A 72,089-nucleotide genomic window follows, 5' to 3' on the forward strand; every position below is an offset into this window, starting at 1 on the left:
CAAACAGTGTTACTGCCAGAGGACTGCAGTGTAAATAAGGGAGCTGCCATTCTCGTTATCTGTGGGTTAGAGCAGGAGCACAGGGTCTGCTCAGTGTATCTTTGACAGGAAATAGCCACTCTTAATGGGATATGAGGGAGATGAATCCAACTGGCACCATAAATCTGGGAGGTGCTGGTAAGCGTAAGGCAATTAGGATCTTTTTCACTGCAGAAAGGAGACAGTTTTATTACTTCTTTTAAAGTGTATTTCTTTCCTAAGTGATATAGGTGCCTGTTTTGAAACTGTTTCATTTAAATACAGGAATGAGTGATGGAACATAATCTGAACAGGATAAGCATTCTGAGGTTTTGAGTCAGCTATTTTACACAAACATGATCCAAGCCAGCTGTATGACAGTTTTAAATAATTTAAAGTAGGGTTTGGTGTGTTCGCCCCTACTGCAGAGTGCAAATTCAGGCTTCAGCTGCATGGGCAGCATTGCAAAAGGTTTGTTTGGTAGATGATAATTAACAGCTCCAAACAGTGCATTCCCTCTTCCCCTGCTAATCTCAGCCTCCAGCATATCTCACTTGCCAAATCCAGTGATAATCTTTTGGATGCAAGTGGCATCTCTTGGATTAAGCACTCCTGGGTGCCGCTTGGCTCTCCAGGCCTCACGGAATGGTGGTGGAGGGGAAGGATGTATGCAACAGCTTTTGAAAACACTGGCAGAGCTGATATTTGCATTTAGCTTGGAAGAACTTGGTTTCCAAACTTCAAACTCTCCCCCTCCCCTCTGCTGGCCCAAGATCTGATGAAATGGCCGAAGGCAAGTTCACAGCTCTAATTAACAAGGCAGATAAGGTGCTCTAAAGGACTGAGCTAGGCACCTCCTGTGCCAAGAGATGCCTTTCCTGGGGCCGTGTTGGTGTGGTTTGGTGTTTTTTGGTTTTCTTTTTTAAAAAAATCTAGGTCCATGCCCATTTGATGGACAGATCTGCGAGAACATTTTACTCTATAAGCTGGTACTCGTTCTTTGTTTTATGACATGCTCGTCACCATGGTATCTGAGCTCTGCAATGGTAGCTTGAGTGTCTGTTAATGCACACAATCATAGATTTTTCCATTACTTTTCCCAAAAGGCCATTACCTATTTTCCTGTACCAGCTGTGGACTTCACTACAGATTTAACTCCCACCCCCTGCCCTACACCCCAGCTGGAGGAGCAGGTTTATTCAGTTTTCTCTCTTTCAGAACTGTGCAAATTCCTCAATAAATGGGGTGTCACACTCGTGTGCAGCATAAAACAAAGTGTTTTTTGTTCATATACCCAGAATACAAATGTATTGCTATCTGCAAATTGTTTAAATTCTTCATGCTCTGCCTTTGGAAAGTCTATTTTAGGACTGTTTTATATGAAGTCTGTGCTACAGTTCTTAGTTTTTCCCCACCCTCTGTATTACAGCTTTACATGCAACCCAGATGCTGAACTATTATGGATATTTAGTCATAGATCAGTGGTGGAGCAATTTAATGTGGGATGCTGAGGATTTTGTATTGCTGATTCCTGATCAGATTTTCCTGAGCCTAAGAATAAAAAGGATTTTTACTACTATGCAAGAGCTTCAGATTCCCCTGAATCTGAAAAATGTTTCTTTTCTTATTCACATTGCTAATAGTGATTTCAGTAATTCCATTCTGATCTTAACAGCACTTTTCTTACTCTGTTGCCTACGTATTTCTGATCCTTACTGGACCATCCTAAATGCTGAAACAAACACTAATGAGGGGGACTTATCCCTCTGGGCATGCCTGGAGGTACTGGAGGTGTAAGTGTTGTCAATGAGGTAGCTTGTGAAAAAACTATGACAGTTTTTCAGGAAAAAGCAGTTTCTTACATCCACAGGACTGCGCTGGGTAAATCAGCTGTTTTCACTTGCTGAAGTTGTATGGAATGATCACACTGACAGCTCATGGGGCTGGTCTCTAGTTCTGATTCCTCACACAACCCTGAAGCATGGTTGGTGAACGGAGCTTTGAGCTGCTCTGTACACCACTCCTCACATCTGATTAGGGCTCTCCCCCTGAGAAAACCAGGGTTATAAAACTCTTGGTTAAGCAAGGGTTTCACAAACCAGAAGTGGAGAAAACTGAGTAATAGAAGAGTGATACAAAACTCCCCTGTAACTTCAGGGAACCTCTGAGTGGAAAAATTCCAGAAGCCAGGGGTATCTGGCTTACGGTATTTTTATTTGTTCTTTAGAAGAAATGAAAAATTGCACTTAGGAAATGGAAGATTCAGAATACAGTAATACAGACTTTGGGAAATGATCAAATGGAAACTTGTCTGCAACAAATTGCTTCAATGATCAGCATAAATGTGTTTTAATTTGGATTAATTACAGCCTGGGAAGACTTTGCTCCTAAATAAACTTCAGGAAAATGTCATCCATAATGAATATACTAAATAAATTTCAGTATAAATAAATGGGTCATGGCTCTCCTACCCACTGAAGACTCGCTGTGTTTATAAAATGTACACAAAGCCCTGCATATATACTGTACCTTAAGGTATTTACGTAATGACAAAAGATCACTTTTTCATTTTCCAACCATCACCAAGGGATTGCAAAGCAATCAAACTTTAACAGCCAATTAATCTCTCTAGATGATGTTTGTGTAGCACTTAACCAGTTTCAGTAAATTAGATCCCTGTGGGCTGGGCTGTTACATTGATAGAAATGTTACTGCTAGCTAGAGGCATTCATTTACTAGTTTGTAAGAACAGCAGTATTGAGAAATCCTGAGCATATGGAAACAAACTCTCTGCACCTTTTAAAAAAGAAATGCTGTTTGTAAAGAATAGAAGGTTCTGGGACTGGCCCAGCATGGAGCCTCACTAAACTAAAGCAGTTTGTCAGTTCTGTTGGATTGGAGAGAGTGCTGTTAAATTCCCTGTAAGAAACAGAAGAAATCCATTGGGAGGCAGCTGTGGCTAAAGAAAGATAATTCATTGCAATAGCATCCACTTAAGCAAACAGTTAAAGGAGCAGGTTTGTTTAAAGTATTTCACCTGTGCATGTAGGCAAAATACATGAAAACAGTTTTTGGAAAATAAACCTCCAGGAGTGCAGAGTTTTCAGGGCCCATAAGATAAAAATCTATCGGAAAAGTATCATCTTGAAATTAAGCTGGAAAGTTTTTTCCATTTGTTGGTTCAAGGCATCTGCAGTAGCTCTCAGGCTCCCTGTGTGCCAGTCAAAGCCCACAAAGCCCAGCTGCAGAGCTTTGTGCCTGATGTCTACGTACCCGTGGCAATAGAGCTGCAGCTCTGGGGAACTGGGTTCTCTGTGTGCTCCTCAAGGGTTTCATTGCTTCATGACTGCTGTACTAGGTTAGTGTAAAGGTTCCATGACTCCAGAGAAGGTTCTGGGGACGAATGGATGAGTTCAGCTCTATCTGCTCCTTGCTGTAGTCAAATCCAGCTGGAAGCAAGGCAGGTGAGCAGTTCTTGCTTGCTGCTGCACTGGTGTTTCATTCAGGGTGCAAACCGGGGGAAAAGACATGCTTGGAAGTGTTTAATTAACAGTTTCTGATCCATGGAAATGTCAGGAGGGCTTGAGGGAGGAATTAATTCTTGGCAGGATGAAGGCATTTGGTAAACGTCTCAGTCTAGATTGTTGCCCTTGAAGCTGGGGTGTGGAGTCAGTGACAGATGGCTGGCATCCCATCCTGACATCGGCACAGGGGACGTGGAAATTCTGTGGGTGGTTGGCTTTTTCTGGTAAGGGTCAGGAAGCCTGTGGTAGAAACTTGGGGTTACTTGGGAGCTGTCAGCCCAGGAGTGTCATGGCCTGCACTGTCACAGCCAGTTGGGCAGGCAGTTGGTTTATGTATATTTTAATGGCTGGTGAATGTTCTCAGTGTAGCTGGATGCTTGGCTTTGAAAGGACAGGCTGTCCAAGCCCTCCTCAAGCCTGCAGTGGTACTTTGGTTCCCAAAATTCACGTGCTACAAGGTGTGTGTGAGTATTTGAGGTCTATAGAAGCTGTTCACCATTCTGTGGGTGTTTGCTGAGGAAAGTCAGGGCTATGAGCACCTGCTGAGAAAGGCAGGTGGTAGCAAATAGGAGCTGGACTTTTGGACATGACCTTCTGCTTTGTTCCTTCTGATAACTTGCACTGTCACGCAGTGGCTGATGATGTGGCCTGGCCATATGGTGCTTAGCAGGAAAAGGTTTAGTTAGATTATTAGACAGGCAGCACATACAGTTGCAAGGCCAAAGAGATGATAAAGGAGGTCTCATCCTGTGTCAGCAATGTTGCCATTGCTGAATTTGCTGATAATGGCCTGGAAATTGATGAATGGTTGAGGTACCTTCAAAGGTCATCTGACTCCACCCCTTTTTGCTCTCTTATTCATAATTGACCCTTACTTCTACTGACCTCTTCTAGGTGTGACTGTTCAGTGCCTTTCAAGCACAGCTCAGGACATCTAATTAATACAGGGGGATGATAAGTTTCATCTACAGTTTTAGGTTTTTCCTTGGGCTACTGGAAGGATACTGGGGAAATGCCAGGCATTGGTTTACTTGGACAATGCAGCAGCTTTCACAGAAGGAATGAGATGGGTGTTAAGGTAAGTAGAAAGCAGCATAGGGGTACGTGGCTGCAATAAGAGCAAATGTACAGGCTTTGTCTCCCCGCATTTTAGCAGGACTTACGCTGCAAATGTGTATGTTGAGAAATTTTAGTTGAAAGCAAAATAGGAATTTTACTCCATGCTGTAACAATTGTGGGATTTGCAAGAGTGGACAGGAAGGTTTTTGAGTGTGGATATTGTGGTCGAAACATAGTTTAGGACATAAGGAAGCCTGTAGTATAAATGTGCTATTCATTACAATTTTTCAAAAAAGATGTGGTCTGAATGGCTGGTAATGAAATGCTTTCTTAATGCAATGATTTTCCTTACTGTTTAGATGCACAACGCACAAGTTTGGATAGAGGCTCTCTTTTTTTTGAGAACAGAGAAATGACTTTGTGTATTGAGTAAAATTACAACTTCCTAAAATGACATGCTGAGAAAATAAATGTATCTAAGTGATACTTGGCTCCAGGGGTGAAATGAAAGAACAAAACTACAGGACTTTCTCCAGCCAAGTGAAGTTCTGACAAGGTCATATAACAAAAGCATAATAATATCGCTCTGGGTTTCTAGTTATCATTTCAGTATGTGCTCTGACCAGTGAAAGCATTGCTAATTTTGTTTTCCACAGCTGTCCTCCATGTCATGAGTTTGTATTTTTGTATTGTTGGATCTTGCTCTCTTCCAGATATGCCTGTTTTTGGTTTCTTCCACAGTAATGAATAGTTTTGAGACTGTTAAAATAATCCTATGTTTCCACTAGAAGCAGTCTACGGAATATTTCTCTGCAATTTAATATCTGGATATAACTTTGAAAGGTTATACCACGTATCTGCTAAATATCTTCACTCTGCAGTGCAGGCAGGCAAATGCATTTGATTTTTTTTTTATGCCACAGGTTATAATCAAGCACTGTCAAAACAGGACTGAGTGGTGTAAAGATTCAAGAGCTGATGCTTCCTCCTGTTCAGACAGTAGACTTTTGCAGAGCATGTTAATGGGGTGTGAAGCTGCAGAGGGAAACCCTGTGACAGACACTTCTCCGACTCTTTGGGAGGTCGGTGACTTGGGAGACTGCCAGCCAGGAGAGTACAAGCTGACCCACTGCTTCTGTCACCTAAGTGCCTCTTCCCACTCTTCCCCCAATTCCCCCCCCAACCCAAAGCTCGAATTAATTGAATGTAATGACTTGTGGAAACCTTTAACAGCCTGTTGTTATCCAAGGCAGGGCAGCTGGTGTCTCCTGGAAGAGGTTAGACATAAAAAATCCAAGTATATGGTGCAGGATGCCTTAGGGACAGCTAAACTTCTGCTGAAGTTTGATCTGCAGGACCAGTCCTGGAGCAATGGGCTGGTAATGTCAAGCAACCTTTAGGTAATCCTCCTCTGCCTGCATTAGCAAGTAAGTGTTGTACCAGTATTTGAAGCATTTGCTTTCCATTTTCTTCTGTCAAGAGACAGAAAATTTGACTCCTAGCAATCCCACAGTGCTAACATTTCTTTTTCCTTTTTTTCCTACTACAAATTTACAGCAAAACCAAACCAACCTACCAGATATATTTTTATATTATCAGCCCTTCCCCAGAACAATTTTGCTTCAAAACCACTCATTAAGCTGGAACTGGCAAAGCTCAAAGTTCCAGTCTTTTATTCTCAGCCAGAGGGTCCACATTTCTCTGTCTCCTTGCAATAGCTGTTCCTGCATTGCCTCATGATACAAAGAAAAATGAGAACTTTTTGACCTTCCTCAAAAGTTTACTTTCATGGACAGATAGTACATGGTGTCTTTAGCCCCAACAAGAGGCCACACTAAATGCTGCTTCCTGGATGTGCTCAGCACAGATCAACAGAAACCTTTCACTGCAGGAAACGCTGATTTTTGGGTGTCATTCCACTCTGCCAACTCAGCAGCAGCTATGGCACCAAAAGAAGCCCTTCTGCTCATTCAGCATCTGGGGTGAAATATTTGCCAAGGGTTTGGTTTTGGCCTCTTGGTTTGTCCCTACAGTGCCCAGGATTCCCAGAGGGTCTCACAGCCAAACCTTTCCTATGTTCGGGTTGCGGAGCCCACCACAAGCCAGGTTTTGTTGGCACAGCCCATGACCAGCAAATCCTACAACGCCAATGTTTCTTAGATTCTTCCAATGCTCTGCTTACAGTCCAGTAAGATCAGCTTTTGCAGCTTTCAGGAAAGAAAGCAAGCAATTCTTACCAAAGTACAGCAATCCTGGGAATTAACAAAAGAAAAGTTAAAACCAGGTGTGAACAGGTGGTAAAATTGAATTTGCAATCTTCTCCTTTAGTCATATAATATACCAGCCATCTCCAACCAACTCATTTTTATCACATCACACCAGACAATGATATGTGGAGGAAACATTAAAAAACAAATAGATACTAAAAAAATCCTAATCATGGATGTGCACATCCAAAATAATTGAGGATGATGTGCATGTACTAAGTAGAGTTAAAAACTAGAGGATGGTGTGTGTATATATATACACACACACATATATATAATCTAGGAACTCAATTTAATTTTTGCATACATTGATTCCCCCATGTCCTTATTGTTGCTTATGGAATTCTCCAATTACTAACTCCACAACTCATGCAGCCATCCAACAAAAATGTGGTTATGTTGCATATGGGTACATAGCAGAATGTCTGTAGAATAAAGTTTGCTGATTAAAATCCTATTTTAAACATGCAATTAAAAAGTCTTCAGTAATATTGCAATTAAAATACTTGTAAAATGCATCTATGCTAGGAAAAAGCTAGAAAACTGGAATGAATATGGTATTCTGACCTCTTACTGTACAGATGTATAATAATTCTCAATCTGTTCTTGCCTGGGCAAGTCAGAGTCTGTGCAACATTCAAGATTAATTAGAAGGAACACGTGTTCCTCATGGACAATCTCATGTCTAGTACTACATGTAAATTAATTCATGTCACCATGGGCCTTGTTGTGTCACGACTTTTTTTTAGGTAAAGAATGTACTATTTTTTGACTGCAATTACTATAGATTGCCTATTGATTTTACAATCTCTGTTGAGAGGTTTTATAAAAATAAAACATCGGGCAATATGTAAGTTGGTTTTCTGCTGGGTTTTTTGTGGCTGTTTGTTTGATCTCTTCCAACTAAGAGAAGCCATAAGGTATGAACACACTATATTCTGTTTGGGCATCCATAACGCGAACACAGAGTGGTTATCACAAAGGCTCAACAACAGCCACCTCTCCCCAGCTTATTGCCTTGAGGAAACAGCACTGCCTCCACCACCAAGCACAAAACATCACATTACACTTGCAGAATCCAAGGTCTCAGCTTTAACTGGCTTTTGATCTGCCATAACAGAAGGAAGTGTAAACCAAGATCAAGTTTATTAACTACAGATCAAAGGGCAGCCTAGTTCTACCCTTTCCAATTGCAATTAAAGACTGGAGGTAAATTTCTGCTGGAAATTATTACTTAGAGATATATAGGTTATTTTTTGCAGTCGTTGAGTGTGCCATTGTAATTTAAAAACACAACACACTATGACCCATGATTTCTCCCAGCTCTTACTTGGAGATTCCTGCTCTTCCTCTGGCATTAGGGTGTTTGTTAATTGGGAGTATTGATGCATAGCACCATGTTAAGAGCTAACAGGGCTATTGTAGTAATACAGTAAAACTTAGAGGTCCAATCATCATTTTAAATTGCATTTCATCCTCAAAATACATGCTTCCAACTGATTCAGCTTTACTGAGAGATTGGTGGTACAAGTTATTTGAAAACTCATTGAGTATAAATAAACAAATATATTTCTCCAGCCTTGGAAGCACCTTGGAAATTGCCTTCTGCTCCCAGCACCATGTGAATTCATCACTTAAGTGCACTGCAAAACAAAAAGCTATACTGCATTTGGATTTCACTTTTAGGAGTAGCTTAGTCACTTTTTATAACCCGAGAATTGTGATTCTTTACCATAACAGCAGCTCAAAACACATTATAGTGTCTAATTTTTTTGAAACTTAATTGTAGAACACTCTTAATATAGCCTTTAAAATAAAACACAATCTAAGTACCTTGCAGCTTCTCACACAATTAAATTCTTTGAATGAAGCACTATCTTGCAATTTTGCAAGTCAAAGCAGCAGATGTATATGCTAAAGCACAACTCAGGGTAAGCAGATGCCATTAATGATTGAGACTTATGACTGAACTTTATTCCAAATATGAGGCAATATGAAACCAAGATATCTGTGAATTACTTGCTTTTTTGGTGTATTCATACAGACATAACAGTCTTGAAACAGGACAAATGTTTTCATTATAAGTTTGATCATTCCCACAGCAGTCAGCAGGAGGTTTGGGGTACTGGTGTCAGGAGCATAAGACTGGTTCTTGTAAGGCATCACCACCCTCAGCTTCCACCATGCTAAGTCAGCTCACCTAAAACAACATGTCCTAAAGTAGATTTTATTTCTTAAAATATCAGTTGACAGACAAGTGCTAACAGCTAAAACTCAGACTAACTTCTTTATTAAAAATAACACAGCCCCGCCTCTTCAAATTAACTTTCACCCCCTCTTCTCCAGCTCATCTCCAGGACCCTCTGTTATATTCCAGTGCCACCCGACCCTGACATCAGTGGCTGGGCGACATCCAGGCTTCATCATCGTACAGCTGGTTTCAAAACCACAAGGTAAATTAGCATTTACCCATAGAGATACCCAGCAATCATTACCATACTATATTCAGCGCTCTCTTTAGATTGGCAAGTACTGCTCAGTATAAAGAGTTGGGTTGTTTTCTTTTTTTTTAAAAAAAAAAAAAACATTCTTAAACTACAGCCAATACAGACAGCTTCCTTATATTCCCAAATTAGTTGCATAATGCTGCTGCCCTTTTGTAAAGATAGATCACACTGGCACTTCAGAAATGGCTGCAGTTTCCAAGTGATGACAGAATTTCACATCCCCGCCCTATTCCCACCGAGTGCCAGGATCCTTTCCAACGCCTGCAGCAATGCTTTGAAGTAGGTGCAAATGCAGCAAATGCAAAAGATTAAAGGATTCTGGAGTTCATGGATAGAGGTGCAGAGCTCACTATCACCAGAAAGATTCAGCTAAACATTTTAAATTTTTATTTAAAGAATTTCATCATGAGTTACACTATAGAACTTTTCCTCAGGATATATTTTACATAACTGTCTATGCTGCTTGTGACTAAATCCTTAGATGCATAGAAATGGACGCACATTCAGCCTTCCACCATCGTTCTCCAAGACAGTGCAGATCTCACACACAGATAACAGCATACCAAGAGCTGAAAGGTTAAAAAATGTTCAAAATAGACAGCAATATTACCTCAACATTTTCTTTTTTAAGCAGCTTTCACACAGAATGTTTAAAGGAGAAGTTTCACATTTAAAACATCCTCCTACAGGGGGAAGCTGCAATATTTCTGACAGACATTTTAATTTTTGTTAGGCGTTTCACTTACTCAGTATTCTGTCAGTTTAGGAACTAGGAATCAGGGCTTTCAAAAATCAGCTAATGACACGAGTTTCAGTCACTGGCCCTCCAAAGGTGGCTTACCAAGCATTATTTCTTTTAAGGCAAGGGGAGAGGAAGAGTGGGGTTTATGATGATTTTTTTTTTTTTTTAAATCAATCCTTCAAATCACAACTGTTAACCAAGTCAAAAGCTGAATACTCAGGTAACAAAGGTTTCCACCTCACTCACTGTTGCTGAATGTCCTGGAGTGTACCAGTAGCAAAAACTGCATCCCCAGAGGGTAACACAAAATCTGTTCTCTAAGACATTTTGACATCAGCTTCCAGAAGATGCAGTGTAACACAGGGTCCTGCAAATTTAGGTGCAATTCAAAGCAGTAAGCTATAAAAGACTCCCTAAAACTTTCAGATGGGTATACAAACAGTTGAAAATAATCACCTACACTGATACTTAATTTCTGTTGTCATTTAGAGATAAGTATGACAGATTTGGAAACAGAACTCTTCTTAGATTAAAGGCCATAAATAGAGCAGAGAAGCAGAAGCATCTTCTGTTTCTCTGCTATTTCTTTCAACTCTGGGTCTGCCTGCCCCAACCTCATCCTCAAACTTGAACTCCAGCCTCTTCCTTTCCCTGATGGCATATCTCACCTTCCCCAATCGGGACCTCAACACCATATCCCTTTTCCTCCAGTTCTAATTCTCCCAGCCCACCACAGTCTTTCACTTCCTGCCCATACATGCCCATCCTTACCCTCTTCCCTGACTGGGCAGATAGCAGCAGTGCCTGAGGTGATGCAGAGCAAACAGCAGCAGTGTCTTCAGCAGCAGCATGTCAGAAGTATCCTGCAACAGTCGAGCCACCAAAGCTGCAGCAAGATGCTTTCACATTTACTGAGCTATGGGATCTGCAGTTCCCATGAACCTGCATGGAAGGCATGTGAAACGTGCTGGAACTCTCCCCCTTAAAGCTGACCAAAATAAACACTAGTCAGACTCCTGTTACTGATGGCACTTCATTTTAGAATCGGCACAAATTGTCTAAATACATTTAATGAAGGTTGAGTGTAGATTTTCTCCTGAAATCAGCACTGCTGAAATGAAGCTGATGCAGATCTCAGTTTCTCTTCCTGGACCTGTGATACACTACCACCATAACAGATTTGTCCTGTTTCTAATACTTGTCTCCCTCCCCCATCCTAGACAGAAGTGCTGAAACAATTTACACATGGGCATTACCAACCTCACTGTCCTTGTATAAGATCTCTTCCCTTTTGATCTCTTTATTAAAAATTAAGAAAGAGAGGAAGAGTGGGAAAAGAGGAGGAAATGAGGGAGTGTTGGTTGTATAGTTTGAACACTTAGAACTGCTGCAAGGTAGAGAACACATTAAAACTAGTAGAAATATTTGTAAAGAAAAGTTTAAAGGCCTAACACATAGTACTCTGAGTTACAGTGCTTTGTGCTTAACAGAGTCAGCATGAGAGCCCTGAGGCTACAGTAAAGTTAACAAGCATGAACAACAGAATTGCCAGCACCAGGACACAGTTTATATGTACCCTGTGCACATGCTTTTTCAAATGTAACTAATTTTTACCAAGATAAATAGGAATACTAATGAATATCTTAGCCTGTGGCACTGGGTTGGCTAGGTACCACGCACAATGAGGAAGCACAACAAAATTAAGAACTTCTAAAAATATATTAGCAGTAATAGCAATTTTTAGCTTCTTGCTATTTTGTCTTATATTTTCAGTGAGACCTAATGAGGTCATTAGACTTACACAATGATTTAAGTTTTCTTCACTTGTGTAGAACAAGTCAGGCTTTTCTAAGAGGGTCAGTGCCAAGACCCTTGCATTTGGTCCATCTTCTTTCCAAGCTCTTCTTTCCATGATCACTTGCCCTCCCCTAACCCCTATATCGCACTAGGGTGGAACATTACCCTAAACTACTACATCCTCAGACCTGCTCTGGGCTTAGGAATTAAATCTATCATTTTTCACCAATACAGTCACACCTAGAAGCCCCAAGAAGTGAAGAGCTAACACTGTTTAATCTAGTCTGCCCCCCACTCCTTCTTGACAACTCCTTTAATAACCCAAAGGTGTGAAGAGATGAAAGCAATACAGCAAAAGCCAACAACTCAAATACTAAATAACTCTATTCCCTGACTTGTGACTTCTAAGTTTACTTGGCCGGTCCTCAAAGGGTCTTGCTGAGACCAGGAGGCCTTATCTGATGGAATTCAACATCAGTGACTTCAAAGTCATGCTCTGCAGGCATGATGGGGAAATCAATCCAACTGTGATACACAGTTATTAGATCAGCTATTGCCACTCAGAAAAGAAACCTGTGAACCCACCCGTGGAAGTGTCAGCTCACTGTTCATCAACAAAGGAAAAAATGAGTCAGAGGAACAGTCCTCCAAGGAGCAGAGAGTGAAATCTGACACACCTTGGTGTGTGTGCCACTACAAACTTGCATGGTGGCATCCAAGTTTTGTATCACTTTTTCAAACTGTATTCAGCTTTGCTTCTAATCCCAAAAAACCACTGGAGACAAGAAAATTCTAGAAGAAAAAGGCAATTATAGATAGAAAATATCATCAACACTGAAAGAGGCTAGAACTATGATACTCTTTCAGACTGGGGAGAAAAGGTGATTTAGATAGGAATAAAGTATCACAACACAGTTTTGGAGTTTAAAACACGTCTCAGTGCTAGAACACTTCTTCAAAGGACAACAATTTAGATCCAGACTGCTATGGGCCAACCCCTCAGAGTCCCCAGCCAAAAGGTCATTTGAAGTGGCACATAGCAGCAGAGAAGAGACTTGTACAGTATTTTCACCACCTCAGCCAGAGGACAGGACCAACCCAAGGCTGATTCAGTGTTCCTACCAGATGGTGTGTGCCAAGAGGCTCCCACAGAGTACTGGCTAGAAGCTAAAGCTGCCCCCAAGATAACCTGCAATCCGAAATCGGAGGCTGTGCAAAGATGCCACCTGCTCCCCCTTGCAGGGTAAGCAAGCCTCTGGATGGGAGCCAGTCCCAGGGGCATCGAACTCTGCTGCTTGTTCACACCTACATCCATAAGGGATTGAATGTGTTTTTTCCTAGTGCAGAATTTTTATTCCAGAAAACATAGGGCTGTTGGGTATTTTCTCACTCCCCCTTCTGTGGATGCCATGTAGCCTGAAGAGACTAAAAATCCATGCCTTCTTAAAAAACTCTTTTTTAATGAATTTAACTCCTTCCACTGCCTTAGGCAGCAGATTCAAACCAAGATGAACATGTGTTTTCATACTTTGAAGCAAGTCTCATCAAGACCAGGCTTACAAATATAGTCCAGAAGTAACACAATCAATATTTCCCTATAGTATAGCCTAACCCATTGTAGAAGGCTTTTCCTATAAGTTGACTCAAAGAGCCTCCTCATTCTTTGAAATGTAAAACCAAGAATTTCTGCCAGAAACTGTTCAACATTTTTCACCAAACAGGAAACTTGGCCTCCTGAAGCCACAAGATCCTGATACAAGCAGCTGTGCTCTCCTCTGCACAGCTCTGGTACAACACCAAACCCCCCATTTGACTCCAGCACTTTTCTGTGTGACTGTCTTTGGGCACGGTGAACAGAGCCTTTCTTTGTATCACAAAATTATAGACAGACACCGAAGCCTGTGCCCACTGGTGTAAGAGCAGTGACCACTACAGAAGCACACACCCCACCAGAACCAAACTGATGCTGAACTGAACACTCTGCTCTGCTATAAAGAAAGAGCAGAGTGTGTGAGCACGGCAATTGTTATCTGAGATCTGGTTCATGGGAGAATCAGATCTAAGACTCAGAATATTGTAGCATACCAGTCTGAAGATACCTTAGCAATTTGAAAAAATACTCTCTTCTGAATGTCTGGCATTCCTAATTATTGCTGTAGCAAATTTGTCTTGTCTTTTTTCATATTATTTTATTACTTTGATAAAGTGTATTCTTGTATTTGAAAATAATGATGTGTAGCTTTTTATTATTCACTTTTAAATGACATTTTTTGCAGATTTACCTGGTGATTAGTGCCAAGAAAAATAATTTTTCTCAGCTATTTTCCTACAGTTGAGTGGTATCTCTTCTCTCTGGGTACTTTATGAGCTCAGAAGATCTTTATTGCTGTCTCAGAAGGTCTGGAAGGCAAAGATTAAATTTCACTAAGGTCTAATCAGATTTTCATAAAGTTGAGCCAGAAAATGAGGTTGCTTCTGTCTCCATTTTTGACTGGTTTGCTCTTTATTCTTTTAAATTGCATCTCTGACTTCCCTGCTCTGGTGATCACGCACTGGAGTCACAGCATTGCCTCCTCAAGGGAGAGAGAAGCTGCAGAGAGGGCTGCTGAGGAGCTCAGTGCAATGGCAGATTTCCCCTGCTCTCCTGGAATTTTTGTGGCACCTTTCCACATCTCAGCTGGAAGAGCAGTGGATGTGAACTCTTGGCTGCTGTTGCTGAGTTTCTTGGTATAATTACGGTGATGCCCTGCAAGCATCTCTAAAGAAAACCGGTGTCACAGCAGAAAGGGGAAGTGAGCAGACCTGTGTAGGATCCTCACCCCAAGCACAGGCAGGTGCACTGCTGGGGAGTTTCTGGAGCCCTGCACCATGCCATGCAGCTTCTCTGGGCTCAGCACTTGCAGCAGCACGAGGTCTGTGCTCTGGGAGAGTTCAGAGGGTGAGTCCAAAGTGCGAGACTTCACAGCACCAGTCAGAACCTGCTGCTCTCCAGCTGGCACTTACCCGGCTGCGTAGGGAACTAATTTGTTGATTGCCCACTAGAAATGCTTTACATTTTTCAGTTTTCTTCAGTCTACTCTTTGGAACTGAGATAACAGATAAGAAGTGTGAGGTGCTGCTTTTCTGGTATCCATGGCACAACTCCTACCTCCTTCAACAGAGCGAACTAAGTTCTCTCTCTTCCCTGTCCTTCTTTTCCACTTGCTTTTCTTGGGTTTCTCTCCTGCTTTCTGCTGAAGGATTTCTCCAATGCAGGCAGAAAAGGGGTGGTCGTGTGTATTTTCTCAGGGTATTTATTAGGTGCAACAGTGATGAATGAAATGGTCATGGGAACCAAATATGTAATAAATAAATTCCATTACACTTTTGACCAGCTGTTTAGTTGCATGGGATTTTGGGTGGATGGATAACAGGGATATGCAACAGGAGCAGTGGGTGGAGGTGGGAGAAGAAACCAATATTTTTTTCAAGGGCTTTTCTTGCCCTGCTGATTTATGGAAAAGCAAATCAATAGAATAACATTGTCACTAAACCTGCAAGCATTGTTAAAGACAATCATATCTAACCATAAAGAGGAAGAATTTAAAGATATATCTTGTATGCTGAGGCCAAAAGTCCACCTGTATGCTACGTGCTAGTGCTCAGTACTTCATTATTTGGCCCCTTGATGCATGAGGGCCAAATTGTCTTTACAGATTGTACCCATTTAAGCTTGAGAACTATTAGTTTTTCTGGGATGAACCCTCATATCTGTGCACTCATGTGACAAGTGTGTCACCCAGCAGGCTGCTTGTGATAGCTGTCCTGTGCAGGAGAGCTGTGTGATGCCCCACAGCAGGCAGGCAGCACTGCAGGGGCACAGCTGCTGTGATGTGATATCCCATGAGCTCCTACCATCCCTGCTGCTCTCCGCTGAGTGCGTCCCTGCGAGCAGCTTGCATGGGGAACTGACCTGCATCTTCGTGTTTGTTTCCACCCTCATTCTTCAACCACTGTAGAATTAAAATGATGAACAAACCCAGCCTGGCAAACTTGGCAGATTCTCACTTTATTCATGAAGGCAGATCTAATGTTCCCTGACAAATTGTTCCAGAGAAACTGTCTTGTAAAATACAGGATCTGCCAGTTCCTTCATACCAAACCATATTTCTATTAGGACACAGTGTTAATGGTTCGTTGGAAAGTACAATGCTTGGTGCAGAGTGAATCTGAAATCATTTAGCATACTTGATTGTTAACTGAGATAACTATCCTGTGAGTGCATCGGCTGCCATCTGTCCATTTACTTGACAGCCTTGGAGGGGGGATAATCTCGAGAGCTGGCACCAGTCCAGTTTGCCGCAGGTCTGCTTTCTAGTGTTTTTGTAGCAGATGTTGTGCCACATGCCCAAAGCTGCTGCCTGTAAGCTGCTGTGTGCTCAAATTTTTAATTTTGGGGTGTGTCTGACTGTCTTTGACACAAGATTTGCATTTATCTTAGCAGCCCCTTATGGGGCTGCCTTTGTTATAAATGATAATCTGATGAAAGAACCAGGGCCAAAACCTTTAGGCCTCTGTCACAGGATTTCTGATGGCTTCAGTGGACACTGGATTGGACCCTGACTTGCTGGTTGCTAATGTATTTTCTATCCTTTTAATGATGTGCGTTTGGAATATGGCACTTATGAAACAGTATGGAACTAGGGAGCCCCCAAGTTTGCACTGTGCTTTAAGGAATTCAATAGTCCTTGCTTATCTAAGATGCTCCAAAGCTGTTTATATACATAGATCCTTGCCTGTTATGCAGAGGGAAACTAGAAATTACACCCAATTTTCCCTCCTCTGTTATCTTCCGCAGATAACATTATTCCACTGAAAGCCAGTTGATCCTAAATTAATGTAAATCAGCCAAGGTAAGGTGAAGCTCTAGGAAGTGCTGCGTTTTCCAATTGTGTGATTAAAATGCTTTGCTCCTCCTGTGCAGCTTGGTGGTTGTCAGCAGAGTGGCAGGAGGGAATTATCATCTTGCTGCAGCAACCCCTGCTGCTGCTGATAGGGAAGATTTCTTCTTCTCTCCTTCCCTGCTTTTCATTAAGAAAAAGCAAAAGGGGAAAAAAAGTCAATTAGGCAATGCAAGATGATGGATCTCTGTGCATTTGCTACATGTCATCTGTTTCAAGAGGTTTGCTATATGAAACTGATAACTGCTGGGTTGTCCACAGTGTCTGTCTTCCATCCTGGTCTATATTTCCACTTGATCACTTTGTTTCAGACAGCCTGGATGAGTTCTTGGAGGATGAAAAATGGTTTGACTGTGTCAGTTTAGCTCTACAGCAACTGCCCATAGATTTGCTTCTGACTGTGTGTGTAAATAAAATATAGTACAAGGGGTGACCCATTTTGTGTGTTAGGCATGGGAAACTTTCCAGTCTCAGTAATTAATTTACCACCTTTAAGAGGAAATCTTGTAGGTTGTTTTTTCAGCGTGTGGCTTAATTTGCCTTTGTACAGTGTCTGTGCTTCTTTGAGCTGACAATGTTTGGGTCAGAGTCTGCCTTTGAAAACGTTAAAGGTGTACAAAGTAAAAAAATGTGATTACAACACTCAATCTTCTTAATTAGTTTCTATTGTTCATTCTGTTAAATGCCATTTGCCTGTCAGGGAAATGCATCCCATGTGCAGGGAGCACTGCTGGAGTGCTGTGGAAGTGATAGGTTTTGAATATCTTGAGTTTTGGGAAAGGCCTTCATAATATCTCTAACTAGAACACTGACTAGGTAGTTAATCATAATCTAGGATCTCAGGCTGAGAAATGCTCCTGGTTCATGCTGTGTGTGCAGACATCTGTTACTCAGCAACAACTGTCACTCTCTTTCCAGATGAGTTATTAGCAAATGTTAAAAAGACAGGTATACGGTAAAAGTTTAATGCCTATGAAATGCCCTGTGAGGCTGCAAGTGCCTTAGCATATGGAATATAATTCTGAGTAATAAAGAAATGAGCATTCCAGGGTATTTATGATGATTGGAAAAAAAAAGAAAAATACTGCTGCCATGTAAAAATGAATCAAAGAATTCAATTTACTGTTCCAACAATGCATGCTTTACAAACATACATGCTATAGTTTATGGAGGCATTTAGCTGAACAAGGCAACAAATGTTTTCTGGGAAGCAATATGAGGCAATGTATTTGTCTACAGCTGAAAATGTGTAGTTGCTTTCCTAAGGATTGGGAGTAATCTTGCTAAAGCAGAACAAGAAACTTTTACAATATCAAGATGCCAGTAGAGAGTGGACAGAAAAACTTCATTTAAGTAAGGTGAAGATATGACATTTATTGATCTCATAAGATGAAATACTTCACTTTTCTGCAACTACCAGCATAAGAATAGAGTTAGAACAAGCTGTAGCTATCACAAGTATTTTATTTCCTACACAATGCATAGTTTAAGTTACATAAAAAGAAGTATCTGCAGTATTTCTTTAAAATATAAACATTAAATTCTATAGTATTTGCATCAGGACAGCTTCTCCTGCTCTTACCTGTTAAATCCAGAGACAGATGTTGGCAGTTCTGGTGCGCAAATGCTTGTGCCAGTGCTCCAGGATGCAGCACCTCTCTTTGTGCTGGGTGTGCCTTGGGATAGATAATGAATGAGACATGATTAATCACGGTACAAGTAGTTTGGAAGATGGGCAATAAAAACAAAGAACTTGAAAGTTTTTTTAAATAAAGCTCTATGTAGAAGCCTTACTTTATCTTCTATCCATCCTCCTCATCCTAAAGTCAGGCACTCTAACTCGTCTTTTCTCCATTGCTTAGCAACACTCATGGGTGAACTTACTTAAAGCAGAGCTTTGTTCCCAGATGTGATTTCAGTAATATTTGCAGGCTTAACAGTTTTGAGATGTGAAAATCAGCCCCCTTTCTCCCCACCACCATTAGCCTACCTCACTAAATAATTTTTCTTGTTCTCTCCTGCACCCCAGGCATGTTCAGTTTTTGTCTCTACTGTTTTGATCTAACCAAGAGAGTTGTGGAAAGAGGGGGGAGGTTCAAACAAAGCTCTAATTGTGGAGGATGCACATACAATGTGCACAGCAAAGCTGCGTGTTGGGAATAGAATTGGAGTGTAAATGCAGAATGGGTCAAGGAAAGAACTGTTATTTCTCTCAACTCAATTTGATTTTTTTTTGAAGTTGAGATTGAATAAATGGCATTTTTCATGCCAGCATTTATGTGCTGAATTGGTATGGCCAACTGCATATTACAATATAGCCTTGAACAATCATTTTAAGTAGGGAGAAGCTACAGTAGCTAATTGCTTCCTACACAGTTTTTCTAATTTTGGCAATACAGTGACATATCAGCACTTCCTAGAAATGTTGTTTGCCAGGCTAATCTGCATCTGTATTTAGTCCTGTTTCTAGAGGATGATCTGGTTTATCCAATCTGTTTCCTCTTGTTTTCCCTGGCTGCTTTTCTGTAGTTCACTCTACTTTGAGTTATGGGTGGGTTTTGTGTGTGTGTGTTTTCTTCTGCAAGCCAGAAGATGTTAATGCATGTCTCTTTGATCTTGGAGACAGGCTAGATCACTCACCAAGGAGACTTGTGTAGAAATGCAAACATTTCCATTGAAGTCTCTCTCGATTTATGTGCAGAACACCATGTTTATATGTAAAAGCTGGTGGTAAGTCTTCAAGAGTTCTATTGCTTCAACAGTGCCATCACCACCTTGCTGATATTCCATTGAAAAGTTCCTGTGTTTTGAAATGGAAGACTTCCCAGGCATGGAAAACCTTGGAGCTTTTGCCAGGAAGAATGATCTAATGTAAAGTCTTTTATGTTTAGGCCTCCCTCATGGATTTTGAGGTTGAAATTCCAGCTGAATTGCCAGCCTTATGAAATCAGTAATTTTGGAGGGGCTGTTGAGCAGAGGGAATGATGTGCACACTCATGTGCTCCCTCAGCTCTAAGACAGTTAATGAAATAAGCCACTTTAAAAAAAGCATATAAATGCAGTGGCAAATCCTCTAGCATTTTTTTAGGATAGTCACAAAGCAGATTCTGAAAAAAGGCTTCAGAATCTTTCTTTGACTTTGAGAATTGTAATTTATCTGTAATCTGCTTCAATTTATTTGGATATAAATCAAAGGAAATTCTGAATTACTGTACATTCTCTGGGTCTTGTGTCACAGAGCTTTGCTGTAGGATACTGTCCTTTCAACAGGAGGATGAATTCATAAAGGCCTGTGCATCCCTATGTGAAGTTATTTATAAAATAAGAGGATGCCTGAAAGCATTTATGACAAGGGTACTGAAGGACTTTGTGATTCTTTACTCTGTCTCCTGTGTGCTAACTAGGGTGTTCCTACTGCTGCACCTTGTTTCTCCATGGCAAGTGTGCTGTTCCCTTCCTAATCTTTCATGGTAGCTGCGTGTTTGTTTTATTTAAGTGTTGGTTGTTATGAGGAAAAGCCAAACAAAAAAAGGAAAAGAAACAGGATGAGAAGGTGAGTTGATTCTTTCCTCCGAGAAAAGCAAGAAAGCAAGTCAGCTTTGTATCATTCTTAACACGTCAAATTGATACAAATACACACTTTGATCCATATGTTAATTGTTTAAATGTGTATCTAGGAGTTGTTCCAGATTCTGTGAGGTTCCTCAGATGTGTTCTCCCTGTTACCACAGGTGGGGGTTCAAACACTTGCCAGGTGTTGTATTTGCACAGCATGTCTGCTATGGGGGTACCCTGGCAGTTCCAGTCTCTTTCCCTATGTTTGCTTTCATCCCCAAGTTTTTCTGTTGCTGACAGAATATTCATTTTCTCAATGCAGTTCTCTGTATTGCATCCTTAGGGCAAGGTGTCCTTTGAAAACACACAAGGATGTGTTTTCAAACAGCATGATTAAACAGCAGGCCTGTTTCTTGGTGGAATATGAGATGAATGTGACTATTACTAGTGAAAATGCTCACTTCCTCAGAAGCTGCAGAAAAATGCATAGGCCTGGCAGGTCCATGTGCTGTACTTGAGTATTGAGGCATTTTGATGCACTGCAAAACTGAGTTGAGTTCTCCTAGCCTTTTGTCTTGGAGTATGTAGTTAGAAGACAGAGCCTCTGAATGAAGAAAAATAATGCTTTTTTTTTTTAAATACAGTATAATTGTATCACATTTCCTGATCACTGAATGTGCACTTGGACAGCAGAATGTCTGAATCTTTCTCTCCTTTCATCCCTTTAAGTGAACGCTGCTTTTTCAAGAGTTAATTGAAGACTGAAGATACCACTTGCTGTGGTGTACTGTTGTCCGAATTTGGTTTAACAATGATGGATAAGTAAAATAATTGCTCTGTGTTGTTCTTATACTCTTTTGGCAGAAGTGATTTTCAAAGGGAGGTGTTAAACAGTCATTGGATTCCAGTGTCCTCTAATCTACCCAAACTGCTGTAGGGGTTACAATGTTTGTATATGAAACCTCACAAACCAAAGGGACCTGTTGATTTCTTGGGTGCTGTCACAGCTGCTGATGCTTTGAAAGTGAAAATCACAGTTAATAAAAATAATAGATTTAAATTTTTTTTTGTTAGGTACTGATCTAATTTTTAGCCGGAATACATTAGGAATTGCACAGCTGGGCTGATGTGAACACTTTTACAAATATATACCCAGCCATCAATTGTTACTTGCTTGACAGCAGATAAGGGGTTTGGGATGTTGTTGGAACCAGTTCTCCCTTGTCACAGCCCAGTGTGACACCAGAAGTTCACCAGAAGCTGCCTTGCACCGTTAGGTAGGATGAGGCACAGTGGTGGTGATGAAGCTGAAGATAAAACACTTAATTTATGCTCTTCATGTTCAAAGCACTTTAAAGAAAATATCAAATTAATCTGTACCACAGCCTGATTAAATATTCCAAGTGGTTCTCCAGCTTGGTTGCTGTCATTATCAGCACTGTGCAGGTGATGGGATACTCTGCCTTTACTCTTTAAATTCCTGCTGCACTTTGTCAAGATCCTGCTGACTTTGCCATTCTGGCAGAAACTCTGAAAAACACAGCTTTTATTTGGAATAAAATTAAATGCTTGACTCTGAGCTTGTGTGAAAAAAGGTGTGGAAAAGCAGGGTTGGAAAAGTAAATGGAGAAACTTGAGTACTGTTGTCTGAGTGAAACCTTGAGGATTGCAGTGGAATATCCCTTTTGTTCTCTGTGCTAAGGGCCTGGACTAAGTTAATGATAATTTTGAACCAAGATTATTCAGCTTTTTGGGGAAGGATCCTAAACACCTGGATTGTAAACTATGATTGTTATACCAGACATTTCCAAAATGTGTGTGTTCCATCATCTCACCCCTGCTCCCTAAGTTTTTTTTTTTTTTTTTTGGTATGAAAAATTATTCTGTGAATTTGCAAATTGGTTGGAAAAATCAAAGACATAGTTTTGGTTTGTTTGGTTTAGGTTTTTTTTCCTCCAGAGAAGGTATTATTAATCTGGAACATTTTGCTGCATGTGGAGCTGTCATGTTGTTAACTTTCCAACTCTCTGACCCTCATGACTTCAGTAGGTTTCATATCTTGCCTTATCTCTGTTGTTGGACTTTATGGGAGAAAGCGTGTCATGTTTGTGTTCAGCTGAGGACAGAGGGTGGACTTGGACTGAGCAAAGCCTTTAAATGTTGCTCAGTTATAAACAGTGTGTAATAACTGCAAAGCAGAATTGCTCTTAGACATCAGCCTTGGTGCTGCACACAGAAAATCTCCTGGATGACATCGAAAGGGGAAATGTCACCTTACTTTTGCAGGCAGTTACAGGTAAAGTTAGGCAAGGACACCGATCCTTTGTTTTAAAACTGAAGGACCGCTAGGTGCGACGCGTGAAATCCTTCAGTAAGTTGCTCCTCTGATTAACCGCTGCGAAAACTTCAAAATCCTCTCTTACTGGAGCTTTTGCGTGTTGTTTAGACACCCCTGCTTAGGCGGCTGTGTGGTTTCCCGTCGGAAGCAGCTCCGTTCGGGGCCGGGCTCCGGGCAGCGGGGATGCGCTGGGATGCGCTGGGATGCGCTGGTGCGGCCCTCCTGTGGCTCGCTCGGTGCGCGCAGCTTCCCGGCATCGGGCTGCCACCGCCGCGGCTCCCGGGCCACAGTCCTGCCGGCATCCCACACACCCCCTAGCGCTCTAGAGCACCTCGTTGTGAGGGTATTGCAGCATCTTGATCGCTTCGCTGTTAGGAGGATAGCGCAGATAAATTTTGCATCTTTGTGCGTACTTTGTTGGTGCTTCTGTTGCACTTCACCTACGCCTTGTAGCTCTAAGGAGGCAGGGAGATGGAAGTGACACTGAAAATACGACCAACAACTTGGATTCTGATCCTACAAGTTCTTAGGAATGTGCCAAACTTTATTTGCAAACAGTTGCATTTATCCTATTCGGCAAAGTAGATTTCGGGTGTAAGAGTTCTTAAAAATTGGGGCTTGAAGGGATGTTGTTCTGCTGTAATAGATGGTTTTGTCAGTTTTCAGTGGGAACAAGAGTGTAACTTATACAGCTGAGAGGTGTTTTTTTCCTAAAATGGTTGTTTTAGTAAGGACATATTTTCTCATCAATTTTTAAGCTAAACTCCCCATAGAAATCAAAGAAGTGTTCAGCTGAAAAATTGATTGTACGGTCTGAACCATAGTTACTGCCTGTCAAATGAGACTGAGCTGTTCTCTTTGTAATACGGCCTCCATCACCCCCTTTCTCTTTATTATTTTTTATTTTTCATATTAAAGCCTGTGAATCTCTTTGGAGCATGCATTGAGGTAAGTCATCTGATGGCTGAAACTGCTTCATTTCCTTTGGCTGTGGAGGATAAGTTAGCTCCTTGTGAAGCTTTACCTCCTGCAGACATCAGAATAGTATGTGAAATATTTAACATTTTAATTGTGTGAGGCTTCATTGAAAACCTTATTTTCCTTGCTATGTGTCACTTAGAGAGGCAGTGCTGAACTAGTGCTGGAAATGGGAGCCCTGACAGACAAGGGAGTATATGGTGCTTGTTTAACAAAGAACAGCATGCAGACTCCATAATGCTTAAGGCAATATAATTCCATTTTCTTCTGTAGATTCTGTTTCATTGCTTTAGTGTTTGCAACACATGAAATTTTAGTATTCAAGAAAAAAATTCGAAGCCTGCCTAGTGCAGTGTCATGTGCAGAATAACTTAGGTTTTGCATAATAGATGTTTATTTTTTTAACATAAATGTGATGTACAAAGCATACAGAACTCTTAAACCCCACTGAAACCCCTTCAGTTTTTTGTGTCTCATGTTATCACCATTTATTTAAAAAAAAAAGTATGTTTTCAAGGGTTTGATTTTTTTTTAAAAATTTCTAATCTTGAAAAAAATTATCTGTCCACACAAAATCTGTTATAAGTTCAATAGCTGATGTTTTTTATGGCAGAGTGAAAAAAATTGCATCCTTCAGGCAAAATCATTCATTTTTGCTTAATCACCACATTGGGAAAATTTGACTCTTTCACATGGGTGAAAAATGACTTTTCATGGCAAATGTGCTTCTTGTACTCCACCCTGTTTTAGTCACAAAAAATTTGTTAGGAAAAGAAGATCTTTACTGTTTGTGCAAATTAAATTTTGCATTATGATATGATAAATTTTGCATTATGAGCTAATAGCTCAGATCAGGCGTCCTAAGAGCATTCACGCTTATGAAAACCTGCAATAGCTTAATTATCCAAAAATGTGGATTTGTGGGGTTTTTGCCTTGTAACTTGTTCTCCATGCCAACCCTCCAGGCCTTTGAGTCCCCCAGTCTATGGCTGGGTTCTCATTCTTTGCAGGGACCATTGCATACTGCAGTTATGTGTTTTAGGTAAATAAACCCTGGTATGTTGAGTGTGAAATTAGCACATGGCTCCTCTATCCCAAATCCAAAATATTTCTGTAACTTTCCTTTTTTTTTTGCCTGGGTCTTACACTGCAGTTTCCAGCTTCAGCAGTGATTAGAAGAAGAAATAGCAAAAATCTAAATAAGATTCCTGGTATTTCTCTCCTGGATGGAATGCTAAGAATGGGGTTGAGGCTGACAGATAGTATTTCTACGTTCACCCCAATTTCAGATTCGTGTGGTTTTGTATAAAGTTCAAATAAGGCCCTTTGTGAATTCAACTTGAAGCTCTTCTGAGATGCAACCATCATCACTAATTCCCTTTCTTACTTTGACATGCTTATAATTCATTTTGTATCCTGTACACTTTATAAGTGCAAGCCTCTTAACTCATTCTGGCTAGGTAGAAATTACAGGGTAAAAATAAACTTTACCTGTGTTCCAGCAAGAATAATGATGCAGCAATTATGAATGAGAATGTCAGCATATATCCATCACTAACGGGAGTTTTCTCCAGTGATGACCTGTGCATAGCTGTAAACTACATAAAAAAATATGTGGGGTCTACAGCTAGGGTAGAATGTGCTAGAAAATACTCAAAGATCAAAGTTGCTTTTTACAGTGTTTTGGTGACAGATTGGGCCAACTTGTTTTGCGTGGATACTTCAAAATGTTTTTACTCCTTTCCTGGGGAAGTTGAGATGTCAATAACTAAGTATGTTCCTCTCTAGTTAAATAACACAAAACATACTTTTTTTCTGCTGTAAGTAATTTTTGAGGCTAACTAAATGTAAACTCAGTGGTGTGGGGAAAAGAACAGTTCTGTATCTGTGCAAAAACCCAGTTATGTTCCCTCTGCCTTTGGTTAAACTAAGAGGAATCAAGTAAATTGGAATCTTGAAGCAGAGCATGAGGTGGGTGTGGCAAATGCAGGTCTCTATTTAAAAGAATAGGTAAATATCCACAGGTGGGATTTTTTCTTTTTTTTTTTTTTTTTTAAGGAAAAAGAACATTCAAAGAACACCAAGAAATGTGCTGCTATTCCCCAAAAAGGAAAGGCCTCAGGTGCAGTCCACACAGCAAAACTCTTGTCAGTGTAGCCAAAACACACCAGAATATTCTTGTTATAGACTCCTACACCGTTTATAAGAGCTCTGTTATCCCTCAGTGCACAGCTTCACCTGCCTCCCCCTGGAACTGGACATAACTTGCACAAACACTGTCACATCCATTCGTGCTGAAGGAATTAATCATCAGAGCTGTGGGCGCTTCACCTTCTGTTCATGCTCCCTTCCTCTCTGGCTGAGCAAGTGCACGGGGATGAGATGCACCCTGAGCATCAGGCAGCACCTGTGTTGTGCTCATGTGGGGTTTTATTCTCTTTGTTTATTTAAAAAAGTGGAAGGCATCCTGGGGGGAAACATTTGAAGTACTTTGAGTATTTAAAAGAAATTGTTTTGTATGAAAGAGGACATAGCAAGAAGGGTTTCTTCTCATTTCAGGTTGATGTCCACTGCTGTTGTCATGTGGTAGCTTTGTCCAAGCAAGTTCTGTGGACTGGGACTGCCAGCTCAGCTCCCCTGATATAGTTTTTGGGCTAAATAATGAAGATTTTGAACTGTATTTTTCATAATTATGAGGTTTTTTTGATCCAACCAGTAGTTTAACCAACACGAGAGGAAAGCAGTGGTTGGGCAGCAAGTGACCTTCTGTGTCTCTGTTGTTGTGGTATCAAACCTAACCAGGATGTTCAGGGATCTCATGATGAAGATCAAGCTGACAATTTTCTTTGTAGTATTCAAGAGTTTCTCTTGCACTATTACCCAATGATTTATTTTTTCCTTCATCCTGAGAAACACATATCTTAGGAGAAAAAGAAAAGTCCCAACCCTTTTGTAGCCTTTTAAGTCCTTCTTGTGCTTTTGTGGTAAGGTAACTATGAGGGCTGTCACACTGTGTGCCAGGCTCTTACTGGAGCAAGCTTGTGCAAAGTTCTTCAAATTACCACATAGTTCCACTCATTCCTAATGTGTCAGGCTTCATGCTATGGTGAGAGTGGTAACATGAAAAGAAATCAAAGGCAAAATACTGTTTTTGAAACAAACTTTGGAATGGGAACAAAGTGCAGATTTGAGGTGTTATGTTGTCCAATGAAAACCAATCCACAAGCATGCCTGAGTTCAAGAAGTGTTTGGATGACACTTTCAGGCACATGGTGGCATTTTTGGGGTGTCCTGTGCTGGGCCAGGAGTTGGACTTCGTGATCCTGATGGGTCGCTTCAAACTCAGTACATTCCAATGTCCTGGGCTGCAGTGTATTCTATTACCATCCCCATCAGCCGTTGAAACCAGGTGGGGCAGTGTTTCCTTGCCTCCTCCCCCCAGACTATCTTTCTGTTAATTGCCCATCATTGTCCTGCCGCCTGACTCAGAGATAACCCCCTCCAGACTATCTCCTGTTAATGAGCCTAATCAACACTTTGCCTCATGACTCGTTACCCCATTGTGAGATGCTCCACCCAGAGGGAGGAACCAAGCATCCCATCATGGATATAATCTGGGACTCTGACCACCAGAGACAACCCTTCCCACTGGATTTCCAGAGGGCAGGAGCTACACAGCCACCACTGGACATCCTGAGGAAGAGCAGACTCTTTTACTACAGGATCACTGCTTCAGAGGACTGCAGCCACCATTCTACCAGACTGCTACCACCACCGTGCCTAACAGGGTGTCAGGTTGTACCTTGACTCTGTCAGTTTGACAGTGTTTTCTTTTACTTTTTTTTTCCCTTTTCTTTAATTTCCATTAAATTGTTATTCTGACTTGGTGCCTCCCACTGGTTTGTTTTCAAACTAGTACATCTATGATTTCACTCTTTGGTCATCAGTAGTTCAGTAACTTACTTTCACCCTGTTCAGTGTCTGTATTTTGGTCTTGGCCTTGCAATGCTCTGGGGTTACTGCTATTTTTGTTAATCTCTTCTACCATGAAACTCTATATACTGGGGTGATCTGGGTTGAAATTTAAATTTTTTTAGTTGATAAAATATTTTTGTAGTTCAAGTTGACTGATGTGATCCAGCTTGCATTTTGGTTGAGCCCTTGAGTCTAGAGTAGAGTTTGGTTTCAGCAACTGAAGGGACAAAACAAATGTTATATTCAATAGAGGCTGAAGGGCTTGGGACTTCTGAAAATTAGGCAGCTCCTTTTATTTTTACATTTCTTCTTTAGTGACTTGTCAGAGGTGCTGAAGTTTAAAAAGCATTGGTTGAAATCTTTCATAGAAGTTATCTCTGTGTGAAAAGATCACAAGAAGTAAGGGAAATGGGATGCAGTAATCCCCTGAATGGAGATATTATTGTTACTAATAAATAAATACATTGGCAAAGCACCTTTGAGTAGAGAGAGCTGGCAGGACTGAAATAGATGTAAAGATTAATCTTTTGCACAGTGTGGTTAGAGGTGGAATGCCTTTGGAAGCATATCAAGACAATAAAGGATTGATAATAATCCTGGAGAGAACACAGCATTTTAGAGGGAAACCCTCTTGCTGATTTGGAGCACAGGGAAGGAGAAAGAACAAGAAGAGGGAGTGAGACTCACAAGGAAAAAAAAAAACCTGTGAGAATGAATAATATTAATCCAAAGGGTTTTAATACTTGGTTTAAAAAAAAAAACCAAACCAAACAACCAAGCCCCTTTTCTCTTGCTGCTTAGTAGTTTTCTGCTTTGTTTGAAATAGTATCTGTGGCAGCATCTTTGAGTACTATGAAAGACTTGTGTGTAGTAACCAGCTAGCTTATGGGATTTCCAGAAGGACTGGAAGTAATCTCCCAGTGGTGGTATAAGTATCCATGTTATATGAGGTGCCTTATCAGCTAACATGGGTGAGGAGGTTCACACTGTGTAGCCCTCAGGAACGGGCCCTTGTGCCTTCCTTGCCTTGCCTTGCCAGCACCTTTCAGAGAGTGAGCTGTGTGGCTGTGTATCAATAACTGTGCAGCATCCCTACCTTCCAGGCAGGAGATGATTTGATTTGTGATTGACACAAGTTGTAACAGTGATAACTGGAACAGGAGCTCAGAAGAGTTTATGCACACATGTATACACTTCAAACATGCAAATCAAAGAATAATTATCCGAACACTTTGGAAACAGAAGAGAGAGCTCCATATAACACATTAACGCACATGTTTCAGCAAGATGTGTAAAACATCTGCAATTATGAATGAATGGACTCGTTATTCTACCATGTGCTCACTGTGCTGTACAGAAAGTAAAAATAAATCTTTGAGACACTTCTATCATTTCCTTTTTCATCAAGAATTTACATCTGGAATCCTCATGGGATCTTTCAGAATACCCAGTGATGTAAAATGATCTGCCTGACTAATACAGCTATTACATTACACTGGTCATGGCTTTCCTATGGTTCAATTGTTGTAGCCCCTGAAACGTTAGCCACTGGAATGGGGAGATAGTGATCTCTGTCAGGGGACAGATAGTAACCTTTTGTTAACCTGGATCTTTGTCTTCTAAAGAAGGTCCTTTCTTTTAAAGAAGTGAGGTTTCTGCTACCAAAGATCTCAAACTGAAGTGGTTTTGCTTTTTTTTTTTTTTTTAAGCTAGCAAATTATACGGATTTATGGTTTTGCATATTAAATACTCCTGAAAAGCATAAAGGTGTTATGTTGTTTTACAGATCTGCTACATTTTCATCTTGAAATCTTGTTTAACTTTGAGCCACATGGATAATCCTGAAATAGCTTTCTTTGCTTCCTGTCAGACACATGCTTTCATTCTGCAGAAAGCAGCAGGAGGCCTTTTTGCTTGTTTGGAATAGTGCTCATAAATATAAAATTGAACTGTACACTGGCGTTTCAGAACGAAGGATGAATGTTAATAGATCCCACACAAATTGGTCTCTGCAAGCAACAGAGTCCATAGCATGAGGTCTGCCACTGCCAGGCAAGGAACTGTGCCATGGTGTAAGGCTATTTTGGCAATGTAGATGTTTCATACAAGTGTAGTACTAAGAAGAAGTTTCCAAAGTGCTTGATGACAAATTGGTGGGTAGGTTCTTCCACAGAATGGAGGAGTTATCTTGAGATTTAAGACTGTAATGCTTATTTGTTCAGTACTTTGTATTGAGTTCTCAGCAAGGGTCTGAATAATTAATTCATGTTACTCAATCTGTTATATCTTAAAAATAATACATTTCTCTCAGTTTTGAGACTTGTGATATGCAGACTTACTGGGGCTGAACTGTAGGTACTGATTTAAACTTGTATTTTGGAAATCAAGATAAAGTTCATATATTGAAGGCCAATTACATCTTTTGTTGTTCCTCAGTTTGAGGAGCTGTGGATGTCGAGCTTTGTGGCAGAGACCATGTGAAGTCTAGCAGCTGATTGTTAGGGCTCATAAAAAACATAGTAGATGTTGTTTCCTTCTTTTTTTCAACCTGAAAGCTTCCTTGTCTGATAGTGAAAAGGCTGATGTGAAAGTAGTGGCATGTACAAGTGTATGTGGAAAGCTTCCATGAGATACTGCAGTTTTAAAGAAGGAAGATGTATGCAAGGGGAAATATGCTTTAAATACTGAAGATCTGAGAAGAAGAAAGGAAAATATTGGAATGATGCTATTTCATAGCTAGCCTACCTGCTTGGTTGTAGCAAAGAAATAGCCTTAGACCAAGATCAATTCAAAAGGACAGCAAATCAGACTGTACATATTAACAGAGCCTCTCTGGTGGAAAGAAGTCTCCAGAGGAAAGTACTACTTGGAAAATTTTCACCCTTTAACAAGATAAAGATAATTAGGAAGTGTTTCAAATTGAAATAAGGTGACATGTGGAACAGCGGTCATGCAGTGAGAAATTAAAGCCCTGTGAGAGAATTGTGCCCAAAGTTCACATTTTAATGAGAATTTTTCTGACTCTTGGGAAGACATTACCCACTTTCAGATTCTGTGAAAGAGTTCTGATCAAACAGGACTTAGGTGGGGTCTGTCCTGAAGAACAGTACATGTAGATCAGATTAGGTTGCTCCTTCAGGAGAGCTCTAGAATTATCTTAATGTGCATTAAGTGTTTGCAAAGCCTTTGTAATTCAGGTAAGAGGCCTTTATTAAGGGTAATATACCTAATGAAAGATGCAATAAACATGCTGATGTCAGATATAAATTCATCATAAACACAGATGAATAGTTACCTTGTTTTCTTAAGGAAGGTCTCTTTAACCATGTAAAACTGTGTGTGGAAAGCCTTTAAAAAACAAAACATGATTGGAATTACTTTGTTCTGTGGCTTGCGTATGTCTGAGATCTGATCTACTCCTTGAGTTGAAGATACACCCACACTGCCTTTCCTGAGTTTTACTTCTGATGGGTACTTTTAATCCTGCTGTACCTGGTTGTTTAGGAGACATAATGGATGATAGAGTTGGCATTCCTTACTATTTTGAAATAATTATTTTAATCTTAAGAACCAGCTTTCTTTTACGACTGCAATACACAACATCAAAGATGCTGTGGCTTAGAATCTGAAAACACTTATGCACATTGTCACTATTCATTGCAGTGTCTTGTTTATGCCCTTCAAATGCCTTTTTGCATATCATTTCACTAAGATGTGTGGATTTTTAAGCTTTATGACAACAGATATTTTTGTGATCTTGCCATTGTGGCAAATGTTTAATAAGTTTGAGGGTAAGAAGGTTTCTTCCAAAAATGTGGCAGGAGTTAAAAGATGAATAGTTCTACGGATGAAAGATCTTTTGGGATAATTGAATTTTGTGGTAGTTCAAAATAAACTATGCAGTAATCTGTAGAGAAAGAAGAGAACTATTCATGCAGGTCCATCTGAAAGAACAGTAGGAGCAGAAAAACCTGTAAGTCTGAACTCCCTGAATCTCAGCAGAAAAAAGCATTCACCAAAGGCCTGACCCTAAAGTCTGCTAATTCAGTTAAAAGATTCCTGATAATTAAAATGTGTAACAGATGGTGGATACTGAGGAAAGGTGAAGGCAGCAAATGTGACTGCAGGCCAGATTTGTGGTCCCAAATGCTGAAACTGAGGATCAATGCAGCCTGTTTGCTGACACAGGATAGATGTGTGGGACCGTGTTATGTGCACAGCTGTCTCTGACCACAACAGACGCAGAGGGGCATGTATTTGTGGGAAACTTTTGGCTTAGTTTGGAGCGTTTTCTCTGCCCTCTGTAGGGCAGAGAAAGAAGAAACAAGGTTGAAATCATAAAGGCTGTGTTAGAGAAGTGGTGTGCTTTGTTAGAAGTAAGATTTAATTTTGTTTGGTTAAACGTGCTTGTTAGATTAAATGAAAAACCTCTTCCAGTCTCTTAGATAATTGGGCATACCTGTAGGATAGACCTCACAGGAGAATTGTCTTTTTCCACCAGTTAAGCATTAACTTAAATTCAGATCTAAGTTCTAGCTCAGAAATCAGCTGAGTTGTGTCTTATGGCCCACTTTATCCACCTCAATTTCACCAAAATCCCTGTGGTGTCTCAAGTATTTCCTATGATGAGGTAAGGGGGAGAGACTGCAGTGAAATGTGGGCCCAGTGGGACTGAGCCTAAGACAAAACAAGGAAATTGTGTTCCCAAAAGAGAGTCTATCTTGCATGGTGCTAGTGCCCTGGCTAAAATTTCTGAAGTGGTTACGACATTAAAGGGGAGGGGGAAGTCTTTCAGTGGAAAATAAACTGTCAGTACCTGTGCCCTCATCCGAGTGGTTGTTTCATCCCTGCAAGGTTTAAAAATGCAACAGCTGGCCTTGGATCTGCTATTACTTTATAATGTACCTTCCCACTTGGAAAGGGTGACTCTTGAAGAAGCACTTCATGGAAAAAACTATATTTAATGTATGTACAAACCAGTCAAAAATCTCCCATGAGAATACCATCTAATGTCTTAAGCATGGGAATTCAACTGGAACACATTTGTTCTGAAACAAAAACAAGCCAAGCCTGTGTTGTCCTCCTTTATGTGTATTTATAGCAGGTGCACTATGAACGATTTCTTTGTGAATTTATTTTCCTTTTGGTTCTGTCTATTTTAGTGCTGTGGCATGGGAACTGAGCAGGTAATTTTAGTGTTGTGCTGTCTATGGATGAGATGGGCATCTGTTTTGATTTCAGTGAGCCATAAAAGGTGCTGTATTTGTTGGAAAATAAGCAATGTTTATGCATCTCTGTCACCCTTCAGACCAGGAAAAATGATGAAGTGTGACTGACTAAAGAGCATGTAATATTCAGTGATTCTGTACTAGAATAGTTTGTGACTGTCACAGTCTCCCAGTTTTAGTTCTTTACATGTGACTGAAGACTTTTTGTCTCCTGGTTCATGAATCTGCATTAAACTTCAAGCATTTGCCAGGGCTCCTGGGGAAGCTTTGTAATGTGGCTGGGAGCTCTTACTATTTCTCTGGACACAAGGAACTGCTAACTTGCCTGGCACTAAAAAATAGTCTTGTGTTATCCAAGATAGATTCCTTGGGCAAGGAGAGCAGTGCAGGGGAAGAAGAAAGGGGATAAATGGATAAATGTTGTAGCTTTACATCTTAATGTGCTTCCAGTGCATTCATGATAATACAGTGCAGAGCAGAGAAACAGGGAAACCCAGTTTACTGAGCTGGTGTTTAATCAAGGCCAAACTCCCTTCCTGTGCTGCTTCACTCTTCATGAAGGTACACATTGTCCTGTGAAAAATTCAGGTCAGGCATGGAATGATTTAGCTTTAAATGTCAAATAATAGTATTGAATTCTCCTGTCTGCTTCTGCCATACACAGGTGAACATAAAGTAGGATATTGTCCTGAACTGATGCACAGCACCAGACTGGACTGGAAAAAGAGGCCAATCAGGCTGAGTTGAATCTGTCCTCTGATTTCTTTTTCTTTTTTTTTTTTTCTTTTTTTTTTTTTTCCTGGGGGAGTTTTTATTCCTCTGGTTGCAGAGGGATCCCCAAACAGTTGCTTCTTTCACTGCACTTTTTTTTTTTCACAAGTGCATAGCTGCCATTTTCTGCTCTGTGAAATAATGTGTAGGAGAAAAATGGATCCTTGTTTTCCTTTAACTTTGGCTGGGATAAATATTAGTGCGCTATGTGCAACATTAGCATCCTAAATGTGGAGGTGGCAGCTCCTAAATGTGGAGTGGCTGTGGATCACCACTGTGTCTGTGTGGTGCAACACAAATATCTTCAGCATTACCTCTCCTCTGAATATGATGCAGAGGCTCCTCCAGCAGAATGAAGGTGGGTGCAGAAAGTGAGATAACGAAAGAAGAGGCAAAAAGAGTAAGGCAGGGCTGTGCTGAACCAGCATATTAGACTAGAAATTCCAAAATGAGTTCATACTTCAAGCTTTTTTTTTATCAGGGATGACTATAAAAGACAAAACCTTTTCCAAATGGTTCTTGATGCTTATTGGGAGGATTCAATATTTAAAAGGGAGGACTCAAATTGCAGGGAAAATCCTGGAAGGTCCTTCAGTCATGGTTCTTAAACTTAACAGCTTGCCCTATATTGCGAGGCAGAAAGAAACCATAGAGCTCTTTGTTAAGGCATGCTTTTTTAATATCCTTTCCCAATATTTTTGGAAAGGAAATGGCAAAAAGCCAGGAGAAGTGGCTTGAAAACACAAAGGAAGTGAGAGACACAATGCTAAGGTTGAAGCAACTGAAACATACAGAAAAATACAGCAGAATCCTTGAAATCTCACAAGTGACTTACGAGTTAGAACCAAGAAATGCTTTGGATAAGTTGAATTAGTCACACTCTCAGGAAATTTTGAATGCTGCCATCTTTTTGTCATTGGGTTCTATGAAACCCACTGGATAGAATAACAAACAAAAAACTCTCTTTGCTGGAGTGTTTTTTAAAACCTTCAAGACTAAAAAAACATAGCAAAATAATCTATATTCCAAACATGCCCAAACAATGGCTTAGCACTCTGAATATTCAGTAAGTGAGTTGTCTCTTTAATAGTTATTATGCTTAGTATCAATGCCTGACAACTGCTGTCACCCCATCGAATTGTGCTAAATCCTCCTAAACAAGACACCCTTGCAGTAAAGCTTGACTTGTAATCATTTTTTGGCATGCCCATCTTACAATTGTTATTATTCTAACTGCTCACACTCGCGTGCAGCATGAGGTGCCAATGTTTTCAGTTCCAAGCATTAAAGATGTGGTGATAGAGAAGGCGAACCCTTATTAATTCCGAGAGATTTGCTTAATTGGGACACAATGTGAAGATTCTCAACAATAATAACAGATGATGGGGAATAAATAGGCATGGCAGGAGAGAGGCAGTTTCTAGTGTGAATTTCCCTTTGCTTCTGTTTAATTGCATTACATACTGTGGGAAGTATCTGGACTATGCGTCTTCTAGTTAATTTTTCTTGACTGCATCCATCTAGCTACTGCTCCTGGACATTTTAATGTTTGATAATACTCTATTTGCATATGAATACACATCAATAGCTGTCATTAGAACCCATTTACATACATGATTTGCTTCTTGAAGTGTCAATGTCTGAATTTTATCTAGAGACAGGAATAGGGTCAGGAAAGTTTAATTGTTTGTATAATGCAATTGAAAAGGCTGGCAGGAATCTAGGGCAATTTTGGAACATCTGTCTTTAAGCCATCAAAAATAAAGCACATAACAGCTGTGATAACAGCAGGATTATGATTAGATATACAGCATTCACCATCAGCTTGAATGAGGACTGGAAAACAAAAAGGAGGTAAATAAGTCAGTTTGGATAAAATTACAAGAATTTTTAATAGGTCTTTGGATTTTTTGCTTTTAAAAGTTTATATGTAAATACACAGACAGAAATATAAAGAAAATCTTATTTTTTCTATGAGAAGCTTATATTTATTCTTCAAAAGTAGAACTTGTGGCCCAATAGCACAGTAATGTGGCTAAATGTGGCTTCCCACTTACTATGTTGTGTGTTATGTTAACAAATCCTGCTTTAAAATTGCAGCTATTTGGTCTTGTTCATGATTTCTGCTTAAGGAACCATGAAACATTTATGGCTCATTCCCTTTATAACATGAAATCATCTTTATCTGTATCTCTATTATATCTTTGTTTATCTGTTATGAATATAAATATAGGGAAAACAATTCCTTTGGTAACAAATACAGTGATCTCGATCATGCTCTTTTAAACATGGACTTCTGTATTGTTTTAAATTATTTTTAAGTTTGTTATTTTGTCCTGCTTGGTACTTGAGTTCCAGTTATTTTGTATGCGAATTTGTTGCCTGACTTGAGACTGAAATTGTTTTTAGTGTATAAACTACTACCTCGTTCATATTATGGACTCCTAAGAAGTACTTCAGTGAGATTACCAAAAATCCATTCAAGTGTTTGCAATCTGAAATTGTTTCTTAATTGCAGGACTGATTGTAACGCATGAGAAAGTATTAACTATTCACATGATTAATTACTTTGTCATTTCTAGTTAAGTCTGCAATCTGATGAAAGCTGAAAATAGAAAAATATCTAGTTAAACACACTTAGTTTAGAATTTCGCATCTGTAACTTTTGGATGCCATTCAGTTAAACTTGACTTGCGTGACTTTACAGGCAGTACAGAAATACATTTTACATTTTGTAGTCACCATATGAAATAAGAATAAATCTGAAGAAAAATGCACAGCTTCAGCATTCATTTATGTCTTCTACTTAAACTAATTCACGAGAATTGGATACATCAGTAATGACACTTCCAAAATTAAAACACTGGTTTGTTCTTCTGTCAGTATGAAAAGTCATTATGCTGCAGCAACATAGGCAAAACTACAGAATGCTTGTAAAAATATGCAGCCCAGAGTTGAGTTCTTGTCCATAGATGATTGTTGGGTTAACAAATTCATTTCAGTATCAAAGCAGAAGACTGCCAGCAGCTGAGCTGTTAGGATGTTCTGTGGCTGTCTAACTCCACACTGTGCTATTGGCTTTGCAGGAGCGTTTTTGTTGCTGAGATGTCTCAGTAGCTGCCCCATGTGGTATAAGGCAACTTGGAGCCTTGGAATCTGTCACTTATTTATTTCAGATGCCCAAATTGCTGCTTCATTTGTAAGCAGATTTTGGCATAGAAAAGCACCAACTGCAGAGAAGTACGTGTTTTATGCCAACTAGTTTTTGTCCCCCATAAGTGTCAGTGCACTAACTATCATGTCATAATCAGTGTTTAGGAGATGCACTATTGTTTTAATTCCTGCAGGCTCCATAGAGTTTTCTCTCAGATCTCTCATATGACCATAACATCCTCATTTACTGCAGCGAGTGCATGTGAAATTTCTGCAAGGAAAAAAAAATATGCTGCTTCACTGATAACCAATAAAAGTAATTATCTAATCAGTGTTCTTCAGAAGGTACTGAAGCAGTGTAGCTCTGATTCATAAAAGGCTTTGGACTGGAAGGGCCCTAAAAGAGCATCTAATTCAACCTCTCTGCCATGGGCAGGGACACCTTTCACTAGACCAGGCTGCTCAAAGCTTCTGATCTAGAATCCTTCCAGGGGTGGGGGCATCCACTCAGCAGACAATCAGACAATGTTGTTTTAGACAATAATGTGCCAAGGCACTTTGAGAGCCTCTCATGGTTAATTTCTACTGCAGTGATGAAAATCTGTAGGTTTTTGGCTGATCTGTCATATGCCAGTCAGGAGTTGTTTTCTAGTTTGTTTTCTCACCTACCTTAAGACTGCTCTGATTCTGAACTACAGCAAAAACACTAGTGAACCTCTCCTTTTTGAAATGAAAATGAAACTGCATGTGGGAAGATGTAAAGTATACTCATGAATTTTGCCTGTAGATCTAACATCATGGCAGCCAACGCTGACATCAGCAACTTGCCTCCACAGCATAAGGATGTTGTATGTGTTTGTTTCCCTTGATGATAATGGTTAATAGCTTGGGGAAAATGCATGAGGGAAAGGCAATTTATTCTAACTTAGATTAGCCCCAGTTTGAATTTTTTTTTCCAAAGTGACCTAAAATATTGCTATCTAATTGAGTAAAGATGTCCACACAATTTATATTCATGTAAGCACAGCAAATGTGCTTTCCCTGAAGTAGAAATGGGAGTAAACTGCCCAAACTAAGAAGAACCTGGGATACAAAAACTGGGAAAAAACCTATCACAAGGTCTTAGATGTAGCAGAATTTTTCTCACCGGCTACTGTCTTCAGATCTTTCTTATATGTTAGGACTTCTGTGCAGCTAAAGCCAAGGGTGCCCTGGAACATGAGAGGCAGACAACTGCTGACCTAGCACATATTGCTAAGCCTACTGTGAGTCTGCAGTGACATGTCACGATACAAATGAAGACAGAGAAAGGAGAACTTTTTGAAGTTTGAACTGAAATACTTTGGAAGTAGAAGGGAATAATGCAGGAAATCAAAGTGTGTGCAGCTGCGGCCAAAGCAGAGTTCAGTCAGAGGGGGGAGAGGTGACTGATGTAGCATGAGGGAAAGTAGGAATGCTTTAGAGGAGACCTGGCTTCACTGGAAGTGCCTCAGCAAGGAGGATGACTTTTTAAGAGGAAAAGATATGCATTTCTTGCAAATCTAGAGCAATTTAGTCTCTTCATTGCCCAAGTAAGAAACTGCAACTTCAACTTGTTTCCCTGGTCTGTACCTCAGGATTCTGTGCCAGCTGGGATCACACAACACTGAGGAGCTCTGTCTTAAAGCTGTTTTCCAAACTCTTCCTTCTTGCAGTGTGGCTCTGTGGAAACTGAGCACTAATGGCTGTTCCCAGGACCCAGCAATGTTGAGGGTTCTGTTGTGTCAATGTAATCAATGTCTGTTCAGTTGGGGTTAAAATTTCAGGCACTTTCTGGCAATGGTTTCAAAATGGAAGTCTTTACTTGTTGTAGGGGTCTGGTGTATGACATGGTCAGAGGACCTGTATCACTCTACTTTCCCAAGCTGATGTTATGTCTTTAGCTGGAATCAGACTTCATAAATGAATGCCTTCATTTCTTTGTAAAGGAATTGAAAGTCAGGTCTTTTCAATTTATCAAATACACGTGAATGGCAGATAATTAAATGACTTCGATTTTATTTTGTAAGTCTTGGGAAAGGCTTGTGTAAGTCCTAAGTATCATTGACAGCTCTGTTCAAAACACGGCAGTTTTGATTCAAATCAAGCCTCATAAAAGACGGTCATGTTCTTGGCATAAGGATAAGACAATAGAATGAATAAGTATTTTGCTTGTGATAGCTCAGGGCACATGAGACCCTTGCAATCTTCTTTTCCTTCAAGAGAACAAGGAAAACACTTAAGGTGATACAGCTGCAACTAGAGAGAGTCTTATTGCTCACGTGGCTGGAAGCATAGAAGGGCTGTTATAGGGTTTGTTTTTTTCCTTGGTTTTTTTTTTCCTCCCCAAGGTTTTAATCTTCTGAGGACACTTACATCCTTATAGAGAAGCTACAGCATCAAAACAGTATAGTAGTCTTACATACTCAGATTGTTATATGTGACTTATTTGGCTTCCACAGAAAGACTGGAAATCTTAAAATTGGCAGAGGTAACATTGCCCTGTTTTATTAAACCATGAATGTGAGTGTGATGTTGGTGTCCTGGGGCTCCTGTTGTGCCAGCATAACTCTGAGCCTCAGGGCAATCTGATGTACAGGTTTATAACAACACCAGAACCCAACATTTCTTTGAAACGGGCAGTTTCAATTCGTGCTCTAAAATAGATATGATGGTGTGGTGACCTCAGCTGGCTGCCAGACCCAGTTGTTCTCTTGATCCACTTCCTCAGCAGGTCAGGAAGATAAAAGATGAACAAGCTCAAGAGTTGAGGTAAAAGCAGTCTAACAAGAAAAGTAAAGGCTGCATAGAAAACCAAAGCAGAAAGAGGATATTTATTCTCCACTTCCTATCACCAGGCAGATGTCCAGTCACTTCCAGGGATGCAGTATGTGTAACAGTTGCTTTGGAGGACATGTGCCTTAACCACAAAGGTCCCCATGCTCCCATCCCTCCGCTTTTTATTGCGGAGTGCAATGCCACGTGCTAAGGAATATCTCTGCTCAGCCTGGGTCAGCTGCCCAAGCTATGTGCCTTTCCATCCCCTTGCCCTGGAACAGTGGTGGGTGAGGTTGGAGAGAAAGCCCTGCTGCTGTGTGAGCTGCTCAGCAGTAACCACAACTCTGGTGCATTATCCAGTGTTAAGTCATCACAAATGCATGAGCTGCCATGAGGAGAGTTAGGTCCATCCCAGCCAGACCCAGTACAGCTGGTATTGCAAGAAAACAGCTGAATCTGGAAATTCCTGCTAACCAGATTTCATTTTTTTCCTCCCTTCCCTGCATCCACTGCAATGTTACTGGTTTCCTTGTAGATTAATCTATGATAATGTCCTGTGGGCCTGAGGAAAAGAGGAAGCACACTGTGCTTCACAGTTCCTGCTGACATCGATGTTTGGATGTGTTGCAAGTATATGTTGGAGCAGCTCTGAGAGTACAGTAAATTGTGGTTGTGAGCTAAACCAAACCCACAGTGAGACTGGCAAATCTTAACAGTGACTTTTCCTAGGTGTGTTGGGCAGTAAGTACTGCCTCGAAGTCAAAACACAGATACTCTGCTGGGATGTGTAACTGCAAACAGAATGTGTGCTGTGATGTGTTTGTATGCATGACTTTCTCATGAATGCACATGGTTCATATGTATGAATCTTTCCAAGTTGTTGAAAGTTTGGAAATACAGATGCAAATTAAAACAGTTCAAGGTGCTGTCTGGCCTGACTAGAAATTCGCCCATGAATTTGGTTCACGAACTGTGCTGGCAAGTAGACTTATTATTCACATAGTGAATTTGGTCATTTTTAGCTCTGTCTTTCCTTATGCAGACTTATGCAGGTTATGCACTCTGCTTTTCTTTGTTGAGCTTGAAAATGCAAGGCTTCTGAAAGGATTAAAATGTTTTGGAATGAGTTTCTCCCGTCACTGTAGCACGAGTCCCTAAGAGCTCTCCTGCATTTATGAAGATTAAAGCATCTACTGATTAGTGCAACACTGGAAATTTCATAAAACTGGTTGTGAAGGTCTTTTGCAGATTGAGTGTGATCCAACAACTGCTGAAATTGATGTAAAGACGAGCATTAGCAAATGTCACTTTTAAGTGCTTCAGCAGAGGAACAGTTCATTAAAATCAGTGTTTTTTTCCACAAGTCAAATGCACTGAAACAGGATAATTTTGTCAGCTTTTACATAACTTTGCGTGGGGAAGAGATTTGGCAGAGAACGCTCAGCAACAAGCTGCTCTCTTCTGTCTGTAGCTGAAGCCAGATGTATTCCTTCTTGCCCTCTGAGGACCAGAAGATGATATTCTGAATATAAGGCGGGATTGATTTTCACAGAATGAAAAGAAGAAAATACCTGAATGGGAACTACAATTTGAATTCAACTTTCTCCAAGCGTTACTTTGACAGGAGGATGCTCCTAAGCAAGACACATCATCTAATATGTAGGAGAACTACCTAGTAACTAGGAGAGCTTAAGCTGTGCAGTGCAGAGGATGCTTTGTTGGCTCTCACATGTGAGCTATTCCAGTTGTCTTTTGTTGTGGCTTACCCCCACCAGTGACTAAGCACTACACAGCCATTCGCTCGCTCCCGCCGCACTGGGATGGGGGAGAAAATCATGAGTGTAAAAGTGAGAACTCGTGGGTTGAGCTAAAGACAGTTTAATGGGTAAAGCAAAAGCCGTGGTGCAATCAAAGCGAAACAAGGAATTCATTCACCACATCCTGTGGGCAGGCAGGTGTTCACCCTCTCCAGGAGAGCAGGGCTCCTTCACACACAATGGTTATTCGGGAAGGCAAACTCAACCACTCTGCATCACCCCCTCTTCCTCCTTCCTCCCCCAGCTTTATGTGCTGAGCATTATGTCCCATGGGATCAGCTGGGGTCAGCTGTGTCCCCTCCCAGCTGCACCCCCAGTCTCCTCACTACTGGGGTGGGGTGAGGAGCTGAACAGGCCTTGGCTCTGTGCAAGTTCTGCCCAGCAGTATCAGAAACATCCCTGTGCTATCAATACTGTTATCAGCACAAATCCAAAACACAGCCCCATACCGGCTACTGCAAAGAAAACTAACTCCATCCCAGCCAAAACCAGCTCATCTTTCCATGAAATGCAGCTCGGGTGTCTCAAAGACAGTGGAGGAAAAAGAGCAACTTCAATGCCATGTATATGAAAGCTGGCACAGCAGCACTAGAGTCTCAGCAGACAGAGACCCTTAAATGCAGTGTTTTTCCCAGCTGGAGTGCCAAATGTCTCTTGATTACCAGGCTCTTGACAGGCTGCAGATGAGGGGCAGAATGCACTTGGCTTTTGAAAAAAACAAAACCCACAAAATGTTAGCTAAGCCACCTCTTCTCCCTTAGTGCTCTCTTAGATGCTCTCAGACTACATGGATGCTGTGCCTGAAATTTTGATCTTGTTTTAAAATATTTATTTCCTGAAACACTGCTTAGGCATTTATTATTTGACAACAGAAGAGTTATTTTAAAACTCCAAATTGTACAGTGTCAGGTTTTCACTCATAAAAATTCAGTCCAAATCTTTTTTAAAAAAAAGTCTGGAGATATGTAAAATTTTCTGTTTGAAAATGGGAGGGGGAGAAGAGCAATTAAAAATGTAAGAATAGAAGCTAATTATGAGCAATTCAGGCAGAGCTTTGTTTAGAAAATGTATCAGTATAAAATGGATAGGTGAATAGATTAGCTGATTGCAGTTTTTACATATAATAGTCTCTTTTTCATGAGTAATCATTAGCAATTATAATGTAGGCTTTAAATCAGCTTGGGATGGGACTGCACTGTAATATGAATACTAAATAATTGCATGTTCCCAGACAGAAGAAGAAAATAACTTTGTGATTTGGTGTTCGAGTCCATAGTACAAGTATTTCCTTGGACTGTGTGTCATTTGCTCTCTTTATTTCTACTTTGAGTTCATTAATGTCACCACTGAATGCCAAGGTTCATCACACAAATGCTTGTTACCTTGTGTTAGCTGGGAGTGGAAATTGCAATTATGCTTTTAAAGAAGTATGACTTCATGAAGTAATTACTGGCATTATTAATTGCTAAGAGAAGAAAAAATGATCCAGGAGATCAAGTGGCTAAAAGTATTGGTGTAACACACTACTTGGCTATAACAATGTGAATTTATTTGGAGATAGTCTGTGCCAATTGATCAGTGGAAAGTTGCTTCCTGAGCCTGAAGGTTCTGGGCATCAATAATTATGCAGGACTACATGAGAAGTCCTTGTTGCTGGTGCCTTCTAACACCTGGGCTGCGGCCAACTTGGTTGCTAGTTGAGGTTTTTTGGAGGGCTATGGGCAGTAAAAAACTTATCCTCATTTGCATCTGCATTTCTGTTCCAGATAGTGGTCCTGTTGTTTTTGGTTCTTTATCCTTTCCTGAAAAGTTCACATTTTTAAAAGATGCACACCTGACTGAGAATGAATTAATTAGTTCAAGTAAAAGCAGCCAAGTGGTCTGTGAGAATGATGGGCCCAGACTCAGTTTCCTGTTTTCCTGATTTTGTTAAAAACGTTGTGGGCTTTTTTTGTTTGGTTTTTCTATGGAAATAACTTGGGATTTTCATCTGTCCAACTGGTAGTTCCTTGTCCCACATCCTACCTCACTTATTGGCTAATTTTAATCAGACTGAACAGATGGGTAAAAGACTTTGAGAAGATGAGCTTCCATAAGCTTTGTGTAAATTGGTGGCCGAGTAAGGAAGAAATTAGAGCAGTCTGCATCTTTTATTCTGTTAGAAAAGAGTAGGAGAGAAAAATGGTGGAAGGGGAAGGAGTATTGAGCAGGAAATTGTGGGATTAGGCATCAACAATCAGAAAAAAGAAGAGGCTCTGCACTGCAATGACTAACATCCAGGCTCAAAAAAGGTTTTTGACTAGGAGGGCAGAAGTCCTGGTTTGACACTCTGCTAATGTCATATTGATGCTGTTTTAGCATATTTCTGGTTTCAAGTAAGAATCAGCTTTTTATCCAGAGATTTTAAGAATGTCTTGGATACAGGAAGTTGCTCAGCTTTTCTGTAGGCCCAAATAGAGTAATTAGATAGATGTAATTACTGGAAGTAATTAGATAGAAAATTTACATAAATCTCTAAGCTGATACCCAGAAATCTTCTAACTGTATAGTGTTCTCAGAGGTGTAGAGGTTTCAGTGCCTTGAGAAACAAGAGATGTTCTCACAGATGAAAGCAAGGCAGGTGCAGGTTCCCTGTTGGCTGGGGCAGCCATCCCTGCCCCCTCTCTGTTTGGAGCAGGTTTTTCTGCTCCCAGTGTTGTCCCCCAGAATCCTTGTGCTGTATCTGCACCTGTTCTTGTTGGCAGCACTGTAAAGAGGAGCAGGCAAAGACAAGCTGCTCTTTCACCCTGATGGTTTGTGGACTTTGTCTTGCTGACAAAGTAAAGATGGAATTTTGAGCTTGGTCCTTCTGTGTTGAGTTGGGTTTTACAGGGTGCCAGCTACCAAAACTGCAAGCACGCCCATTTCACAAGTTTAGACCTACAAATTTAGGTAACAGCTCTTGGGAAGCATGCACCTATTTTATAGAAATGTAGCCTGGTATGTTTTTTTCTGCTCTCAAATTACATTAGGGGGGAAAAAAATGAAGTTACAGCCTAAACAGCCATCAAAACCAATGGCAGCTACCAAAAAGATGGAACAAATGGGGGAACAAACCCCACTGAGACAAGAACTCAAGGGTTCCTCATGTGTGTGGTCTGTTCCATCAAGCAGAGAGAAAAGGTTATTGCTTACAATACATGCAATCAGGGGTGTGTGTATATATTTATCTCCCCTTTTGAAAGGGAAGTAGCCAGTCAGTGCCTCCACATTTTGATTCTTTGGAGGTCTTTGTTATTCCTTTCCTCCCTAGGGAACACTAACTTCTAGAAATATGGGAGAAGGGAGACTGTATACTGCAAAAATCTGCATTCTAGTATATTGGCTCTGCCCTGAGGAAATGCCCTGCAGGTATAAAAGCACTGCACACATTATACTTGGCCAAGCCAAAATGAATACCACTTCTGCTAACAAGGTCTCCTTTCACACAAGTCCTACAGGTTTCTATAAATAACTGTGTTTTTAATAGCCCAACCAACACACTCCAAAAAAATGTTTTGGGAAATGTGGAATTAATTGCCTTCCCTCTCCCTATTTAGAGATTTCTTGGGCTCTTTTTCCACATCCTTGTGAGAGGGACATGCTGTCATTCTTTACCCTGTAAGGGCTGATTTAGCCCCCACTTTTGCATCAGCTTGCCTATTAGAACTGTGTTAATATTTGACTGTAAAAAAAAAAAAAAAAAATCTCATTTTTGATTGAGCTAAAACTTTAAAAAAAGTCCAAAATCATTAAACTTTAAACAAACCCTATCTGAAGGCAAATGGTTTGTTCCAGTTTTCATTAGTCCTTTTTATACTTAAAAGTAACCCTTCTCTTTTGGTAATGCCTGCAATCTTCTATTAGAAAGTATTGAAGTGGAGCAATTCATCCTTCTCCCAGCACTGAACATTCCTTTTGACTGCAGTGATTCAGAAAGTTGTGAATTATTCTGGTGTTTAAACTGCTGTGGCTGTAAATGTCCAAACACCTCATGGATGAGCCCTCGAGGGAGGTGATAGGAGGGTGGCCTTCGCTGCTGGCTCCTCTGGACTTCCTGTGTAGTTAATTGTGCTCCATGGTCACCTGTCTGAGCCTCTCCTGTCCTCATGGAATGAGCTTTTGGCGAGGGCTAGGCTGGCTGTGCCCTGCTCTCGGTGCCTGCTTGCTCCCACTGGCACTGGGTGCTGGCTCATGTGCTCCGGTCCTGCAGAAGCAGATCCAGGTGCCCCCAGTTTAGTCTGGCAGCTCCCCACTCTTCAGATACCCCACAGACATCAGGAACAGGACTAGGGAAGTCAGGTGGAAGCTGCCAGGTTCTGACTGCTTGCAAAAAGCCATGATGGCTCTGAGAGCTGCATCTTTGGAATAAATGAACTGAGTCACTGTGGGATTTGCAGTTTAAATTCTGAGTCTTTCCCCTTTCCATTGGCTTTAAAGGAATTTGTGTCCATTCTTAATTTTTTTTTTGGTTTTTTTCCCGCTGTGTACAAGTGCTTCAGCACTTGAAGCAGGGACTCTTTATGAAGTGAAAGAAACAAACTGATACCGAGTGAGTGAGACTGAGTAAAGAGCTCCCCCCTTTCCTTCCCCCAGCTGCCTGCATGTGATGTGATCAGTCCCATTCCCCACCCCCCCCCCCAAGCAGCTCTACAGTCTGTGAGCAGCCACAGGAAGGCATTTAAGTATGAAAGAAATGATAGATCAGGTGCTGAAGGGGAAGGTTAAAATGTCTGTTAGCCTCAAGTCAGATAATAGTGTGTATGTTACGGATACACAGATGCACAGCTGTCCTCAATCTTTCATCATTCTGTTTATATACAGAAATAAATGTGTTTCCTCAAATGTAAAGTTACTGTACTCATTTAAACAAACATTATGTGTATATGGGAAACCTCAGCCTTTATCTAGTCCATAAAGGCAACAGATACTTTATTTTCTCCTACTATAGAGGAGCTTCTGGAAGAATGATCTCTTAGCCTTCCTTTAAGATTTTGTGCTGTCCCTTGAATAACCTCGTGAAGATCTGAAACAAATGGAAATTCCTATGTGAGCACATAGCAGTATGCAGCAAGATGGGGATTAAACAGAATTTGTGTAATTTCCCCAGTAATAGATTGCCATTAAGGAATGTGAGTAGCAAGGCAAGCTCTCTGCCTGCGCTGAATCGAGGAAGTTGTGCCTGCCCTGACCCTCCAAGTTTTTTTCACCACGGGGTTGAATTTTAATTTCTGTATATGACTGAGGTTTTTGACAGCTGGAATTTCTGTAGTGCTGGATATAAACACCTCTGACAGTACTCTAGTTTGCACCCTTGCTGTACATGCTTGCAGACAGGTTGAGGTTTTTTTGTACTTGTATTCCACTCACCTCCACATCTGGCTTGTCTGTGGTGAGCTGATAAGGTATCAGCATATCTAAGCAAGGAGCACGTGAATGATCTCCTCTTGCTCTATTCTTCCCCTCCCGTGATTTGTAAGTGTTAAAGCACTCATCTGTTCTGGCAGTTAATGTATGCAGCCTCTCAATAGCTAATATCCTGTCATAGGCAGTGCAAACCGGCTTCATCTGGTTCACTGCTTCAGCAAAGAGTTGAGAAAATATAGGTGAAATGAAGAACTCGGCTACTGGCTGGGAGACTGGCGCCTGCCCTGCTGCAGGGAGAAACAGGGAGATTGCACCGGAGATTGTGCTGCTCACAGAAAGATCTGCACTTTGTTGCTCGCAACATATTGGCTATAGCTCTTTGTCCCACCCTGCAGCTCTGAGGTCTATTACTTTGCAATGTGAACCCTCATGTTTCAGGATTTAAAATGCAGATGCAAAAAAATCTGCAATGAATTGTAACTTGGAGGTGATGACCAATAACAGGGAGAAAAATTGATTTTTGTGTCTGCAGAATCCATCATCCTACATTTTTGGAAGTCTGATTCATTTGCTTTGGTAATAAAAAATAAATAAAATATCATTTGGGCTCAAATGCTTTTCTGCCCTGATAGGCTCAGGAAGGAGTTAATAAAAACAATTTAAAACCCAGGCTCCCCTGGAGCTGAACAAAATCTTTTGCACCTACAGACAATCTGGCAGAATTAAGCTCTGTCATTTTACTGTCAGCTGTGCCTTTTCCTCTGCATTCCCCTTAACGTTTTCACAACTTTCCCTCCCACATTACCCTGTGCTTTAACAATACAAAGAAGAAGAAGTGAGTGCAAACCCAGATGAACCTGTGTTTTAAAGCTCAGAATCCCTCTTTGATCTTGTCATCTCCAGGGTTTTGTTTAATGATGCACCCTAAATTATAGAGTATCTTATGGGTACAGTAGGAACTGGAAGTGACTTGTAAGGCGTGTCTTGGCTCTCCTTGAAAAAGCAGTGAGAATAGTGCTTTTGGGAATCGCTGTTCATCCAGCCCTTGCTGTGCCAGTCGGTGACTTCTTTTGGGGAGATGGATGGTGGAAATCTCCAGAAGTACTGTGCAGTAAAGCAAGAGTAAGACTCTTTACTTCTTTAGGGGTCCAGATGGGATTTTAAAACTTAAGAGATGGGGAGAAAAGGCCAGAGGCTCAAGGGGCGGTGGCCTCTCTGAATAGACTTCTCCCATTAGGAGGGATTTTTGCAATATCTGGAGAAGCTCAGCATCTCAGCTGTGTGTATCTCCAGCCTTTGGAAGTCAGCAGAGGAAAGCCCTAAGGCTCTGACAATGCTATTTCTTTTTTGACTTATATTCCATTCAGACTTGTCTCAGATATATGATGGTGATAATCTTAACCTCCTTTCTGTTGCTTCTTTTTATACAATAAAAATGTTGGCATCAGACCTAACTGCAGCTTCAGTGGTAAAAGTTAAAAAGCTGGAATCTGTGACACTGCCAGAGTCTCAGAGCTGGCTGCTTGGGGAATGAATGCCTGGGGGAGTTCACAGGGCTGGTACCAAGGATGGGTGTATGACAGACCTGCCTCCTGACTCTTCATAGCTCACTCCTGGGGGAGGTTATTTCAGAGCTTCTGTGCCCTATAGCCATGAATCTGGAGCTTTTGATTGTTCATTATACTCTGTAGCCACCATCTGAAAAGTGATATCTGCTGCTCCAGAGCCTGATCTCACCGAGGCAGTCAGCTTGGCAGACCCACTTGGTCCTTGTGCCCATGGAGACAAGCCAGATGTTCTTTGCTGTCTCACGGAGCTAAATTCAGTCACCTTGTCCCACAGTGGGTACTTAATGTTTGTGTTTCTTTTTTTGTTTTGTGCCTGGGATAATAGTTCTCTGCTGCTGCCAACAGCTCTGTTTAGTCTCGTGGAATCATGGTAAATATGCAGTGTGATAGACTTTTGTTTGTAATCAGCTGCCTTTTGTTACATGGTACCCCAGTGCGCTGAGCACACACAAGAAGGTTGGATAAAGATGAGTCAAGTTTCTCTGAATTTGAATTCCCCAGCTTGAGTGTCATATTGCCTTATAAAGAGCATCTGAGTAACGTGGCTTTTGGTGTTGATCTTACAAAGAGGTTTTCATTTTGTGTACTTGTGTTTTCTATAAAATTAAGGTTTTTACACTGATCTCCTTTTAATGCTCACACTTCCTCACTGGTGTTTTGCTTAGGGAGTGTTCTCTCAGCATAGGTTTCATAAAATACTGCACCCAACAAACCAACTGGTCTGGCAGTCATCTGAATCTTGTTCTACAGAAGGGTTGATTAGGCCTGTAATGTTTTCTGAGCTATTAGAAATGGTGTAGAGATGATAAAAATGAAGATATATCAATAATGCATAAATCAGTGATCAGTAAAATAATTTCCTTGCTGGTAACTTTAATCTTGATCAATGCTTTCAACAGGGCAGTTACTGTAAAAAATAATGCCTTGTGGAAGTGAGCAGCTCTGTAGTGGAAAGCTCCCAGAAAGACATGGATCTCAGCCTTTGGAACCCGTGCTACTTCAGTCTGCTGCAGCTCCTTTGTGTGCTTGGCCACGCTACATACCAAAGGTCCTCACACCTTTCCTGCATAAAGGCAAACCTCGGAGCTAGGGGAGGTGGCTGCTTTCAAGTTGACAGTGAGGAGCACTTTTTTCTCTGTACAAACTCTTAGAGAAGCCGGATATGTATTTCACTTTATCCCTTTATGTTTAGTCACAATATGCAGTTTTAAGAACTCTTGTCACCAAAAAGTCCTCTTTGTAGCAGGGAGAAATGGCGATTGTAGACTTCTGCTGGTCTTTCTACCTGTGTTCTGCTGCTGCTGTTGGCTTAGAGTATAGTGAATGTAAGCTGAATTGAGCTGTCAACCCCTATCAGGTATAAATCTTTACGTGGTAATGAAGCATGAAAGCTAAACAAGGTGTTATAGGTCACTCTTTGGTCATTTTCTGATATCACCCATCATTTCATAATCTTACTGTGATGCTGGCAGAGAGGGTGAGGGGATAAAGACATAGAACAATGGAGCTTCTGCTTCACTGTAATTAAAAGCTTTTATATTTATTGAATGCTCTTTTTAGTTTGCTAAGTACTTGTGCTTCTTTGGTTGGCTGATATAGGACAGATCACAGGGGAACAAAGGATGAATTTGGTGATCTGGGCTTGTGTTAGCTTTTTGGGGGCTCCTGAGAGACAGTGCCATTACAGAAAACAAATATTAGAATCAAAAGGTCACTGCTGAAGAGTGTGCCTGACTTCATCTCTATGTTCTGGCCTGAAATGCAATTTCTGACCACAACTTTGCTTATTCTTCTCAGTCACTAAGCAATTACAGCAGCTCATGTGTGGCTCCTACAGCTCCTTTGACAAAAACTTGGGGAATACTTGTAGGCAGGCATAACCTGTTTCCATTAAAGGATTTTTATTTTGGGGAAATGTAATTAAAGCAGCGTTCGTAGGGTGGTGTAGCTATTTAGGGATTATTAGACACTGATGTTGGGTGAGGACTGTTTTTCTGTCACCATCTGATTTAGATGAGCTGTTGTTGTCTCTCAAAAGTGGAATCTCAAGTTCTGCTGATGGCATATGCCTGTGGGGATGTGTGCTGGGCACTTCTTTCTTTCACAGGCTTCCTGGGATGTGAAAAGCTGTAAAGGTTTCTCAGCCACAGCTACTCCTTTCTATCGATTTCTCCTGCTGCACTGAGGTGGCCACACATGAGAATCTCTGCGGTGAGGAGGCAGATACTGAGCAGCTCCTGGCCATCCTCTACTGAGGTGCCTCAGTTCAGGTTAAGAAAGGAGAATGTGGATGCAAATGGGCACTGTTCTGCGGGGCAAACACCTCTTGCTCTGTGAAGTTCCCGTGGCACACAGTGGGAATGGGGAGCTCACCACTGTGCTCAGTGTGCCCATGGCTTTGGGTCCCTCCCTCTTAACACAGGGATTGTGCCTAGAAAGGTAAATCTGTGTGCTCAGGAGGAGACTTGTAAACCTCCGTTGTTATGACAGACAGTACTTGTGGTTTTACAACTTTCTTTAAAATTCATATTCCTTACAGAGCAAAGGAACTGGGCTGATCAGGTGGAGCTTTCTGGGAGCAATGTGCTTCTTCAAGGCAGCAGCTGGCAAAGTGCAGCTCTTCAGAAGCCCTCAGGCAGGGCAGGGAATGGGAGAGACACAGCTGGAGCCAGAAGCCTGGAAGATGGTGGTGATTGTAGAATATGGATCAGTCAGCCAGATTTGAGGGGGTATTGCCTTGTGTGTTCTGCTTCAGTCACCAGGTTAACCAAAAATAGAGCTGGAATTAAGAGCCTACCTGGAGGAGCAGAACAGGCTAAAAGCCCTTAAAATATGTCTGTTGTCCCTTCTCTGATGAAATGAGTTTAAAGGAATGCTTGTGCTCCAGACTGATGGTCGAGCGTTTTTAAAAGATTAAAATTTAAGTGCTGTCATCTTTGGATGTAGATAAAACTTCTAGTTTAGTTGTCTGTATTTGAGTAGCCCATGCTTATTTGCATGGTCAGATTGTTGGAGATTTCTATTACAGGCTAGAGCTTTTAAAACTTCCGGACTTTCCTCTGCCTCTTTGGGTTTTTTTTTTGTGTGTGCTTGTTCTCTAAAACGAAACGCAAACATTGACTCTTCAGTTTCTCTCATCTGAATCAGTGGTGTCAAACTTCTGCAGAAACCCACTGCAGGAGGGGAGAGAGTTTGTACTTGCATCTCTTGTTTTGTTGGGTCCTCAGAGCTGTCTGCTCTGCTCTGGGTGCAGCTGCGTTTCATAACACAAGCTGAATGCAAAGGCCACTGCTAAGGTCCACAAACAAAACAAGAAGCAGAATGTGGAATTTGTTTGCAGGAATTTTAAAGAGTCGATGAATGAGACTTAATGGAAGCAATTTTTTCCAGTCCTTTCTGTGTGCAAATGCTTTTGTTGAATTCCTGCAGAGCACTCACTTATGTCATAGCTTGTGACCCTGTGATGTAAAACACTTTGATTCCCTCCAGAAGAAGTGCTCTGGTTAGGAGTCGGACCAAGCACAGATGAAAACACAGTAATTCCCAGAGTCTGACTCCAGCTGTTGCTTAGTTAAAAGCTACTTTTCTGGCATTACAAATGTAACAAAGCAAGACAAAGAGAAATCCAAATGTGATTGAGTTACTCTTTCAGTTGAAAGAAGTATCTTCTTAATCAAACATGAATGTTTGTAAATTTTAAAATACATTTTTCATTAAGTTTTTTTTTCCTGTGAGAGGCAATCTCATTTCCCAATTCAGCCTGACGGATTTTAAATGTGACTTCCTGGTCAAATTACCTCTCCCCCAACCCCTCTGAAATTGCTGGCAGTTTTCCTTGGTAACTGCAGAATTTATCATATCATATACCTAAAACAGATCTGTTGTTTAAGGCTTAAACATTGGTGGTGTTTAGGAAAGCTTCGTTTGGATTTTTGTGGAAATGAGATCTTAAAAATCAGCCCCTGAGCCTTTTTTTATAATCCCTGCTGGACTAAGTAGTTTGGCAGGACAGAGGCAGGTGCTCTCACCCTGCATGGGAACCTACTGCATCTCTCCTCTTGTGCTGTGAAATCACTGGCTGCCTAAGCAAAAGACAAGTCTCCTGGGTTTATTTAAAGTTCATCTTGTTTGTCCTAAACATCTCTTCCTGGACTTTTAAGCTGTGAAAGTAGACTTCAAGGCAAAACAGGAGCAGATTTGAAGCGAAACAAAGATTTTTAAACTGCTTTTTTGTTTAAGTTAGATGTTGGAAGTTGGTGCTTGATGATCTAACCATCTCATCTGTGTTAGTCCTGTACCTTGCCTGTGACCCAGAGGAGCAGTGAGGGAGCCCTTAGCCTGTGAGGAAGCTCACTATGTGTGGTTACCTCTGCTCCTTGCTTTGCAAAAGGCCTTCTCCAGGTGATGTGATGGAGTGGGAGGAGAATTCAATTTTAGCTGAGGCCACTGCCCGCCAGTTTTGTACTGCTGTGACTCCTTGTGTTCCCATGTGTTGGAACTGAAAATGGTCCGTGGACTCCGCTGGGGGAGAAATTGCTGACCCAGCCAATATGGTTGATAAAAGCAAGCTCTGTTTATTAGCAATCCAGAGGCACTTATATAGTATACCAGCTTGTTAACTCTTAAGTGGCTTAAAAACTTATCAAAGCGCATTTCTACTTCTACGTAATTGGACTTACATTGGCAAGCTTCTACAGTTATGTTATGATTAAAAGAATTCAGAGTTCACCTCCCCTTCTCCGGGTCTTATCTGCACAGCTGTACCTTCTCAAACTCCCTTCTTGTTTCTCAGGCCTGTTTCTCACACAGGGATTTTTCTCATGCAGAGTTTTTCTCACACAGGCCTTTTGCTTGCAGGCTCTTGCTACAGTTCTTTTATTGATCCCATAATTCTATCAATGATCCATGTCCCTGATCCTCTAACATTCCCAACAGCCATGGTTTGCAGAACTGGGTCCTACCAGCTCTCAGGCACCTGTTGGACCTTCCAGACTCTTGCCTGCCCTTCAGATACGCTACCAGAGTGCCCTTTCTTCACAGATATTCTTTTAAGCAAAATGAAGGAAGGAATCATCACACAAAAAAGGGAATATTTCAGACAGAGAATTGTAGACCAAATTTCTTTTGTGTGAAAAGGAGAAAAAAAAAAACCCAATCAATTTTGGTTTTTTTTGTTTTCAGTCGGGTATTTCCAAAATAGCGTCTCCATTTTTCCAGTAATTCAAGTAAGAGGGTGGTCAGCCCCTGTGGCTTGAGGTGAGGGATGCACGTTGCTGCATTGCCACCTGATGGTGAGGTAGATATGGAGTGGTGCCATATCCGTGGCCGTGTTTTGGCATTGGCAGGAGGGAATTGAACAAAAATGGCCAGAAAAGCACCAGTTTCCTGTGACTGGGTCATAAACATTAAAGTGGGGGCTTCCTACTTTTGGAAGGCACTTTGTTAGCCTTCCAGAATCAATAACAGAGGGAATGAGATGGTCATCACTGACCATCCCCTTGAATGTTTTAATTTGAACTCTTTAATCCTCCTGGGTTTGAATTTTGTGCAGAGCAACTGATTTTGCAGCAGCTGACTTGAGGGAATCAGTGCATCCTTCGTATATAAATGCCTGGCTGGGGTGCCTCCATTGTCATGTTTTCCATAAAAGTGCAGTCACAAGATTTTGCCTAATAGATTAAGATGTTTCTAATGCTGTATTCCCATTAAAATATTTTTTAAATTATAAACTGCCCATATACTTGAAATACCTTTAGCTGAAAGGGGTGCTTGCCTTAGTACTATATTTCCAAATTAAATGCATTCTGTATTTAAAGACCTAGAATCAAACATTCAGCATCATCTACCACTGAAAGTGTATTTTGACATTTCTACAACTTGCAAGCACACACTTTACAGGTACTGGCAAATTATGTAAATGAATAGAGCCCTTTGGCTGATTTTCTGCTTGTTTAAGTATTTGCTGTGAGTGTATAATATACCTGTGGGATGCTTATGGTAATGATCGTGCAGAGGTGCTCAGAGGTTTCACTGGTAGGATTAGTGTTACCAACCCCCAAAAGTGCAAACGCTAAGATTCATCCTGAGGAGTTTTATGCTTAAAAAATTCAGAGTATCTTTTGTGCCTGCTGCTAATTATTTTTTGGATAGTGCTGCTGCAGCCAGGGCTGAAGAGACAAGTCTGGGCCCTGGGGCACGGCACTTTGGTGCTTTACTGGAGGAAGCTACACCTTCTCTGCTCTTTCTTGCTGTGGTGGGCAGGAAGAGTCCAAGCAGAGAGGGAGAGGGACATATTATCCACGAAATATGTCTAAAGTTTGCATAGAGTTTGCATGCTGTCTGTACCTCTTCCTTTTGGAGAGTCAGAACAATCTCTTCACAATTAAAAGTAGTGTGGGAGAAAACCAAGCCTGCATCAGAGAGATCTCTTGTTGAATAAACTTCAAGACACCTCAGCTTGCTATGGCTTGGCACGGGGCTAATATTATATTTTGCCAACAAAATACAGCTTCTTGAGTCCTAAGCACTCTTGCCCTAATTTTGAGGGTAGTATTGTGGTATATTTTTCTCTCTTAGATATGAACTCTACATAGTTAAATTCAGAGGATTTAAATCATAATTTTGAGTGCAGTTAGGTTGTTTCCTTCCAGCTTCATTGTAGTTCTACTATTTGAATGTAATGTGGTGGATTTTAGGTTATTTGTTTTAACGTTTGTATTGAGATACATGGGATGATAATTTCCTGCATGGAAAACATTTGTACTCAAATATACTGTTAGAAAATAGGAACTTGTTTTCTGAAAGCAAAAGGCTATGCACAGCCTCAGATTTAAGCAGCTTTTTCTCTATTTGATAATGGGATTTCTTTTGGAGTGAAAAGACTGTATTTGGAGGTGATACTATTCCCACTGCAAGGCAGATAAGTAAGTAAAATCCAAGGATGTAATTCCAGAGCACTGCATTGCTCAGGTTTTTGTCCAGGCAATTCAAATTTTCTTCCATGTGTTGTACATGGATCATGATTTATACATTAAAAAAGTGCTTTCTTGCACTTGCTTATCAGACTTGGCAGATGCTACTGCACAGAAGAATGCAGTTCTATTGTTTTGTCACACAGATACACTACTGTATGGAATTGTATTTCTTTTCTGTCTGCAGTGCATTTATTATCATCACTGAAAGATTGTTAACATAAGGTAAATACCACATTTACAGGAAGGCTAAAGGCAAACTTAGATTTTATTAAAAGAAGCCTCCTTTGCTACCAGCTGTGCAGTAGAGGAATTTCAATGCATAACCTGCAGGGCAGCTATCCTGCTCTAAAATAGACATTTTCTTAATTACATACTGAGCAGGATCTTATTCCAAACAAATGGCTTATCATTGTGCATGAACCAAAGGGTAGAAGTTGTCTTTTTTGGCAGAATCCAGACACAGGCTGCAAATTCCCGTTTAAAACAAAAGTCTGCTTCTGTGAGGGATTTAGAGTATTTGTAAAGCCTTAGAGGACAGTTGGCTTGGTTGTTATGTTTTTTAAAATATAGCAGTGTATTTTTCCTTTTCTTAGAAGAGAAGGTACATACCAATGGAAAAGACATTGGTGGGAGTTTGTTTTTCCTGGGGATGAAAAAAAAAAATGAATATTTTTCTTTATCTCCCACTGTGCCTTAACTTTTTAACCAAGGAATCCCAAAAAGGACACTGCTAAGGAGCTGAAATACAGCAGCTTTGTTGCACTGAGAGCTTTTTTTTTTTTTTTGACAGCCCTAGTGCTGTTTTGAGTATGATTGGAGAATGACAAGGCAGGAAAATCGTGGCAAAGTGCCCATTCCCTATCCCCAGTGCTGCTGGTGCTGCTGTTGAATCTCACTACTTTCAACTAAAGCTTGAAAGGGACTATTCAGATATTTTTCTTAGGCAGAATGCATCTCGGCTGCAAATTAAATGATGAGCCTACTCAGAGGTGGCTGGTAGTCTGTGTGAGCTCATGATCAGCAAGAAGTTTTGAGGAAGTTTGGAGCTGGACAGGTGGTGGGAAATCAGTGCCTTGTTGTGCACTCTAACAGCAGCATGGTCTTTCTAACACTGTGTAAGGTGAAAACTGCACACGGGGATGGACAGCAGTTACTGTCACAGATAAAAACGATCCATGGAAATAAGCCTACATAAATCCACTCTGGGGAGTGAAGCCAATTATCGTCTCTGAAAAGCTGAAAGCCCTGAGCACTTGAGGGAAAAGCACTCCCCAGTAGCTGTTGCACAGTTCTGTATCCTTTGTGAAAACTCTTAAAAGCGTGGCCTTGACGGGCCACCCGTACCTGTGTCTGCAGCCTGGAGTTTAACCTCACTGAGAGCTCTGTGCAAACTGGTGTGACAAAACAGAGCTGATTCATTTTTGCCTTCCACTGAAAGTCATACCTGTGCTACTACTGGTTCAGTAATTGTGCCTGCAGAGTGTGCATGTGGTGACAACAGAAGTGTCCACTTTTTCTTTTAAATTATTAGTTGTTTGGGGTTTGGTTTTTTTTAATTTTTAGTTTTCATTTTTTTCCCCCTCTGATCCCTGTGAATGGAGAAAAGTTCCCAGATTGCAGTGGACCCAGACTTGCCCCTGGGACCGTGCCTGAGCACTGAGAGCACAATGTGCTCCCACATCCCTCCCCAGGGAAAGGTGAGGTCCTCAGGGAGGGATTGGTGGAAAGGGTTGTGGTAGAGGTGCCCTATTTGGGTTCTGCAAATGCCTTGACCAGACATTCCCGACCTGAGGTGCCAAAAATGGGCAGGAGCAGCCAGTTCTGCTCGTGGAAGGAAGGTGCTGCTGCTTTGAACAGGTACAGAGCATTTCCTGTGAGTGACGAGCTGTAAAGTTTTAACAAGCCTACTGCTGCTCTTTGACAGAAGAACTACGCAGGGGATGAGGTTCAGGCAATTATCTGAATTTGGGAGATTTAAAAAAAACCTAAAACAACATGAGAAGTGTGAGGTGATCTTTTCAGTGAGTCTGAAACTAAAATAATTTACAGCTTCTAATTTTCATTTGTTAGATAACTACCAAAGCCTTGATACTGTTGTGTTACACATTAAAAATCCTGTAGAGGGGTTTGTGGAAATGGGCTTTTTTCCTTTTGTTCTATTACTCGTGTTTTACACGAGGTGTGCACGGAAATATGCTCTGTTTGATGAAACGTTAGTGATTTCCCACTGTGGAAAAGACTGGCTTATCTGAGTCCGTCACACTTGCCTGATATTAATTGATTAAATATTCATTTGCTAATTTCGAATCCCATGGCTCTGTGAGCACAATGAACAGCCTGCAGAGGTCACAACCACTGCTGCTGGAGCAGGAGCGCCCAGCGGAGAGGGGACGGCGGCTGCTGGCAGGGACACAACCAGTGTCCATCTGGCACAGGTGGTCCCCATAAGGGCCTTTTGTGCTCCTCTCTGACATGTCCTGAACTCTGGACTGGGGCTTCTGCCCTGTTGTTCTGTCCAGCTACAGCTGCCCTGCTGTGCAGCCTCCCTTCAGGCATCCCTCAGGAAACTGGGTCTTGTTCTTTCCTGCTCCCACCTCCCTCCCAATTACAGACTGAAATCCTTGCCCTCAGTGGTGAGGGACCTTTCCATGATCTCCCCACAGGCTGCCCAGGGTCTGGCTGTGCGTTTGAACAATTGCTGGAGTACACCGTGCTCTGGTACCAGTTAATTCCTTGTACTGAACTGCAGTGTGCATCTTTAGGAATGAGACCTGTGTGAAAAACTGGTACCTCTGCCAGGAAAATGGGCTTGCAGTTAGATTTCATCTACACAGGGAATGGAGACAATAGCATTTTCTTCTCTTTATTCAGCCTGATTCCTTTTTAAACCGTATTAAAATGCATCAGAAGTGCCAGCCATTATAAAAATCTGAGATACCAAGCAAATGAGGTAAGTAAAATTAGCGGCAATTGTGCTCAGACTACGTTCTACTGAGAAATATTAGCAAGATGGCTCCCTGGAGACAGCCTGACTTTTAGAGAAAGCACTGAGACTGTTGTAGTGAGCTGATGAGGTCTCATGACTTAGTTATGAGACATCAGATTTTTATTTTAAGACTTGCATTATCAGAATTTCAATATTTTGTGTGCCGCTTCAGGTATTGTCTTAAGGCTGTACTCTTGTAGCTGGTTTTTGCTCAGCCCTGCTTGAAAAGTGAGCCTGAATTTTTACAGACAGAAGCATTCTTCTGCATTGGACACTGTGAGGGAACAGTGTCTCATAGCAGAACCAAACCAGAAAACTTTTTCTAAATAAGTCTCAAAAATTGATAGAGCAGGGCACAAATAAGTGATGCATTGAAACAAGGGAAGTTTGGTACATTTGGGGGTTCTGAAGATGGAGTTAAGAACCAGGTTCAGCATCTTTCTGCTGTCTAATGTAGACGAGTATTGATATCATCTGGAGAAGAGCTTGTGGGTTTTGACTTTTGTATCTCAGTTAAAATAGACGAGGTTTTAAAAATTGCATAATGAATAATTTGTACCTGCCTGTTCTTGTCAGATTCTTGAACAAAAACATTATTTCAAGACAGGTACATATTGGTGGGTGCCAATAAGCAAAGATTAGGCTGTGGGAGCTGTGTTCTTCTTAAGGTGTGTCTGAGCAGTGCTGGAGGGAACCCCAGTGGCAGGAAGGGTGATAAGGGGATTGAGGAGGGAGTGGTGACCAGGGATGGCTCTGAGGACATTGCTCCTGGACTTGGTCAGCAGTTTCTGGCTGCTCTGAGCTTGGCTTTCTGTGCCTGTTCCTGGATTTTGGGGTACAGGCTCTTCAGATGCTTGTATAAGGGAGAGGTTTTGGTAGGGGAATGTGTTAAATGCCTGAAAATAAAATTATTCATCTGTCTCTTTCCTCATCTCTTTTTCGTAGCTTCCAATTTCTGACAAACTTGTAGAATTTTAATACTCTCAAAGTGCAAATAGAGCTCAAATTGGTCAGTGTGTCGAGAAGCTGCTGGGAAAACCAATAGCTCGACAAGCACATGTGTGTAGTATGATTGCCTAAGACTTACTTCTTTTGGGGTATTGGACAGAAAAATCTGCTTTGGACAGAAGCTTTCACATAAGGCACGCTGTGCCTGCTCATCGTGAATGCATGAAACTCCATTTAGCATTAACTAACATCAAAGGGGAGAGCAGTTTCCTGTAATACTAGTTATGGGACAGCACAGTTTTTTCCAGGTTTTTTAAGATGGAAAGCATTTGTGGCAATTTCTGGGTTATAAAAATTAAAAAATAAAAAATGATGAATGTTGTGGTGTTCTTGTTTAGTATTTGTGCTCAGCAATGCCTGGTGGTTGTTTTCACAAGGTCTAGTTATCTCTTGAAGTAATAAGCTGAGCTGGTTTGTTTATACGGTAAATTTTTGTATGCAGTGTTCAGCTACAATGGACTGGTCAGGTGTGAGACTGAGGGGGTTTTTTTATCTCTTAAGTGAGCTTTTATGATATGAGCTGGGCTGTGCTTGCAAAGAACTCATCAGTCTGTGGCTAAGGTCAAGAGAAACAGCAATGCTGAGTGACTGCATTTTCTGAGCTCGTAAGTGTACAGATACATTGCTTCGATTGACTCCAAACTGTTCATAATATATTGTTCATGGAAGAATCCTCTACTTGAAGACTACTGCCAAGATCTGACTATAGTGTGATTTTTCTCCTCCATCTTTTTTACAGTGTGCAATAAATAATGGTAAAGGACATCATGCCTTGAAAGCGCAGAGATGAGCGGTTCGGAAAGGTGCCGATTCCCGAATTACAGGAACTTCAGCACTGTTCCCTAACGAATTGTTACAGCCAACTTTGTCCATGTTGGCACTGTTGGAAGCACAGAGTTTATAGCAGTTATGTGTGGATTGCTGGTTTCAACAGGGGAGCAGCCATGGCATTAGATGACCTCTATTGAATGATGGCTCGGTGTAGAACCATAATGCTTCACCGATCAATCTCCTACTGATCCTGCCTCCCAGGATCGATGCAGTCATGGGAAAATTGAAGAGGCTGCCATTATTTATACAGCAGAATTGACCATCTCATAGAAATATTTTTCACTGCTTCTGAAAGGCAGAGTGTTTCCATCAGTATTCCTCTAGACTTTATCAACACTCAAATAACTTTGTGACCTACTATCTAGTACAGGAAATGCTGCTAATCAGAGCCTTTGTGCCACACCATTCTGTTGTGTCCTCACTGCCTGTGTCTTTCCTTTGGGTTATCTAGATTTAATAAACAAGCTGGAAATGAAATGAATTAGAAATTAATAATGTAATTCTTGGTAGGAGAAAAGGAGATAACTAAGTCTAAATAGATTTTATTGAGTTCACATGTTCGCTGATTACTTTGCAGGATTCTGATATTGATTATTTTCAAAATTGATAGCTTTCTTGCAGGCACATTAATAAATTTTCTTAATGTGTCTAATCCATCCATACACATCCACTTATTAAAATAGGGGTCTTCTTTCTACATGTGTCTTAACATGCTGTCAGCAAAATCCTGCTGGAGGGATGAATGGATTTTCAGGACTGATGTGTTTGTCAGAAGAACCTGACTTGGAAGCAACAATTCTTGGGTCAAAAGCATTCTGATATCTTGCTGCTTTGTACAAGATGAAATTAGCACAAAAATGCTTAGTGCTGGTGAAAACTGAAGGTGCCTGAATTTCCTATGGCTTTATGGGGCCAAATTTTCACAGTACCCTTTTGCCCCATGCCTGGATAACTTCCTACATTTAGCATTTCTGAATACATCTTGCAAGTATCTAATACCATAGGAAAAATTACCTTTGAGAAACACAGTCATTAATTCTAGCATATCTGATTTAAATGCCCTAAATTAACACAGTAATTTCTTGACAAGTAATGCTCAGTTGTGTGTTCTTGGGCAAACAATGTTTCAGCCAGCTCTCTCTCCATTGCTGATTGCAAAAAACAATCAACAGCACTCTTCACCTTTGCTGAGACCTTTGCTGAGACAGGACTTTCTTTCATCTTAGAGGATAGAATTAAACAATCGTTAAAAAAAAATTACCCTCATAAAGATTGTAAGTAAATGAGTTTCTTTTATTTGTTCCTAAGTTGAAACTGAGAAAACTAGAAAATTTTTTTGTGTTGCTGGGTGTGGCCTCTGCTGTAACTGGGGAATCTGTTCATTGGAAGGGGCAAGTACATTTTCTGGTTTTTAAATTCACTCTACTGTGTGAGCAGCAAATTGCTATCAACAAGCTCTGCTTATTAGCTGTATCCAAAACATTTGCATCAGAGCAGGAAGAGGGAACCTTTCCTTCGTTCACAGCTAAGTAAACTTTTGAAACAATTTGTTGTTTGGCTACAACAGTGCTAATTCCAGAGAAATTTTGAAAAACGTCTATTTTCTTATCCCACCTCTTGAAAATCAAGAAATTTTTCAAGCAGAAAATTTTCTGAGAGCATTTGTTTTCAATTCTTACTTAGGCTGCAGAAACCCATAATCTTGTTGCTATTTCAGATTTCTCTGGTAGGGTGAACTGATCGAAGAGGAGAGGTGATCCAGCCAAGTCAATAATTTTGCAACGTGTGAGTTGTGGATGCATCTCACTGAAATCATTGTTACATCCCATCACTTTCAGAGTCAAGATTTTTCTTCATTTCATTGCAGGTGTTCATTTAGGACGATTCTGTGAGGTTGTTTGGGACCTCTGAAAGAGACTTTGTTTAACACGTCAATTTATGTATTGTTTTAGTATAAACTGCAAAATGAATTTCTTAGCCTTTTCCCTTTTCTGGTAGCATTGTTGACTCCCAAAGCATGCATATGTAGAACAATTTGTGACTGAAGCTAAACTAGTGATGGTCTATCCCAGTGACACAATAACATTGTCCTTTTCCTCCTGTGCTACCTTCTGATCAAATTAAAAGCAATTTTCTGATCAGCCTTAAATACAGTGTTGTCGAGGATATGTATTAATTTTTAGGTATGGAGGCTAATTTTTATCTTAAAGTCACATTTTACCTGTAAAAATGTGCAAAATAACTATGCTTTGTTTCCATTTCCTATCTGTCAGTGCTATCGCAGGTGGTTTTTTTAATGCACTTGTGCAGCAATCTCATGTTCTGTAATTAACATCTGCAAGTCACTTGATATTCATAGTGTAAAACGTTTATTAGTTCAGCAAATATATATTAATGAATTTTCAATCATTACCTGGAAAGTATGTCTCCATCGGTTATTGATTTAACCGGAAATTAATCTGACAGGCCATCCAGAGTAAAACCAATTTCTTGCAGTTATAGGAAACCTACATTTATGTTTCAAATATTTGATATCTAAAAAGGCTTCTTGTGTGTTTAGCTAATGAGATTGTGCATGAGTTGCTTGCAGTCAATGCAAGTGTAAGACACGCTGTCAGTAATTAGCATGCGCTGCCAGACTTTGATTATGCCGGCTCTTTGACCTATTTTTAACAGAAACTAGGGCAGTCCTTTGGATTGCCTTTCCCTGTCCCTGGACACCCTGCTGTGTTATGTGCTTCATATTTGACATTATAACGTTCAACTGCGGTGCCAAACTGCAGAATATCCCTTGGGGATTTTCATTGAAACAGATGTAACAGATGTCTGCCCACTCTGAAGCACACAGCGGTTTCTGATAGCAGTCACTCAGTAAATGATTTTCCTGCACTGTTTAGTAAAGATTGCTTTAGTCTACAGCACCTTTTGGAGCATACTGTGTCGAGGGTTATTTTGGAAATAATTTTCAGACTGATCAGAAAGATTCCTCTCTGTCCCCACCTTGTTGGTTTGCATCTTCAGGCTAGTGACTGAATAGACATTTGGATAACTGGGAGATCACAGTATTTGTGATCTGTTAAACTATTGGACACAGGCACACTGTTGTGGGCACATACTGGGAGTTAAAAAAATATCTAAAAGCTACTGTCAGGAAATTCAGTAATGCACGGCTTTCCTAGGAATACATTTTAAGATGCTTTAAAACAATTGCAGCACTGCAGACTTCAAATGCTTCAGGACAAGATCAAAACCTTTTGCTTTTCTCTATTTCAAGCTGTTTCCTAATGCCTCTCTGCACCTTTGGGGAACTGGGAGTGTGTGAGTGGCAGTTTCTGCAGGAGCCAAACAGGCAGATGAACTGAACCATGCTAAAAGAGGGGAAGTGAGAGGTTGGCTGTGGATGTGAGAGTGGGCAGAGGAAGAGGAGGAGGAAAAGCAGCAAGAGCTGAGAACTCTGCCTAAGCAGGGATGTGTGGAACAGATGCTTGGGGCTGGAGTGGATATTTGCTTCGTAAAGAGTTGTCTGGCCTGGATGCTGAAATAAAGGACAAGAGGAATGTGGGAGGAAAGGAAGGCTTGGATAGAAGAAAAAAAATCACCTGCTTGTCTGCATTTCTTTGTGTTGTTCAGAAAAAATCCATAATGGTCTATACAGAGGGATTCTGAGACTGATTCTCCAGTGGGTTTTCACCTCTGTCAATCCCTAATCCCCAGGAGTTGGCCTCCTTTCCTGTTTCAGCCTTTGGGAATTGAAACCGATGGATGCCATCCACCCCTCCCTGTGTGTGCTGCTGCTGTAAGAAGCCATCATCTGCTCTGGTGCTAGGAATGCTGTCCTAGGTGATGCTACATCTTTCTCTTGCTTTCATCCTCCCTGTCCCACCTCCTTACAGCACTGGCATACAGCCTTTGTGCTGGGAGTAAATGGGTCAATAACTGGTACTTGGCTGCCCATGCACAGACCAGCTGAGGAGAAACCACGTTCTTTGTAATTGAGTGAACGAGCAAAAAGACTTTTGTTCCTCTCTTGGTGTGAAATCCTGGTGTTTCTCTTCAAGAAAGCAAGCTGTGGGCCAAAACAGGCAGGTGTTATTGTTTCCTACACACACAGTGTGTAATTTCAGACTCTTCTGAGTGTGAGGCTGTGGCCGCCTGAGAATTTGTCTTGCTCAAAGTCAAATGACTGTTTCTGAAAATCCCACTTGATGTGCTTGCCTGAGTCAGGAAAGGTTTCTTTCGCTGTTACACTGAAAGTGCCTGTTCGTCTCTTGTGGGTTATGATAACACACTCATTACTGAAGTTGTATCTGATTGCTGCACAAAGACATTACTTGATTTTTAAATCAACATATTTGATTTTTTTCTGTCATGCTTTATTAATAACATTGTATTCTAGTTGGAAAATTAATTCCAGCCATCATGCACAGTGTTATCCTAGCAAGCAGGAACACTTCATGCATATGTAATACTCTTACCATGTCATAATTTTTTATGTTTTGCCACTTCAATGGAGTAATGATAGAACTTGCTCTACTTTTAGAAATATATTACAGTGCTCAAAGAGGTAAATCACTGCATGGTTGACTTAAGTAGTCTGGGGATGATTTATAAATCTCCACAGAAGGTCCATGCTTGGATGCATTTGCTTGCTTAGATCTGTGAAGTTCAGTGAAGTCCCCTTGGAGTGACTGGAGGATCCCACTCTAGTGCATGGGTTCATCTGAAATGTTTTTGCAGGAAGACAATTTTGAAGGTGGTGGAGAGACCAGCCAGGCTCCTTCTGAGCACAGAAAAGGTAGAGCAGCTCTTGGAACTAGACCACACAATGCCATAGTGATGTTTAAGTTTCAGTCTTTTGATGCTTCCTAAGACAGAACAGCTCTTAATGTTCTTAATAAATAATGAACAGAAAGCAAATGAAACTCCAGCTGAAACCCCAAATCTGCTGAAGACATCTGGGAAATTAAAGCACTGAAAAGAGGTCTTTTGTAGGTTCCTGGTACAGCAACTGACGCAGCACTGACCCTGATCCTGAGAAATAATGTTCTTTATGCAGCTTCAAAGCCACTGGGCTTGGTTCTTCGTGCCACCTTTGTGGAAATGCCCTTGTGAGATCAATGAAATCATGCTGGGTTCTATGGCTTCCTTCAGTGATCATCCCGCAAATCGCTGCAAAGCCTGACAGAGCAAAGGTCAGTGTTGGTGCTCTGTTTGCAACACAGCTCTCATCCAGTGGCTTTAAAAGCACATTAAACAAGGATCCTGCAGGCTGCTTAGGAAACAGAGTAGAGAAAGTGGAGGCAGAACTTATTTGTGAATAGGAATCTTATGACAGAAATCACTGGATTGTACATTCTGTCCAAGTTCTACAAGAGCCATGCAGTCTGATGTTCTGTGCTCAGATTTATTTCTAAAGGAACTGTTCCAGGTGGCAAGACTGGTTGTCTCTGCATGTAATGAAGAAAATAAGTTCTTGGTGCAATTTTTGTTTCTGAGAGCTGGAGAGCCATATATGGGTTTTAGGTCTCTTTGATTTAGATGCCTGCAGGTTAAGTCCAAAGACTGCAGACCACTTCTTAATGAAATAAATCCAGTTTCTTTTGAACTTCAGTGATGGCACATGCTTTCCTTGGGTCATAATCTTGATTAGGTCAGTGTGACAATAATGACCTTTAGGTGTAAAATATACAGGCTGTTGTTTCATTCAATGTTGAAGTGATGATTGCATGGTGTTATACTTGGTCCAATAATGTCTCTAAGGCAGCAGCAGTCCCAGAACTTTGGAGAGCTTAGAATATAAAGGGTAGTAATGCAAGTAAGTAGAAAAGATGCTGAAAGGCATGGGTTGTTGCAGGTATGAATTATGTATAACTTCAATGCTTCCATCCCAAGCAGCTGCACTGAGAGCTCTGTACACAGCATTTATCAGTTGTAAGAAGAGGGCACAGGTATCTGGGATTTTTTTATGTTCCATTTTGTGTGTGGACCGAGTTGTGGTTCTGCGTGGGAGAAATACTGATGCTGATGATATGGAAGAACATTTTGTTACCTGTAACCAAGGACTTGGGTCAGAAAAGAAATCTGTGGTAGTCAAATATGTAAGTTTTGTCTCATTTTGGTTTAAAACCCTGTTCACATCTATTTTTACCTATAGAGAGAATGGATTATACTTCCTTGGTCTGAAAAATAACTTTCATTCTAAACAAATTTGCAGCATATGCCACATGCTTGGGGTTTTCTTTCAGAAATTCATGCAAATGAAAAATGCTGCTATGAAGTACAGCCTGTTTCCTGATCTTAAGCCCTAATGCAGCTTGTTGATCCTGGTCCTGCTGAAATGTGCATTCTTAACAGAATCTCAGATATCAAATTTTGTTAATTTAGAAAAAAAAAAAAAGATTCCTGCCAGGAGCACATTGTTTTAAGACGGGGGAAAAAAGCTGCACACAATGACAGTGTAATAAATAAATAAATTAAAATTGGCAAGCTGAGAAGCCAAGAATTTTGGGACAGAAAAGACATCATTCACTGTTTTCTTTTTCACTACTGTGTTTTCTGGTAGCTTCTTCAGACCTAAAGTGGAACTGTGTGCCTGAGGTGCTCATGTGGGGTAAAACTCCCTTGCCTTTCCTCTTTTGGCTCTCCACTCTGAGTATCCAGTGGTAAACCATGACGAAGTGTATAATCACCCCATGTTTTATTTCACTTTTAGGTGTATTTTTTCAACACTGTTTTTTGGGTTTATTTTAATCATGTAAAGCAGCACGCCTTGAAAAAATCACCAGCAGAGAATAGTAAAATAGCTGTATTTGAGACAGTAGTACCTATGGTGTGTGTCTGTACCTTGAAATATTCCCCTGTAAGTGCAAGGAATGCTGCAGAAACCACAGCAGCATTAACCCAGGCTGCATTAAATGCTATTTGCATCTCAACTTTTGCAAGTATATGGCAAACCAGCAAATACTAGAACCCAGCTGCTTTGGAAGGTGAGCTGTAAGCCTCTTGGGTTTGTGCCTTGCTGAAGAAAAGTCTTGATCCTGCAAAACACTGAACAGATTAAAAGAGGGTTCTTCTGCCTATGGATATATTACATGATAGAACTGCAAGATAAATATTAGTTTGGGGGTTGGCCTAGAAAGACTCAGCAGAAGTAGTTTGGACTCCAGGTGGCTTGAAAATGAGTTTTCGTCAGCTGGCTGACAGAAAGCTAACCTGTCCTAAAAGAGAATTGGTGTTCTGTGATGTATCCTCCTTTTGTACAGTGGTGGCATGTGTTAACCTTCCTGTTAAAACTGCTCCTTCCCTTCAGCAAAGAAAAAAGCTGCAACAAGGCAACATGTTGGGCTGTGTAATGATCTTGGCTGCTCTGTGGCAAAGGAGGATGTAGGAAAGGTCTGTCAGGTTAAGAAGGAAATGTACTCTCAAATCAAGCATCTGTGTGTGTCTTCTGAGTGTTATGCTCTCACTAAGGAAAGATGAATGAAGCCACAGCCAGAGGTCAGGCTGTGGATGATTTTTGGCTGGTTAACTCTGTGCAGGTGGCTTGGTGATACTGCCAGGTGCCAGGGTTCTTGAGCACTTTTTTTCTGTAAGATGCTCATTTTGGTTCATAACTTCACTGACTTCTGTTTTTGGGGTGTGCTTCTCCACAATTTAGGTTGAGGTATTCCACTTACACTAATGTAGTCATGTTGAAGCATGAGGGATGGAAGAAACAAAATATTTTATCCCTTTAAATCAATCATCTTCCAAATATTTTCTTTTGCAAAACCAGCTTTTATCATGCTAGTCATAGGATCTTCTTTTGAAAGTTCAGGATGTATTTCTTCCTACACAAGCCTACTCAAATCTGGCCAAACTTCGAGTGCACCTAGAAACATTAGCTTTGTTTAATTACAAGTTGATCTTTAATTTCCTGCACCAGTAGGAATGAGAAGTTTGCCTTCTAAGGCTAGTTTGACATGAGTGCTGAGCTGGCTGGTAGATGTTAATTGTTATTCCCTATAGTTACACTGGAGCTGAAACAGGAGGTTTTAATCAGATAACTAGATGGTGTTTGATTCTTTACAACCCTTGCTTACATGATTTGTATGTAATAACATGCTACACTGTATTTAAAAAAAACAAAACAGTAGCTTCATTGCTGCATTTTTAAAACTGCCCTTGTGAGGATTTTTATATTAAGTATATTTTTACTGGTAATCCAATCATATTTTTCATTCTTGATACAAAAAAGTGTTTATCAAAATAAGAAAGTGACAAGTGGAAAATTATTTTTTAATACTTCATGTGAAAGCATCTGCTGGAATTATGCAGCATATGCTGAAAATAAGCAAATACCAACATGTGTCAGAGTGCCCCAACATTGACTTAATCAAAGTGCAGACAGTATTTTTTCCTGACTCTGGTGAGCTCAGGGTCTGGCCCATTTATTAAGCATTCTTTGTGTTACTTAGCAGTATTATTTTCTAAGCCTTTTTCCCTTCATATGCTCCTGCTATTAACTGAAATATTTTACCATCTGTTTTTAGGTGGGGTAAGGAATTGATTACTGATTAAAATATTTCCAGGCCTATCTATAATTTAAATGCAAAGGCATATCATTTTAAGTGTCATTGAGTTTAAATGGAAATTGTGACCAGATTAATAATGTGTTGAGTTTGTGTGATGGCACACCTCCAAAGCATCAGCTCAGTGCAAACTGCTACATCTGCATTTCATGACTTTAGGGGAATGCCAAGATATTTCCACTGGGGGCAACTGCAGAGCTCTGTAACAAGGCAATGGATGCCTTCTGGTCAAACAGAATCATAGGAAATATCTGAGCTATGTGTGGCCTTGTAGTATGTCTGCCTCACTGGTACTGCAGATGTCTATTCAGGGAATGTTTTAATACAGCTTATTTCTTTGCTTTTTGGCACAATAACAGTTTAGTACAGTCCCACAAGCGCGTGAGCAGGTAGGAGAATGAGAGAGAGAAGGCTGGAATATGGTTACTAATAGTGAAATACTAGAGCATTGTGCTAGCACGTCTGTGCATGGGATTGTGTAAACCCCAGAGTTACACAAAGAATGGGTGTTCAGGTGTCTTGATCTTGGAATGACTTAGAAGTAGAGAATAGGTAGAGCAATTGGAAAGGAATCATGTTTGATGGGAAGAGCTTCATGGTGAAGCATTAGCAAGCTCCTGTGTGAAGGTGTTGCTTGTGGTTTTTGTCACACAGCCAAATCACCATTGTGATACAAATTAGCCACTGCATGTGCTTCAAGCAAGAGAAAAGCTCCACGGGACCTGTATATGTGGATGTATGGATTTGTATGGCTGCTATAGGGAGCAGCCTTCTCAAACACAGCTTTTCTTGGGAGATCTGGGCATCACTGCTTGTTTTTGCCTTGTGGGGCTGGTGGGAGGTAATGATTTTCTACATCTATACTGTTTCTGCTGGAGAAAAGCATTGGTTGAACTTTTAACTTCAGTCAGTTCATATAGATGGGAGGAAAGGATGAGGCTCTGCTACCTGTTTTATTCTGAATTAAGTGTTTTAAAGCAAGCGAAAGATCTCATCCTATGCAAGTTAAACCCAATGCAGCCTGTCACTGTTATCCTCTAACGTTTATTCACACTATTTCTGTGTTAAATTATGCTGTTAAATTTTTGTATTCATATCTGAAAGTGTCTTGACTGCTATTATGAAAAGCAGGGTACAACAGCCACAGGCTCTTCTGGATTGCACAGCCAGAGCAAAAACCAGAACCCCCCTTCAGCCCAGAACCTCCCTCTGCATCCAGAAGCAGTGGTTTGTGGGGATGGTCATAGGTTTCATTTTCCGACGGGTAATAGGTTGAAGCTTTCTGAGGCAAAGTGAGGGTGACAACCTAAAACCCATGGTAAATCAGTGAGAAGTTGAGAATAGTGGGCTGTCAGGATTCTGGGTTGCTCCTGTACAGGTTCTGCAAATTAACTCATTAGCTTAACTCTCTAAAATGTGGGGTTTGAACTCACAGTGACAATAGACCTGTAATACACAATTTGCTCTTAAAATCAACTTCCAGTGTGAGATAACACAATATTTCCTGCTTCAATTACTTTTAATTTTTAGGAAAGAATCTGATTGATATTTAAAGACCAGATGGGCTTTCTGTAAACAGTGGCACTTGTTGTTTTCCAAATTCCAAGGACCCACCAGATCATCAAAATGTTATATTGCCTTTTCATATTTTCTGTTGAGCTGGTGTGTGCTGAGGTTCTTCCTTGGCAATGGTAAGTGTAAGTAGTATCAATAGGAAACTTTAGTAGTATGAAATCAAAAGTTCATTTCTTATCTCTTATGTCCAGGAAGCAAAAATAACATGCAGCAAAAAGCTCCCAGATACACAGAGGTTTGGAGCCTTTTCATATAGAAAATCTTTCCTTCTGGATGAACTGTACATTTTCCATGTTGAATCATTCCATCTGAAATGCATTTTGTACATTGTCTTGGATCTGAAACAGGGCGAGGCAGTGTGGAGGCTGGGAAGGGACCAAAACTATGGATTGGATTAGGTGTGTTAGGCAACCCAAATGTGAGGTAAAATATGGACCAGACAATTATCTTTGCTGCTGTTCAATTGATGTTGGGATTAATTTTTTGACAGGGCTCCTTTCCTTGCTGCAGGAAGGCCTGAATACAGTCAAGGGATTGTTTGGAAAGAATGGGGCTTTTTTTGCAAAGTCTGTGTCTAGTTTGTGTTTTCTGTTGTGTGATAGGGGTTTTTGTTTTTTGGGGTTTTTTAATTGCTTGCAAAAATTTCTTCCACTTTTTAGATGCTTTGTGGAAAGCTAAGCTTGTTGGGAACTGGCTGTTGTGGAACCAGTTCCCCAGTTGTTGCCATGAGGAAGTTGAACTGCTGCTTTGGTCCTTTTTTGTCATAATGCCGAGGGAGTTACACATTTCTGCAGGCAGTTAGCATCTGCCACCCAGATTTAGATTGTTTCACATTGATTTCTGATAAGCCAGAACACGATGATAGCAGCCACAGCAATTACTTGATGTGGTTTTGTCATGTTGTTGGTCTGAAATGTATTTCCTCCCCAGGTACACTGTGGAAATTTAAAATAGACTTACAGGATGTTGTGACAAGCCACCTCAGTTCCACCAGGTCCATTAAGGCGTGGAACCTGCATTTTGATCCTCCATTATCTATCCTTTACAATTTCCTTGCAGTGATTAATGAACCTTGAAATGATCAAGAATGAAAATTCAGCCTTTTAAAAAAACAATTCTCTTCCTGGAACAGAGGTTTGCCCTTAAAGGGGTTCCCACAGCCATCAGACAGGGAGACCCACTGAAGGATATTTCCCAGTGTGAAAACTGTGTTGTTACACCCCATTTTGGTTAACATGAGCTTCATTTCACTGTACTCCAAGCACATGCAGACTTGCATGACTCTTGTTTCACCATAATATCTTACTGTAGCAGATGGTGGAGGTGTCAGGGAGCTGCTGAAAACTGCCATGTTTATTAAACCTCCTCAGCACAGAGTAGCTCATCTGTTCCTGCTGGCAGTGGTTCCCGAGGGACTAGATGCCAGTTAGGATATTCAAAACACATTGTGTCCTGGCTGTGTTCTTGCCTGGATTTGCATACTCTTGCCTTTGACTGTAAGAAAAGGCTTTGTGTTGATAGGAGTGCATGTTGGACAAGTGTTTCAAACGTTCTCCAAGTTTAATTTATCCATAGCAAGCGTGAAAGCAGGAGGAGTGCACATTGCTAGCCAACCTTGTCCGGCGCTGCCCTTGTTTTCTGAAATGGTGATAGAGCAGGAAAACTTTGATAAATTCCTTAACTCTGCTGTGCACTGGCTGTAAGAGGACAGGGTTGCACAGGAGTCG

At 40.8% G+C, this 72,089-nt stretch overlaps 1 long non-coding RNA gene across 2 annotated transcripts; it reads right to left on the reverse strand.

Annotated features, from left to right (window-relative positions):
- Positions 1 to 11,717: 11,717 nt before the first annotated feature.
- On the reverse strand, positions 11,718 to 18,924 carry LOC121669990. 2 transcript variants are annotated; one of them, XR_006017980.1, is made up of 3 exons: positions 18,845 to 18,924; positions 18,437 to 18,530; positions 11,718 to 16,974 (listed from the first exon to the last, which is right to left on the reverse strand). It is a non-coding gene; the product is annotated as an uncharacterized LOC121669990 (long non-coding RNA). The 2 variants fall into 2 exon arrangements; XR_006017981.1 differs by lacking the exon at positions 18,845 to 18,924 and adding an exon at positions 18,649 to 18,804.
- Between the last annotated feature and the right edge of the window lie 53,165 nt (positions 18,925 to 72,089).

This window comes from Corvus kubaryi, unplaced genomic scaffold, assembly GCF_017639235.1.
Source record: "Corvus kubaryi isolate FWS band 111438036 unplaced genomic scaffold, C.kubaryi_AGA036_p1.0 37394, whole genome shotgun sequence".
NCBI classification, from domain to species: Eukaryota; Metazoa; Chordata; class Aves; order Passeriformes; family Corvidae; genus Corvus; species Corvus kubaryi.